Genomic DNA, 72,089 nt, shown 5'->3' with positions numbered 1-72,089 from the left:
GCGAGGAATGGGGGGGGGTGGGTAGTACTTTAGATGACATGGAAAGGTGAACTTTTTTTTATTTTTTATCTTGTGATTGTCGCATCCCGGATCATGCACAACAATTCTACTCCGTCATGTCAGAGCCAATATTGTGATTTTTGTATTTATTTATTTTTTCATCCAAAAAATGGCCTCTTCCTTAAATTGACCCCTTCTTCCACTTGATCCGTTCTATAGTACCTATTCTGGGTATTTCATCAAATTGGCGAAACATTAAGTGAAAAAATCCTATTGAGCTTGTAGATCGGCTATTTTCGATAAAGAGATTTAGGGCACTAAAGGTTAAAACGTTTTATAACTTGTATGTTGTTCCTGCAAATTAATGCTATTTGCATCGTGAGGCGTTCTGTGCTTGTAGATCTGCTATTTTCACTATTTTAAAATGTTTTAAAAATCATAATAAAAAAGGAAAGATTTTGGACACCCAACAGCAACGATATAGGGTTTCAGTGGTTAACATGTGATTGTTGTAGGAAATCGATGGGTGAGATAGGGCATGGGAAGTCAAAACAGGGCTTTGCAGCAGACGAGCCAAAATGTGTTATTAAATTTAAAATTTTAGGAGCGCAGCTGAGGAACTGAGGAGCCTGACATGTGAAAATGAATTAAAATGCTCCATCGCCATGTTGAGTCTCAAGTTGCAAATAGGCACATTTCTTTCCCCATTTTTTTGAGTGAGTCTATTCTTAGGAAAACAGATGCTACCAAAAGCTACGCTGTGCAGAGCCCAGTCAAATTTAAACTATGTACAGTGTTCGGATATGAAGTGCTATTTTCCAAAACATTATTTAATGTTAAATCTATTTCCTGCACAAGTACTGAAAGAGCTGAAATAGAGCCTGCCTGCTTGCTTAGGAGATACATTGAATCTTGAACCATCAGGTCAAAATTCACCTTCAGGGTGATTAACCATCTCCGCTTCGCGTCGGTGGTTAAACCCCCTGTCGGTGAATTATCTCCCAACAATGACCACCTAGGCAGATATTATCCCTTACTTAAAGGACCTATAACATAAAATTCAACTTTTTCAATTTCTTTTGTGTTTTTGGGGCTCCAATGTGTGTTTTCTCTCCCCACAAATAACCAATTTTGAACAATCAGGCTTTCATATCATATAGGTGTTTTAATGGAAATTGCTCTCAGAAACAGCTCGACTGATTTTGGTCTCATCGTGATGTCATCAATGTCACCCTACTTTGTATAATTCCTCCTTTTCTTCAGTCTTCAGTTGCAAATTTGCATTTCCACTTTGTTTACAATGTCCACCATTGTTGATTTTCCAAGCTGGCATGGAATGGAAACAAGCCTGGTGTTATCTAGCCTGAGTATTATAATGACTCAAATATTAAATAATCTGCATATCAGCACCCTCTCCACCTCAGGACATTGTGGTACTGCAGCTAAAACTGCTTTCAAAGTCCAGAAAGAATTGACAAGGCCTGGTTATATCAGAGTGGTGATTGAGGCTCAAACCATTAGAAATAACTTTGATGGACATAGACAATATGATTATTAGATATTAAAAGCAGTTTTAAAATGCATGTTATTTGCGCTTTAACATACCGGTACTTACCATACAGATACAAAATTTTGTCTCAGAGAATTGGACCTGAACTGTACTTTTTTATCTACTCCAAATATCTTTCCCAAAAATAGCTGAACTACAAGCTCACAATGCCTTGCAATGCCAATTTTCTCCGAAAACTCTGAAATAAACATGTTGACATTTACATAGCGTCTCTGTCAGGTGGAAACCTATGTCCAAAACTGTTACTTTTCAGGATTCAAATTGCAAAATGGCAAAAGTAGCAGTTCTACAAGTGTGTGGATCTGCTACTTTTGATGCTTTTGTGTGACGCTGTAGTGTGATCACGTATGGGCGTTAATTTACAAAAACAATAGAATAACAGAGAAGGGAGCTTTCACAGCAATAAGATTTATTCTGTGTAGGTATAGAGGGCCTTGGGTACTGGTAGGGAGATACTGTTGTGCATGACCTGGGATGCCGAGGAGTAGCACAGAGGAGGAATGCTTCATTTGCGCTCCGTCGCACGACTGTGTTGGTCGCCTGGAACAGCCGGACCTACAAGCTTCACGATGCCTCGCCACGCGACACGGCGGTATGACGAAGTATAAATCAGGCTATTGGAACGGAGCACTGAATGTGTGGCTGCTCCGCAGCGCCGACACCGACTGTACGACTGACCGACGATGGAACAAACGACTGACCGACCGATCTGGTGATTAAAAAAACAAACGAACGCCGAGTGCCAAAGCTGGGATCTGCTGCATTGTAACGAAACACTTTTGACAAAAAAGGGTTCTTCTTCATCTTGTAAATAGGATTATGTATGTTTTTGTTTTAATTTTTTTGTTTTAATTTTTTCTGTATTGCTACAGATTTGTAAAATGTTGGGAGGGGAGTGGGGAGGGATTTGGGAGAATTTTGTTACATTTTATAAAAATGGGAGCAACGTTGCCCCCTTAGTTTTTTCCTCTCTCACAACTCTTGTTCTGAAAAAACCCTGTCTGGGCGGGTTTTATTTTGTTTTTTTTCTCAATGGTCGAAGTTTTTAAGAAAATGCAAACAAAAAAAACTATGGTGCCAGCAGCAGTGGCATGCATGTGCGTGCATGCCACGGTAAAAAAAACTAAAACAAAAAACAAGTACTGAAACACAGTGGAACCACTACAATTAAGGACCGACCAGTTGGCAATATTTCACTCACTTTTCTCCCCCCTTTGGGCACTGAACTTCCACATGCTGCTTCCCTGCTGAGAGGAGAGGAGACGAGGAGACGAGAGGAAAAGGGGGGCTTTTGCTTCACGTCAAATCAGAAAGAAAATAAATCAGACTTTTTTTTTTACTGTGCTGAAGTGAAGTCAAGTGCTATTATTATTACAATTATTAATATTATTATTATCGTAGCCACTCTGTCCCGAACTCTTCTTTTTGGAGAAAATTGAAAGAAAAGAAAAGAAAAGAAAAAATTATAATAATACAGCAACATAAGCCAATCTGCACTCAAATCCTGTTCTGTTGGAACACATGCTTGTATGACCAAGTAACTGTTGTGGATCTGTCCTTTTCACTAATAAGGAACCAAAAGCAGAAAGAGAAAATGCACGACCGCAACAAAAAACAACAAACGAGAAAATGAAATGTGAGACTGTCGTAAAGTTGGCGAAGTTGGGAAGACGGTTTGAAATGGTAACGACCACACACACAAACACACACACAGTGATGGAAACAGAAACAGAAACACACACAACACACATACAATCTAGAATCATGCTGCCTGAATCATATTCAAATCTTAATGTCACTTCAATCTGTCACTTACTTTTTATTTTGCTCTGTTTTGCTGTATTTCTCTCCATCTTTCTTTTTATTTACTTTATTTCTATGTCTCTCACTTTTTGTCCTTATATCTCTCTCGCTCTCTCTTGCGCTCCATTTCCATTTTCTCTGTTTGATTTTTTTCTTCTATTTGTCGTCCTGTACACAGACATACACATCTGTAATAATAATGATCAGAAAAGAAGATAACTAGACTTTTATCCAATACATTACTACATGTTGGCTTGGTAGGTGTAGTCTAATCTAGTTCCATTCCGACAAAAAAGAAAGAAAAAAAAACATAGTAAAAAAAAAAGAGAAAAAAAAGAAGAAAAAAAAAATCAAAATACAAACTATGAGCTCTTTATGTATTGCTTCTGCCGCTATAGTGTTCTGGTCAGATTTAAGATGATAAGACTACATATATCTGAAATACTGTATTTAAAAATGCATACTGGGGTTGGCCTCAATGAACGTTATTCATCCAGAAAATAAGTCCGCTTTAAGGCCGGTTTATACTTTGTCATGGGGCGGCGTCACGCGGCAAAAAATGCCCTTCTCCAAGCTCGTAAGTGGTCGATCTTGGAGACTGTCTTTTTTTTATGACGCCACGGTGTGATTGAGCATAAACCAAACATTACAATGTACTTTGTTCCAGTGTATTGACCTGTGTAATCTATGGGAAAAGGAGTTGTATGTGTACATTTCTTTTTATAATGTACAGTAGCAGGTCGAGATTGTTACATGTTTTTGAATACTTTTTTCTTCTACACGTTAATACCAGGTAAATATACTGAGATGAGGCTCTTGTATAAAGTATTTCTGGAAAGATTCTTAAGCCCTTTTTATGACCACTGATCCTTTAAAAAAGAGAGAGAGAGAAAAATTCAATAAAAAAACAGCATTCAGCAGATGCTTGCAGAAAGCGCTGGTTGTTTTTGTTGCTATGAGACTGCTGAAACTCCCAGTTTGAAGCGTGGTGCTCTTTTTTGCTAAAGCTTAAAAATATTTTTTACCAATACTTGGTGCTCTGGGCGCTCAAAACATGCTAAAAAGCTCTCTGCGCAACACAGCACGTCCTCTCCTGTGAAGAGAGGTTCTTGGTGGACACACACAAAGGCTTAAAACTCTTTCGGAGACTTGTTTTTTAGGTTGAATGGTTTGTATTGATGTCTGAATGTCAAATGCTCCTTTAGATTCATCTAACCTTTGAATGTCCCGAGAGTGAATTATTTAAGAACAATGCAGTAATGGCTGACTGGTTGTACTTAAAGAACAGACGGAAAGAAAGACTCAACCATACTGGCAGGAGGGAAGTTAAAAGTACAAAATCAAATATAATTTTTGTCCAAATACCTCAATATCCATAGGCTATATTGTGACGATGTCAATTTTTACAAACCTTTACAAAAGAAATAGCATATCTACAAGCTCACAACATGTCGCATCACAATGCATTATGTGAGCTTGTAGATCGCCAATCTTTGGCTGTTGCTGAACAAGTTTAGTGAAAGTATAAAATAAGTGACTAAAACAAAATCCCACATGATATATTGTCTCCTTTCACGATATCGATATAATATATCAATATACTGTATTACCCAGCCTGAGAAAATACCTTCCTTTGTGGAAATGGCTTGAGAATGATACCTTTTCAGACTTCTTCAAACTAAAATATGACCATGGTCACAGATGGCGTATTGCATGTGCATATACATTATGTGGTTGTGCCACTGTGCAAGAGTCTTTCCTTCCGGCTCAGTTACACACTTTTCACCCTGGTGTTTTTTAATCAAACCAACATTTATGAACATACCCAGAGAGAGTGCACCTGGTTTCCCTAAAAGCATTTTAGCACTTTAACACCACCTTTGGGCCATCCAGTGAGTGGAGAGTAGTACAACAAATACAGTCCTGGATGTGTTTAGATTTCACTGGTGTGATGATGATGGGGGGGGGGGGGGGGGGGGATTATATACACCAGTACCAGGGACACCTGCTCTCTCATGAATAGCTTCCGCCTGGATTCACAGACGAGGTGAATCCAGGCGAGATCCTATGATCCGTGATTGATTCTACCAGGTCAGTTGGTTGTTGAATGGGAGATGGAGAGGAATGGAGGGAAAATACACAGTAGTAAAGGGTCCATTTTTACACTGTCAGAGTGAGGAGGTGTTTCACTCGGAAAATGACTTACACACCCCATGAAACGTTGAATTCATGGAGATTTTGTTTGTTTTTGTCACATTCCAAAGACTATAATTTGATTACTGTCTTGAGTCTCCGGTAGGAGACTTGCAGTGTCTCCTACTGAGTGGTCTCCTACTGACCCCAGTCATCGTATTATTAGCTCTGGAATGCGACAAAGGAAATAAAGAATCTCCATGAATTCAAGGCTTCATGTGGTTGATATAAAATAAGTCCCGTTCAGCCGATGTGTTCCGATCTACAGGCTGACAATACATTGCATAGTGACACATTGTGTGAGCTTTTTTCCAGCAATTTTGTAACGATTTTGAATAGGGCTCAAGTAGGCTAGTCAAATAAAATGTTTCTTTTTTTGATATTCTCGAATATAAACTTTAATCAAAGCTTTTGAAATTGTTTACAAAATGTGTCACTTTTGACAATATCAGTCTAGGACTCCAAATTCTGGATCAGCGTCTGTCCCAAAAAATCAGGCATCGACTGGGCTGAACCGAGACACCCATAGCGTGGAAGGGGAGTCAGCTTACAGCTCAGAATTCGGAAGGGGGTTCTAATGTCTTGGATTCTCTGTGTGCAGCTGACAGGGATTGTGGGGGTACATTGTACTCTTTGTGACAAGCCTATATGGGTGCCAATCCCCCCTCTGTTTCCCCCTTCGGAATTCCCCCCTTAGTCTTTGGCACAGAGACTGTATTTACACAGGTGGCTGCAGATAGACGGGGCTCCCAGAAACTCCCTAAATAGGGATCACATAGATCGAGTGAGCAACATGCAGGGGCGGGGGGGATAAGAGGGAAGTAGACAATGCCGTTTCTAACGGCAGTTGACAGCTCAGCTTGGAGACCTTTCACGAGACATAGGAGATAGGATCTTCAAGATACATCTCTCCTGCCTAAGATGGAACACAACAGATGTTGCAGTGCAGTAACACATCTTGTCTGGAGTAAAGTCTGCAGACTGAGACGGCAACTGATTAATAATTGTCAGCAGTGTATTCCAGTTGGGCACGGAAAGAAAGAAGAAAATCCCAACGGTTAAAACCTAGCGTCCCTACTTTGAGTATGCCATTTTATAGGCAAGAACGTTACACGTTTTCAGGAATTTTCAAGTAGCTAAATTAGATGAACAAGCTCACGTGTCGCGATGTGAAACATTGGGAGGTTGTAAATGGGCATTTCTTTTAGCTGTGAGTCATTTTGCGGTATACAGTAGGTTGCATCATCTCACAGCTGTGTGTGAGTGGTTACCAGTCAGGCCCCATGTGTTGCTTTTCCTTAGACAAGCATGACAAGAGACAGTCCAAAGTCAAAGTCATTCTGTTCTTTTGTGTATGTGGCCAAACAGTTGAGACAATAAGGGAAAGTTGATGAACCGAATTGAATGACTTTCGAGGCCACAAAAGTGTCTTTTGTTCCTCTCCATCATGTGTCTCTGTGAAGCAAACGAGCAATGCCTGATTAATGCTCTGTCTTACAACAAAGTATAAACTTAGGGTGATGTTTTGCAGTGTTTTTTTGGGGGGGAAACCAGATGCAACACACACACACACACACAGACCGACTGTACACTTGACGTTGAGGCCAGCCCTGACCCATACTGAGGTTCTGCTTCTTCTACTACTACTATCAATCAATCGGTCCTGGGCTCGAAATAAGGCTGGAAAACTCTTTCAAATACTATGCTCGAATCGGTGCACCAGCATCGATTCCTTTGTCCAGGAAATGGGTCACAAGCAACAACCCCCATCCCCACCTTGACCTGAGAAGTAGTTTAAAAAAAAATATGCATGGTTCCATTAGTTTGTGTCCCATTCAGAAAAAAATAACATCACAACCTTTTAGACTGAGTCAAAAGTGGTTGTATGAAGTATAATCTCTTGTACTGATGAGGTAACACCACATTTTCTTTCCTTTTTTTTAAATTTAAATCCTGTATTTGAAATGTATTCCAGCTCTATTTTCCCCAGGTCAGCAAAACAACCTGTTGATGTCTGCTGTACTACAATAAAAACACAGCCTTTTCCAAGGTTATACTCTGCTCTCATCACTGCTCTGTTGGAGTGCGTGCGTGCGTGAGTGCGTGCGTGTGTGTGACTGTAAAACAGTCAGTTTACTCACCTACTAGTATTGAATTTCCAGAACTACTAAAGCAAAGGCACCATAGTCAGTATCATGACGGTATCATTGTTAATATTGTCCGTATCATGGTCAGTGTCATGTTCGTATCATTGTTAATAATTATGGTCCGTATCATGTCAGTATCATGTTAGTATCAATGGCCCTTTCTCAAAGGACCCTTCTTACACCATGGTGTAAGAAGTGTCCTTTGAGAAACCGGGTCAGTATGATGTCAGTGTCATCATGGTTATGGTACCGTATCAATTTGGGGGTCCTTGACATGAAAATGATTCAGCACCACCGCCTTGTCTGATGGCAGGTTTTTCATCTCTATTTCATTTTATTGTGGACAAAGGACTGGAGTGGAATAGATTTTGAGGAGGGTTGTGCTTTAATTCCAAGCTTAAAATGCCATCTCACTTTAAAACACGTCATGGGTCATGTTAATGTCTACTATGACTTTTGTGAACATCCCGGACAGTTGATTCAGTAAGTAGCTATTTGATAATTAATTTGATCAGACACATCCCCTCCTATTATAAACCTATTGAATATCAAACACGTACTATACCTGGGTTCGGGTGACTCGTATTGTCCTTCTGATGAGTGACTGTATTATCAAATTCCTTTTTTCTCTCCATTTATTCAATTTTATTTATTTATTTTCATTAAAGAAAATCAAGAGCCCTTTAACTACTGCAGAAGAGGATCAGCTCATTATGATATACAGCCTCTGTCAAGAGGCATTAAATACTAGTCCCTTTGTGAAGTTATGGAGGAGTTGTCAGCTACACAGTCAAAGCAAATTGTTTATTTTTTTATTCCATTTAATTTTTTACCTTTTGCAACTACATACTCGCTGTGAGGCAGTGTTGATTTTGACAGCATATTTATATTTTTTGTCTACACTACATTTCTGCGATGTATACTTTATACATAGCTGTGCGCCGAAAATAGCAGATCTACAAGCTCACAACGTGTCGTGCTGTTTTTGCCTATTTTCAGAGTGTGATACCCGCACACAACCAAGCATAAAATGACTTGTTTTTTACCTGGATCTCTTCTCCACTAGTCCGTCCCTAACATTTTAGTCTAGTTTTTATTTGTTGACGTAATTGCCAGTTATTTCGTCTTAGTTTTAGTCATCATAGCTTAGTTTTAATTTAGTTTTTGTCAGTGCAAAACGTAGTCGACGAAATCTGCTGTGAGGGCGTTTTCACCTCCACATTTACGTACAGTACGTACATGCACACAAGGCTAGGTTGGAGCCAGCATATATGACATGAGACGTAGCCCTGTCCACCACCACTATAGCCAAGAATAGACACTGTGCAGCTCAAGAACAACCTTAATCTTAACTCATATGCCCACCCGACGCAAGAGCAGTGCAGTCAGTGGTCCCCACAGGTTGATGCTGGTCCCAGCTTGACTCACACAATCAGTTGACAACCCCTGCTGTCTTGCTGTCCCTGTGTTGTTGTTAATCTGTATTCTGTAATGGCAGTGGAAACAAGCTCCTCTCTGAGGACAATACACATCAACTGTATGTATGTAGTTTATCGTCACTATTGGGTAGAAACCCTCTATGTTAAATATATATCATTTTTTATTATTATTTTAAAAACATGGAAATACTGCATGAATCCTAGTGTCTCTATTCTGAACGGCAAAAATTCAGCATAAAGCAGATCTATAGAGATGCTTTGAGCTTGTGGATTGGCTATTTTCCCCACGAAGATTTTTGGTGTAGAGGGGAAAAAGGAGGGGTCCTACTTTTAATGTGGTGACTTGTGCAAAAACAGATGTAGAAGAATGAGAACAATAGAGGAAGTCACAGTCCTAGCAGGGATGAGTTGTTGCTGTGCTGTGCCCATGGGCCATGTACTGTATGCTGGTGGTGACAGTCCTTATTCTGGCGTTCCTTGTTTTTGGAATTCACACTAGTTTAGTGCCAAAACCATACAAGCAGAGTCACTAGCTGGGTTCCATTGTGTCAGGGTCAGGGCAGGACGAGGAAGTCCTTTCGCTTGTTCTGCCCGTCACTGCATTTCAGATTAAAAGCAGCTTGTTGTTTGCTGGTGGTGACAGCAGCTCCCCGGGGCAGCCAACGCCACAAACTGACTGACCCCGACCTCCTGTGGCGTGTGCGTGCTAAAAGATTAAAATATTACAGGGATGAAACCGCAAAGCCATGATGATGCAATGATGCAGAAATGCAGCATATTACATGCTGTGTACACACTACACTGCTGTAGCGCCTCACATGCCATTGTTGCTATTTCTGAAACATTTCAAAGTGAAAGGGTTAAGTAGTGCATGTGTGTATTTTATGAATATTGAACCAATGAAAAGTAGGGATGCACGATTAATAGGTAGCATAATCGGAATTGGCCATATCGGCCATAAAAATCCCATATCGGTATCGGAATGGCCTCAAAATAATACAGATTATTTCATTGGTTTTCATCAGACACTTGGAAAAGAGTATAGGCTATTTATTGATTGATTGAATACTTTATTAATGGTCTTCTCAATCCAACCAAGCAGAGGAAAATTATCTCAAAATTAAAAAAATAAAATATAGATATAGCGATCCTTCAAGAAACGCATATGACAGGGCTGGAACATGAAAAACTCAAAAGACAGGGGTATAAATATGGGGTTTTTTTTGCATCTTCAAATGGGTTAAGACATACTAGAGGTGTAGCTATACTCATTTCTGGGAAAATTATGTATGATCATATTTCAACCAGAGAAGGTAGATTTATAATGATTAAAGGAAAAGTTTATGGAAATATGTTTACCTTTTATAATATATATATCCCCCCAAATTCAGATTTAGCTTTTTATATGCAAATATTTGACAAGATAGCAACAGAGGCGCAGGGGGTCCTTGTATGTGCGGGAGATCTGAATACAACGCTGGGACCCCCCGACTCCTCAGGACGGAGACCAGCTCAATCTAATAGAATAACAAAGAAGATAAATTCAATAATCTCAGAATTAGGACTGGTTGATGTCTGGAGACATGTGAATCCATCGCTTAGAGACTATACCCACTTTTCAGCCCCACATTCGAGTTACAGTAGATTAGATTATTATTTATTATTTGGAACGGATATAAATAAGGTGCAAAAATGTCATATTGGAACAATGGATCTTTCTGATCATAGCCCAGTGCACCTTTCTCTATCTAGATCAAATAGAAAAAGGAACACACTCTTTTTTTAACCCTAGTATATTGAATGAACAGAGAATAGAACAATTCTCAAAGGACATAACTGATTATTTGGAGCTTAATGATAATGGTGAGGTGTCTCCGCCCATGGTCTGGGATGCATGTAAAGCAGTGATGAGGGGTAAGGTGATAGCATTAGCGTCTTTTCTCAAAAAATGCAGAACAGAAAGACTTAATATACTACAAATAGAATTGAAAAACCTTGAAACTAGACATAACTAGAACTGCACTCTGTCGAGTGCATACTTGCTTGTTGCACACTAGGCCATAAATGGCCAACTAGTGCGCAAGCAGAGCGCGCAAGTCCTTTCGACCGCTGTAAACTGTCAAATCTCAGTATCTCTGTGAAGGAACGTTTGAAATGATTAATGTTTAGATGTAACTATTTGCTACCTACTTTATACATATAAACATCTAGTATTATTAAGTATGATTCAAGTTTCTATCTATATAAGAAATACTGTTTTATCGTTGTAGATATATTCTGGATCCCTTTTTAGTTTTTCTAGTCATACACATACACACCACGTACTCTGGTCCCAGCAGATCAGGCACAATTTGCTATTTTATTTTTACTGATTATGTATATAGTATACGTATGACTAGCTCTAAATGATGACGTAAGAAATATATATAGTATATATATAGTATATAGGCATATACTATATATGTATACATATATACTCTATACTCTATACTGTATAAAGTGTGTAGTTGTAAGTTGATTAGCGGTATTCTGTGGTTACTTTGCGCCAAAAACCGTGACAGCTGTTCCGCCATTTGAGGCTTACGCAGAAAAACATCAAATCTGTGCCTGTGTTGCTGGACCAATGATGACGAAATGACCATATTTCTTACGTCATCATTTAGAGCTAGTCATACACATACACACCACGTACTCTGGTCCCAGCAGATCAGGCACAATTTGCTATTTTATTTTTTACTGATTATGTATATAGTATATGTATGACTAGCTCTAAATGATGACGTAAGAAATATATATAGTATATATATAGTATATAGGCATAACTATATATGTATACATATATACTCTATACTCTATACTGTATAAAGTGTGTAGTTGTAAGTTGATTAGCGGTATTCTGTGGTTACTTTGCGCCAAAAACCGTGACAGCTGTTCCGCCATTTGAGGCTTACGCAGAAAAACATCAAATCTGTGCCTGTTTTGCTGGACCAATGATGACGAAATGACCATATTTCTTACGTCATCATTTAGAGCTAGTCATACACATACACACCACGTACTCTGGTCCCAGCAGATCAGGCACAATTTGCTATTTTATTTTTTAGTGATTATGTATATAGTATACGTATGACTAGCTCTAAATGATGACGTAAGAAATACGGTCATTTCGTCATCATTGGTCCAGCAATACAGGCACAGATTTGATGTTTTTCTGCGTAAGCCTCGAATGGCGGAACAGCTGTCACGACGAAGGAGACCGGGCGAACCGATTACTTGCGCGCTCTGCTTGCGCAAGTAAAGACTCAATTGATCCTAGAATTAAAGTGGAATTAGCGACCAAAAGGAATCAGATTGACCAATTATTTAACCAAGAAATCCAGAAGAAAATGATGTATACTAAACAAAAATATTATGAGGGAGGTAGCAAATACACAAAACTGTTGGCATATAAACTCAGGAAACAACGAGCAGATAATACAATATATAAAATAACAGATCCCAACACCAAAGTTATACATCATGGACTAGAGGAAATTAAAATTTGTTTTACAGATTATTATAAAAACCTTTATTCTCAGCCACCTGTGGCAAATGATGAGCAGATGCATGCACTACTCAACTCCTTAAATTTACCAACTCTCACAGCTGATCAAAATAAAAGTTCAAAGGCATTGATTATCGCAAGAAGAGATTCTCTCGGCTATAGCCAGGTTGAAAGCTAATAAATCTCCGGGAACGGATGGATTCACATCTGAATGGTATAAGGCCCTAAAGGAGGTTTTGACACCTATTTTACAAAAAACTTTCAACTGGGTTTTGACAAAACATGAGATTCCAATATCTTGGAATGAAGCGATTATTTCGGTCATACCTAAAGGTGATAAAGACAGACTGGATTGTGGAAATTATAGACCAATTAGTGTACTGAATCTGGATTACAAACTGTTCACATCAATTTTGTCTAAGAGACTTGAAAATATTATACCAGATGTCTGCCATTTTGACCAGACAGGTTTTGTCTCCTCCCGTACAACACATGATAATATTAGAAGATCTATTCATGTTATTGACCATATAAATCAGAATAAGATGCCAGCTATGCTGATAAGTGTTGACGCTTTTAAAGCGTTTGATTCTGTGCGACATAAGTTTTTATTTAGAGTTATGGAAAATTTTGGATTTGATCAGGTGTTTATTAAGACAGTGGAATCCCTTTACAGTAGACCATCAGCTAGACTGAAGATCAATGGCGAGCTTTCTGACTAATTTCTGTTGGAACGGTCGTCTAGACAGGGGTGCCCAATTTCTCCAATACTGTTCGCGATTTTTATTGAACCTCTGGCGCAATGGATCAGACAGAATGACTCAATTAAGGGTATACTAATGCCAGCAGGAGAACAAAAATTTGCCCTTTTCGCGGATGATATTCTTGTGTATCTGTCGAGCCCAACAGAGTCCTTGCCCGCGCTGATGTCTGTGTTGGAAGAATATGGATCATACTCAGGCGATAAAATAAATGAACAAAAAACACAAGCTCTCAACATGTATTTAAATTATTAGTTAAATTATGACCCTCTCAGGAGGGATATAAGGGCTGATATTGATAGATGGAATTTAATTCCATATTTAAATCTGAGTTCATGCATAGAATCTGTAAAAATGAATGTACTGCCAAGACTTCTATATTTGTTTTTATCAGTCCCTATCTCAAAACCAGAACAGTTCTTCTCTGAGTGGGATAAAGCTATATCCAGATTTATTTGGGCAGGGGAAAAACCTAGATGAGGCTCAAGACATTACAACTACCAAAGGAAAGAGGGGGATTGGCCCTTCCATGTTTGAGAGATTATTATAGAGCAGCTCAAATCCGACCATTGATTGGATGGTGTAAACCAAGTTATAAATCAAGATGGAAAGATATAGAGGGTTCAATGGGAAGGGGGCTACCTATTAATTTGTTGGTGGGAGACCCATCCTTGGTCAAACACTTCGTCAGATCCTCAGAATGTGATGATAACGGGTTCATTGAAGGTGTGGAGTGAAATAATTAGGAGATATAAGCTGGAATTCTCAAATGGTTTGCATATGATCCAGACTTCAGACCTAGTACACATGACATGAGGTTTAGAGGTTGGATTGGGAATGTCCTCTCTGCATACTGTACTCTTTTAAAACAGGGTAATGTGATGAGCTTTCAGGACCTGAATGACAAATTTAATTTGCAGAATTGGGACCTTTTTAGGTACCTACAAATCAGAGACTTTATAAATAGAAAACTATTAAGAAGAGAAGATACAACAGGAGTAGAGATCATTAAGATTTTCCAAAATGCATATGCAGACTCTACTTATCTAAAGATAGTTTCAAATTTATATGAAGTTCTGCAAAACATGAAAGGAGATACTTTGAATATTAAAGCAAGATGGGAAACGGAGGGCAACCTTACTATATCAACAGAAGAATGGGAAAGAAGTGGAAAATGAGTAGTTCCCCCACATGGAGAGAATTCAGCTGGAAAAATGTGAGTCGTTTCTTTTGCACTCCAGCTCAGAAAAGACACTACACGCATCAGTCGGACTGTTGGAGACTCTGTGGGGAAACATTGGCGAATCATTTTCAAGTATTCTGGAGTTGCCCTTCTGTGGTTCCATTTTGGAGAAGTGTCCACAGTGTCCTGGAAGCAGTCTTTGGGGTTGACATTCCTTTTGATTTTAAAACCATGTATCTTGCAGATCTGGGAGGACTTCACTTTGCAAAGCAGGATCAGTATCTAATGAGGGTATTGCTGGTGGCATCCAAAAAAGCCTTAACAAAAAAGTGGCTTACAAATGTTATACCAACTATAAATGAATGGATTGATTTAATCTATGGTATATTTATTATGGAAAGAATTACATTCAGCTTTAGAGGCCAGGTTGAAGTCTTCACAGATAACTGGTTTAGATGGATTGCTCATATCTCGACAATGAGACCTGATTTTGTTTAAATTCATTTGTTTAACCTGTAGAAGCAGATACACCTGTTTGAGGTACTTGTATTTATGATCATCAATAGAGAAGAGAGGCAGATTGTCCCCCTTGTGTTACCCCACCCCCTTAGATAGCATTTCTGTAGACTTAGATAGCATTTGATACAGACTTATAGCATGTTATGTAGACAGCACTATAATTGCATTGTATGTAGTCATAGCACGTCATAGTACATATGTATAGCATAGTAGTATAGATGTATAGTTTATATGTATAGTTTCATTATATAGATATTCCACTGTTACTTTCTTAGCTTACGCATGTTTCTTGATAAATGTTTTTATGTGATGTATTCCCATGCTTTTTTGTTCTTGCTTAATGTAAGTCGCTCTGGATAAATGCCTAAATTGTAAATTGTGTGTATTCTATATTGTCTTGTTTTGTATTGTCTGTATTGTCAATTGTCAGTCGTTTCGTTTTCATGTTTGTCTGATTTAAAATTCAATAAAAAGTAAATTGAAAAAAAAAAAAGTATTAACAAGAGGCTTGAGACTAAACTACATTGGATCCAGTGGAGCACAGGTTAAAAAAAATCAATTTGCTGAAACCTAACAGTGACAACATTATACTGGGTCTCATGTGGTTACTATTAAATGAAGTTGAGGTTGGCCTGCAGAATCACAATTAACATGAAGTGTTGGGAAAAATACTGTGAGGAATCACATTTCTGTGTGATAGTGGGACGATGTGAATTGAAAGCTGCCATAACTACAGAGGTGTGTGTGTGTGTGTGTGTGTGTGTGTGTGTGTGTGTGTGTGTGTGTGTGTGTGTGTGTGTGTGTGTGTGTGTGTGTGTGTGTGTGTGCGTACGTGCGACTGTGGGTGCGCTCACGCGCATATGTTCAGACTCTGTGTGTTTCCCTAAGTGTTAAGCCTATGTGTGTATGTCCCCAAATTCTCACATTCACAGTATTTGTGTTTACGGTTTTTGCAATATGCCTGTACTATCACTCCCATAGTACACTGTGTGTGTGCGTGTGTGTGTGTGTGTGTGTGTGTGTGTGTGTGTGTGTGTGTGCTGAAGTCATCACACAATCTTGTTGATGGTGGCATACTGCAGTGTGTGGGTAGAGCAGTGAAGTACGCCAAAATGTGTGAGTCTGAGAGTCTCCAGTAGAGAGAGAGAGGTGTGTGTGTGTGTGTGTGTGTGTGTGTGTGTGTGTGTGTGTGTGTGTGTGTGTGCGCGTGCTCGTGCGTGCGTGCGTGCGTGTTTGGTTTACACAATGACAAGTGAATGCCTAAATATTCATAGCCAGTCTATGAGCTGGGGATCCGAGTTCAACCCCTAGGAATTTGAAAGACAGATGTTGTGATGAATGATCAATGCTCTCACAGATAGGCTTTTTGTACTAGAATGCCCCGTGGACCTATACTGTAGAAGTTAGAGCAATGTTTAACTTTGGTACAACCTTGGGTTGTATTATTAGCTACATGGACATGATTTAAGTCGTCTTCATCCACTGCTTCTTTCCACTATAAGAGCAAGTAACTGGAATAATCCATTTATTATTTTCTTCTCCTTCTTTACTTTCTTTCTTTGCTGTTTCACACAGATCGTTCCATATTCACACATTACAGCATAAATTACCATTTCCATCCAAATAAAAAAGGGACCTTGAAATAGCCTACCTACATAAACAATTTGATTACTTGAAAAAAGAGGAACCTGCAAGCAATCAATCACATTCCAAGATACAGCAGTCCATTTCTGTATACAATCGTACATTTTCAACTGAAGTTGAGCTTGAAATAATCGATTTCATTGAGTCCAACTGCTATGCTGACGTGTGTGTGTGTGTGTGTGTGTGTGTGTGTGTGTGTGTGTGTGTGTGTGTGTGTGTGTGTGTGTGTGTGTGTGTGTGTGTGTGTGTGTGTGTGTGTGTGTGTGTGATGTCTTATACAGTTACAGTAAATAGAATCGCTACTTCCGGCTTGAGGATGGACAATATTTGGACGTTTCAAGGATACATCCTGAACTACACCAGAACCTTGATCAAGCATTGTAATATTCCGTTTTGGAAAACCATGAAAATGTTTTCATGGTTTGATTTTTTTTCATACTCATGCTTTTCGCAGATACAAATTGACAAAGATCATTCTTTGGTGGGGAAAAGAGGGGGAGAGAGATCAATAGAAAACAAACAAATTATCTACATATTTATAAATAACACCGTATATGAGGATTATGGCAATAACAAGAACATTCAACAGCAGAAGCCTTTCCTGGTTGATCCCGCCTTAATGATCACAATTTTAGCCATGTACCGTATGTCTAAGTACACACGGCTTGTACAGTGAACCTGTGCATGGCTCATTAAATCAGTTATGTGGTCCTTTGATCACTCATCTGTTACTGATACATGCAAACGAGCGATGACCTCCGGGATGCATGCATTTATCTGATCCAAAACCCTAGAGAGGCACCTCTCTCTCGGGGACAGGGCTGCCTGTCTGCTTCGGGTCACTCTAGATAAACCAAACAATCTCCAACTAGATTACCTAACTTGCAGGCTTTGCAGTTTTTAAATGAGATGTTATTCTATTTAAAGGGGCATGTGAGGCAAGGAATTCAAGACCCAGTCATGGTGGCCCCATTTTATCAATCTAACTAGAAACCGCCTTGATTAAAACAAGGCTGACGCCAACATGGTTTGACCTCAATCGGTCTTCATCAGGGCAATTCTTTCTTTTGCAATTGTTTACATTTAAGTGGAGGAAAAAATATCAGACCTCAAATTTGCCATTCTTTTTCCGACTGAAAGAAAAATGTATTAAAGAGAAAATAATCTTGCAGCAAAACACTGTTAACCCCATTCATTGCAAACAAGAAAATACTATCACAAGGCAAACATTCTACAAGCTGACAAAGCCTTGCAGTGTAAGCCATGCAAGGCATTGTAAGCCTTTGTTGGGCTATTTTAAATAATTATCGGCATGTGGAATCGAGTCAAACTAAATGTAATACCTACATTTAGGTCACATTCTCACCTAATACTTCGGTAGACTCGAATGCGTATGGGCGGGGAAATTGGGATTCTTGCATATTTAATTGGCTGCGGTTTGCCTTCACACTGTCATTCGCAGCAATTGTAAACGCAGCAGGGGGGACCTTTATCAATGTGTTCCATTCATAAACTAGCCTACACAGTGAAATCTGGTGATAAAATTACACTCATAACGTGCATGTGTCGTGCCATCTGGGACCCCCCCCTCTCTCTTTCTCTCTCTCTCTAAGCACGCAGCCGCCACACACTGTTCTTTTGGGCACTGATATAACTCCCCAGTCCCCACACAGTAACAGCACTCCATGTTTACGGCACGCTCAGACAGACAGACAGACTATTCTGTAGGCTATAATAGGCTACACTGCAGTGTTTTTATGTGTTTTCTTAAGCAATTGATTAATGTACACGTCCGATCATTTCGATCAGGGCTTCAGTCTCCTCATTCGACCACGTCTATCCACAGTAACGGGACATCTTTGCGCTGCATAAAATATGCCTTCTCCGTCTCCAACTGTGTTCAGCTCCTCACCCGCCACATTGTTTGCTTAATTTCCTTTATTTACTGCGGATTGCATTCACACCTGCACCGAATCGTAGTCAAGTGCGATTGGAAGCAAAGCGAAACCCCCGTTTTTGGGCGGAGTAAAATGCGGTTCTTTGCTGCGCATTAGGATTCGAATGAGCCTTCACACCTGCCAAACGAAGCACACTTTCTGAAAATGCGCAGCAGGATTCGTTTTAATCGCAGCAAAGCTCTCTGGTGAGAATGTGACCTTAGTTTAGGGGGGGGGGGAACCCTTGGCCTATACACTCATAATTGATAATACAGTTTTTTCTGACGTCCATCTCTTAAATCAGGGGCACACAGGGCCCACACACACCATTCATTTTCTGACCCGCACATACTAAAGTTGTCAAGGAGGCTATATTTCTCAGAAAAGACTTACGCAATTCATTGTGTAATAGTCTTTTCACGCCTCCGTTTTGTGTCATGATTGGATGTTAATTTTGTGCAGAGACTCGTTGCGTCACAGCATTTCACAGTCTGGAACCTGCCAGCTCTGTATGTGGTTTAAACTCCAAAACTTCACACTGGTTTAGCACACGCGGCTGACAGAAAGAGTTTTGGGCAGTAACAAGATTTGAAAACATTTTGTTTAAAAGGTGGTCAGCCGATTAATCGGTCGACCACTAATTGGAAGCACCATGCATAGATAGAAGAGATTTGATTTAGAGGGAGAAATACCAAGGATAGACCCCATGGAGACTCAGTCTGGTCAGTCTGATCAACATGTTACAGGTTAATAAATCTAAATCAGCACACAGGCTGAACGAAATCACCCCGCATGCTGATTTATTAATGGAGATTATGATGCTTAATTGTTCTGTACCATTTTGCTGCATTAATATTCCGTTCAGACGGTTAAACGTTACATGGTTTGTGGCGCCAGCAGCAAGTGATAGAGGGTGACTTGCAACCTTTTATGGGTGTCTTAATGTATCATTAGTATTTTCCTCCAAACGTGCAATAATTGATTACTTCTTTGCTAACTGCATCGCTTCCAGTGTTGTAGATGGTTGAGTGAGATTGTTATGGCTTCATATATTGAATTTGCAAGCAGCTGTTTTGCACGGGTGAGGCTATTGTTATGAGTCATCCAATTTAAGGGTCCTCTGCTTGAGTAATAAAAGGATAGAGACCGAACCGGAGCGGGACTTCCCCCTTCTTCTTCGTTGGTTTTTATTTTGACTCGAGCGGGGGTGGATCCTGATCATAGACTGTAAAGGTAGCCACGCCCTTCAGAACATACTCGACTTTATGGTCATGAGAAATGAGACTTTAAACTAGTGACTGGAAGCAGAAAGTATCCAGGGCCATGTTTATTAAGGTAATACAGTCTAGGTGAAGTTGGGCCCAAATACATGGACCTCTATGGAGCTATGGGTTTTTTTGGGCCCAATGACAGCGCCACAACAGGCCATTATATGAACATTCAGGAAGTCAGGATGTCCTACTGGCTTCAGACACTATTGGCTTCACTGCCCCCTTGGGCTACACTGGCTTTGAGTCATGATTTAATCAAATTTTATAGGAACAATTTTACATGTCAAATTGTAGATCTGCTATTTTTGCAACAAATAAATAAATACAAATATATCATCACAATACTAAATCGATGTAAACAATATTGTTAAGGTAGGCCTATTTGGTCCAAAATATCGTGATATTTAGATTTTGTTCATTTCGCTCCAGCCAGCGCCCAATTTATTTCACTTATAGGCCTATTGTACTGTAGGCGAGATGAGCGGAGAACACATCCCTTTTCATCCCCGTGGCTGAGTCTTTGACAGCGAAGCAGTTGTACACTGTCTGTCTGTGTGTGTTTATAACCCGTGTCACATGTCATCACCCCCTGTGTCTTCAACAGTTGAGACGTACTGTTAGTTTCCAGTAATCCTCCCTGTAGCCTCGGAAACCCAGACGTTTTTATATCCAGGGAGAAAAATAAAGTCTGGGGCATACAGTAGCGCAAAAATCGGTCTCTCTCTGCTGATTTCTGATCGTATGCACCTTTGTTAAATTGATGCAGACACGCACACACGCGCACACACACACACACACACACACACACACACACACACACACACACACACACACACACACACACACACACACACACACACACACACACACTCCTCTCTCTCTGTCTCTCTAATTAATTTGTCTCATGTCCTGCAGCTGTGTCTAGTTTCTCTCTGCAGATCCTGCCGGGAGATGCCATAGAAAGCATAGGTGAGTTCCAGTCTATCCTCCCTGCTGCTTAGCATTCATGCAGTTCCACACCGTAATACACACTGTACTGAGCTGCACATTACAACCATATTATGTTTGCCGTCTGGTAGAAACCTTGTCCTAGCTCCATTTCATATTCTACCACAAAAACAATACATTGCATGGATGCACCTGGAACGTATCCTCAGTGATGTATCCTGAGGTCAACGGGGTTTCGGGTCTCTCAACATCATACCCCTCACTCAGGCGACCCAGCCGGGGTGATCAAGTCCCGACTTATGTCCCAGTAGCTACCCTCAATCAGTCCCACTAGGGAAAAACCAGGGCCACACAATCCGTTGGAACTACTCCAGAACTACTCTGCCAGGGCTGGGAGGTACGCTTCTGGCACATGGAACGACTAGGCTCTGTGGGTTGACTCCTGTCCGGGCCCCTCTTACGTTTCACCAGGTCCACTCCTGCTCTCACCAGGCCCAGGACCTGTGCGTTGCACCAGAGACCCAGCAGCATTCCATTCTAAAGTAACAACTCAAAAGTATAAGATCTACAATCGTGAAATGTGACGCAAATTAACACGTTTTGAGCTTGTAGATCTGCTCATCCTGGAACCAATCGAGAGGCCCAAGCAGCCTCATGCCACGATGTCAGAAGCTACATCACCTCTGCGTCATCATCAGTTTAAATAGAATAGTTAAACAATGTTATAGTACGACTTCATTATTTGGATACTGTCAATTACATGTGATTGTAGGCTTGTAAGTCCCGTGTTTTTCCATTGAAGAACAGAACAGAACAAAAGATAAAATCCAACTCAAACTCTTTAATCGGTGTCTGACTCTGCTGAATTCTCCAGGTACTTTATACTTTTATACTCTGCTTCCTATTTTAAGGTTATTATTATTCACACAATTTACATTAAAAAATTTCACAATTTATATTTTGGGATTTGCTAAAAGGTATAATGACTTTGATTAATTAAGAACATTTATCCATGGTGTAAAGTTTCACTGAGCAGAAGCATGCTATTCTCAAAAGGCCGAATAGATAATGACAGAAGAGCCAGACTTGTTTCCATTGTGGTTCATAAACATTCGAACATCTAGAGATAAACAACAGCAAAAGAAACAATAGACAAATCTCCTGTTATTTTATTTTTTGTATTATATTTTTGTATCAATGTTGTTACTCAAAGGGAACAGCAGACTGCATTGTGCCAGCTAGCAAGTAGCTCAGTGACTTGGCACACTGGCTGCATGATGCGGTGGTTGTGGGTTCAAACCCCACTCAAATCTTTACTTGCCAAAATCTGCCATTGACCCCCATTCTGAATTTTCTCAAATTTAAAAGCACTATATTTCTAAAACTATGAAACATTTCAAAGATTCCTTTTCAGGCAAACATGTGCACCGTAAGATGAACCTAAATAGGTTTGAATGCGGTTTCTATAGGTGTAAGTATGTAGGACTAGTAGCATGCCAAAGTTTGTGCTATTACCATTGAGAATGCATTGGGCGTTTAAGTTAAATAACTCAGAAACTACAAAACATTTCAAAGTAAAACGTTCCAGCATGTGTCTCCACAGTAAGCTGAATAATAAAAAGTGTGAATGGAGGTTCTAGGTGAAAGTACTATAGCACGCCGTTTTTCATCATTTTTGAGGATTTGCGTTGTGCGTCTAAAAATGGGATAAAAAACGTCTAAAAATAGACGCCGAAAAACGTCTAAAAATAGACGTCTAAAACACGTCTATTTTTAAACGTGTTTTAGACGTCTATTTTTAGACGTTTTTTATCCCATTTTTAGACGCTCGTCTAATAGCCCATATCATACAGAATACTGTAGCACACCGTTTTTCATCATTTTTGAGGATTTGAAAATAATGAAAAAAAAATCACACCTGTGTGAACCAAGTGGTGCAACTCCCCTCTCCCCCCCCCTCCTCTCTCTCTCTCTCTCTCTCTCTCTGCTCGTCAGATTAGCTTTATTATTGCGAACGCAGTGAGCACTAACTATGAGACCCTGCAGATCATGTCTGTGTGTGTGTGTGTGTGTGTGTGTCTGTCCCGCTGTGACACCACCCGCCCGCCACCAGAGGGCGCAGCTGTAGCACACACACACACACACACACACACACACACACACACACACACACACACACACACACACACACAGTAGAAAACTTAAAAAAATTACTAACTAAAAAGGAAAAAAAAGTACGTAATTTATTCTAATTGTTGTTATTGCAATTAAGAGCTGCATTCGCTTCCCGCGTTTGCGCGTCTTACTTGTAGATATCAATGAACCTAGACAGTCAGTAGTTGGATTTGTGTCCAGCAGGTGGCAGCCATGTCACATACTTCTCTCTTTCCAATTTCACACATGCGCACACCACTCGTGCTCTTGACGGATACGAACATTCCTGATTGTAGAAGTGGTTGCACCACTTAAAAAAACGATGGGTTATAGCCCATCGTTTTTAGATTTTTTTTTCTGCTACTAGCACGCCGTTTTTCATCATTTTTGAGGATTTGAAAGAAAAAGAAACGATTGGTTATAGCCCATCGTTTTTTGATTTTTTGATTTTTTCCCACTGAGCAATAGCCGGCTATTAGACGTGCGTCTAAAAATGGGATAAAAAACGTCTAAGAATAGACGTCGAAAAACCTCTAAAAATAGACGTCTAAAACGTCTATTTTTAGACGCTCGTCTAATAAACCATATCATACGGCATACTGTAGCACGCCGTTTTTCATCATTTTTGAGGATTTAAAAAAATGGGAAAAAAACCGATGGGTTATAGCCCATCGTTTTTTGAAATTTTGATAATTTTTTTTATCCTGTTTTTTTAATCATTTTTGACCATGGGCTATAGCCCATACCGTACGGCATAATATAGCACGCCGTTTTTCATCATTTTTGAGGATTTGAAAAAATTGAGAAAAAAAAGAAAAATGATGGGTTATAGCCCAAAGTTTTTTGATATTTTGATTTTTTTTTATCCTCGTTTTTTATCATTTTTGACCATGGGCTATAGCCCATACTGTACGGCATACTATAGCACGCCGTTTTTCATCATTTTTGAGGATTTGAAAGAAAAAAAAACGATGGGTTATAGCCCATCGATTTTTGATATTTAGATTTTTTTTTTATCCTAGTTTTTTATCATTTTTGACCATGGGCTATAGCCCATACCATACGGCATACTGTAGCACGCCGTTTTTCATCATTTTTGAGGATTTAAAAAAATTGGAAAAAAAACGATGGGTTATAGCCCAAAGTTTTTTGATATTTTGATTTTTTTTTTACCTCGTTTTTTATCATTTTTGACCATGGGTTATAGCCCATACCGTACGGCATAATATAGCACGCCGTTTTTCATCATTTTTGAGGATTTAAAAAAATGGGAAAAAAACGATGGGTTATAGCCCATCGTTTTTTGAAATTTTGATTATTTTTTTTATCCTGTTTTTTTAATCATTTTTGACCATGGGCTATAGCCCATACCGTACGGCATAATATAGCACGCCGTTTTTCATCATTTTTGAGGATTTGAAAAAATGGAGAAAAAAAAGAAAAATGATGGGTTATAGCCCAAAGTTTTTTGATATTTTGATTTTTTTTTATCCTCGTTTTTTATCATTTTTGACCATGGGCTATAGCCCATACTGTACGGCATAATATAGCACGCCGTTTTTCATCATTTTTGAGGATTTGAAAAAATGGAGAAAAAAAAGAAAAATGATGGGTTATAGCCCAAAGTTTTTTGATATTTTGATTTTTTTTTATCCTCGTTTTTTATCATTTTTGACCATGGGCTATAGCCCATACCATACGGCATACTGTAGCACGCCGTTTTTCATCATTTTTGAGGATTTAAAAAAATGGGAAAAAAAACGATGGGTTATAGCCCAAAGTTTTTTGATATTTAGATTTTTTTTTTACCTCGTTTTTTATCATTTTTGACCATGGGTTATAGCCCATACCGTACGGCATAGGCTACTATAGCACGCCATTTTTCATCATTTTTGAGGATTTGAAAAGAATGGGCGAAAAAAACGATGGGTTATAGCCCATCGTTTTTTGAATTTTTGATTATTTTTTTTATCCTGGTTTTTTATCATTTTTGACCATGGGCTATAACCCATACCGTACGGCATACTATAGCACGCCGTTTTTCATCATTTTTCAGGATTTGAAAAAATGGAAAAAAAAGAAAAATGATGGGTTATAGCCCAAAGTTTTTTGATATTTTGATTTTTTTTTAACCTCGTTTTTTATCATTTTTTACCATGGGCTATAGCCCATACCGTACGGCATAGGCTACTATAGCACGCCATTTTTCATCATTTTTGAAGATTTGAAAAGAATGGGCGAAAAAAACGATGGGTTATAGCCCATCGTTTTTTGAATTTTTGATTATTTTTTTTATCCTGGTTTTTTATCATTTTTGATCATGGGCTATAGCCCATACCGTACGGCATAGGCTACTATAGCACGCCATTTTTCATCATTTTTGAAGATTTGAAAAGAATGGGCCAAAAAAACGATGGGTTATAGCCCATCGTTTTTTGATTTTTTGATTTTTTTAAATCCTCGTTTTTCATCATTTTTGACCATCCCACTGAGCAATAGCCGGCTAATTTTTTTTTATTTATTTTTTATTTTTTAACCTAGTTTTTTATCATTTTTGACCATGGGTTATAGCCCATACCGTACGGCATAGGCTACTATAGCACGCCATTTTTCATCATTTTTGAAGATTTGAAAAGAATGGGCGAAAAAAACGATGGGTTATAGCCCATCGTTTTTTTAATTTTTGATTATTTTTTTTAAATCCTCGTTTTTCATCATTTTTGACCATCCCACTGAGCAATAGCCGGCTATTTTTTTTTTATATTTAGATTTTTTTTTTATCCTCGTTTTTTATCATTTTTGACCATGGTCTATAGCCCATACCATACGGCATACTGTAGCACGCCGTTTTTCATCATTTTTGAGGATTCGAAAAAAAAGAAAAAACGATGGGTTATAGCCCATAGTTTTTTGATTTTTTGATTTTTTTTAAATCCTCGTTTTTCATCATTTTTGACCATCCCACTGAGCAATAGCCGGCTATTAGACGTGTGTCTAAAAATGGGATAAAAAACTTCTAGAAATAGACGTCTAAAACACGTCTATTTTTAGACGTGTTTTAGACGTCTATTTTTAGACGTTTTTTATCCCATTTTTAGACGCTCGTCTAATAGCCCATATCGTACGGCATACTGTAGCACGCCGTTTTTCATCATTTTTGAGGATTTGAAAAGAATGGGGGAAAAAAACGATGGGTTATAGCCCATCGTTTTTTGAATTTTAGATTTTTTTTTTATCCTGGTTTTTCATCATTTTTGACCATGGGCTATAGCCCATATCATATGGCATACTGTAGCACGCCGTTTTTCATCATTTTTGAGGATTTGAAGGAAAAAAAAACAAGGATGGGTTATAGCCCATCGTTTTTTTAATTTTTTAATTTTTTATCCTCGTTTTTCATCATTTTGACCATCCCACTGAGCAATAGCCGGCTATTACACGTGCGTCTAAAAATGGGATAAAAAACGTCTAAAAATAGACGTCTAAAAAACGTCTAAAAATAGACGTCTAAAACACGTCTCTTTTTAGACGTTTTTTATCCCATTTTTTGACGCTCGTCTAATAGCCCATATCGGCAACTGTAGCACGCCGTTTTTCATCATTTTTGAGGATTTGAAAAGAATGAAAAAAAAAACGATGGGTTATAGCCCATCGTTTTTTGAATTATAGATTTTTTTTTTAATCCTGGTTTTTCATCATTTTTGACCATGGGCTATAGCCCATACCGTATGGCATACTATAGCACGTTTTTCATCATTTTTGAGAATTTGAAAGAAATGAAAAAAAAAAACGATGGGTTATAGCCCATAGTTTTTTTAATTTTTGATATTCTTTTTTATCCTGGTTTTTCATCATTTTTGACCATGGGCTATAGCCCATACCGTACAGCATACTATTGCACGCCATTTTTCATCATTTTTGAGGATTTGAAAAATAAACCAAAAAAAAACAACGAAACAACAACAAAATTCGTTTTTTGAATTTTTGAATTTTTTTTAATCCTCTTCTTTCATCATTTTTGACCATCCCACTGAGCAATAGCCGGCTATTAGAAGTGCGTCTAAAAATGGGATAAAAAACTTCTAAAAATAGACGTCTAAAAAACGTCTAAAAATAGACGTCTAAAACACGTCTATTTTTAGACTTGTTTTAGACGTCTATTTTTAGACGTTTTTTATCCCATTTTTAGACGCTCGTCTAATAGCCCATATCGTACGGCATACTGTAGCACGCCGTTTTTCATCATTTTTGAGGATTTGAAAAGAATGGGGGAAAAAAACGATGGGTTATAGCTCATTGTTTTTTGAATTTTAGATTTTTTTTTATCCTGGTTTTTCATCATTTTTGACCATGGGCTATAGCCCATACTGTACGGCATACTATAGCACGCAGTTTTTCATCATTTTTGAGGATTTGAAAGAAAAAAAAACGATGGGTTATAGCCCATCGATTTTTGATATTTAGATTTTTTTTTTTATCCTCGTTTTTTATCATTTTTGACCATGGGCTATAGCCCATACCATACGGCATACTGTAGCACGCCGTTTTTCATCATTTTTGAGGATTTAAAAAAATGGGAAAAAAAACGATGGGTTATAGCCCAAAGTTTTTTGATATTTAGATTTTTTTTTTACCTCGTTTTTTATCATTTTTGACCATGGGTTATAGCCCATACCGTACGGCATAGGCTACTATAGCACGCCATTTTTCATCATTTTTGAGGATTTGAAAAGAATGGGCGAAAAAAACGATGGGTTATAGCCCATCGTTTTTTGAATTTTTGATTATTTTTTTTATCCTGGTTTTTTATCATTTTTGACCATGGGCTATAACCCATACCGTACGGCATACTATAGCACGCCGTTTTTCATCATTTTTCAGGATTTGAAAAAATGGAAAAAAAAGAAAAATGATGGGTTATAGCCCAAAGTTTTTTGATATTTTGATTTTTTTTTAACCTCGTTTTTTATCATTTTTTACCATGGGCTATAGCCCATACCGTACGGCATAGGCTACTATAGCACGCCATTTTTCATCATTTTTGAAGATTTGAAAAGAATGGGCGAAAAAAACGATGGGTTATAGCCCATCGTTTTTTGAATTTTTGATTATTTTTTTTATCCTGGTTTTTTATCATTTTTGATCATGGGCTATAGCCCATACCGTACGGCATAGGCTACTATAGCACGCCATTTTTCATCATTTTTGAAGATTTGAAAAGAATGGGCCAAAAAAACGATGGGTTATAGCCCATCGTTTTTTGATTTTTTGATTTTTTTAAATCCTCGTTTTTCATCATTTTTGACCATCCCACTGAGCAATAGCCGGCTAATTTTTTTTTATTTATTTTTTATTTTTTAACCTAGTTTTTTATCATTTTTGACCATGGGTTATAGCCCATACCGTACGGCATAGGCTACTATAGCACGCCATTTTTCATCATTTTTGAAGATTTGAAAAGAATGGGCGAAAAAAACGATGGGTTATAGCCCATCGTTTTTTTAATTTTTGATTATTTTTTTTAAATCCTCGTTTTTCATCATTTTTGACCATCCCACTGAGCAATAGCCGGCTATTTTTTTTTTATATTTAGATTTTTTTTTTATCCTCGTTTTTTATCATTTTTGACCATGGTCTATAGCCCATACCATACGGCATACTGTAGCACGCCGTTTTTCATCATTTTTGAGGATTCGAAAAAAAAGAAAAAACGATGGGTTATAGCCCATAGTTTTTTGATTTTTTGATTTTTTTTAAATCCTCGTTTTTCATCATTTTTGACCATCCCACTGAGCAATAGCCGGCTATTAGACGTGTGTCTAAAAATGGGATAAAAAACTTCTAGAAATAGACGTCTAAAACACGTCTATTTTTAGACGTGTTTTAGACGTCTATTTTTAGACGTTTTTTATCCCATTTTTAGACGCTCGTCTAATAGCCCATATCGTACGGCATACTGTAGCACGCCGTTTTTCATCATTTTTGAGGATTTGAAAAGAATGGGGGAAAAAAACGATGGGTTATAGCCCATCGTTTTTTGAATTTTAGATTTTTTTTTTATCCTGGTTTTTCATCATTTTTGACCATGGGCTATAGCCCATATCATATGGCATACTGTAGCACGCCGTTTTTCATCATTTTTGAGGATTTGAAGGAAAAAAAAACAAGGATGGGTTATAGCCCATCGTTTTTTTAATTTTTTAATTTTTTATCCTCGTTTTTCATCATTTTGACCATCCCACTGAGCAATAGCCGGCTATTACACGTGCGTCTAAAAATGGGATAAAAAACGTCTAAAAATAGACGTCTAAAAAACGTCTAAAAATAGACGTCTAAAACACGTCTCTTTTTAGACGTTTTTTATCCCATTTTTTGACGCTCGTCTAATAGCCCATATCGGCAACTGTAGCACGCCGTTTTTCATCATTTTTGAGGATTTGAAAAGAATGAAAAAAAAAACGATGGGTTATAGCCCATCGTTTTTTGAATTATAGATTTTTTTTTTAATCCTGGTTTTTCATCATTTTTGACCATGGGCTATAGCCCATACCGTATGGCATACTATAGCACGTTTTTCATCATTTTTGAGAATTTGAAAGAAATGAAAAAAAAAAACGATGGGTTATAGCCCATAGTTTTTTTAATTTTTGATATTCTTTTTTATCCTGGTTTTTCATCATTTTTGACCATGGGCTATAGCCCATACCGTACAGCATACTATTGCACGCCATTTTTCATCATTTTTGAGGATTTGAAAAATAAACCAAAAAAAAACAACGAAACAACAACAAAATTCGTTTTTTGAATTTTTGAATTTTTTTTAATCCTCTTCTTTCATCATTTTTGACCATCCCACTGAGCAATAGCCGGCTATTAGAAGTGCGTCTAAAAATGGGATAAAAAACTTCTAAAAATAGACGTCTAAAAAACGTCTAAAAATAGACGTCTAAAACACGTCTATTTTTAGACTTGTTTTAGACGTCTATTTTTAGACGTTTTTTATCCCATTTTTAGACGCTCGTCTAATAGCCCATATCGTACGGCATACTGTAGCACGCCGTTTTTCATCATTTTTGAGGATTTGAAAAGAATGGGGGAAAAAAACGATGGGTTATAGCTCATTGTTTTTTGAATTTTAGATTTTTTTTTATCCTGGTTTTTCATCATTTTTGACCATGGGCTATAGCCCATATCATACGGCATACTGTAGCACGCCTTTTTTCATCATTTTTGAGGATTTGAAGGAAAAAAAAACAAGGATGGGTTATAGCCCATCGTTTTTTAAAAATTTTAATTTTTTATCCTCGTTTTTCATCATTTTGACCATCCCACTGAGCAATAGCCGGCTATTACACGTGCGTCTAAAAATGGGATAAAAAACGTCTAAAAATAGACGTCTAAAAAACGTCTAAAAATAGACGTCTAAAAAACGTCTAAAAATAGACGTCTAAAACACGTCTCTTTTTAGATGTTTTTTATTCCATTTTTAGACGCTCGTCTAATAGTGGTGGTACACCCCGGGCACCCAGTATTCACAAAGGGCCCACCCGTGTTAGCCAATCCTAGGGCTCCTTACATTGTCTCCTCCAATCAAATGGTCGCAGACCCGGACCACTTCCTTGTTTATAACTGGATGAAATACTCTGACCTGTTTTAGATTTATAGTGATTCTTCAACTTAATTTTCTTAATTTTCACAGTTTTTGACGTTTTATTAATATAATTGATCATTCTAGATCACTGCTAGATCTGTAACAATCTTCTCTTATGGGGTTAGGGTTAGGGTTAGGGTTAGGGTTCCACAGGTTAATAAAGTGTAAATGTGGGGGTCCTTGACAAGAAAAGGTTTGGGAACCACTGTTGTAGAGGGACTATAGAATAGATAGATGTTGATAGTATTAAGTTAGTTACTTTGACAGTGTACAAATGGAACCGGTTTTCAGCAGGTCAAATGAGGTACAGAAAACTGTATGACTCCCAGGCTGATCTCACTGGGGGAAAACTGTATGAGTTTATTTGTTTAAGAACTAACAATCAATTGAAACACTTACAAGCCAAATTAGCGCAGTTGGTAGAGCATTAGACTGAAGATCTAAAGGTCCCTGGTTCAATCCAGGCTTCCGGCAGTTGAAATGAGGTACAGAAAATCCTATGACTCTTAGGCTGATCTCACTGGGTGAAAAGCTTTATGAGTTTTTTTGTTTAAGAAGTAACAAGTAACAGTCAATGTAAAAAATAAATACTGGATGTGTTACTTGCAAGCTGTAATAGCTCAGTTGGGAGAGCGTTAGACTGTAGATCTGAAGGTTCCAGGTTCAAACCTGTGATTCGTCAGTTGAAATGAGGTACAGACAATTGTATGACTCTCAAGCTGATCTCACTGTGGGATGAACTGTATGAGTTTATGTTTAAGAACTAACAATACATTGAAAAATACATTCTGGATGTGTCACTTACAAGCAAACAAACAAAAAAGCAGTGTGAATTGTCTGGAGCCAGTGGCTCAGTGTGTTAGAACACTGTCCACATGTTTGGGAGATGGTGAGTTCAAACCCCAAATAAGTCTTTATTTTCAAGACCAATTTCAGAAGAAGAAAACAAACAAAAAAGCAGTGTGAATTGTCTGGAGCCAGTGGCTCAGTGTGTTAGAACGCTGCCACATGATCAGGAGAAGGTGAGTCGCCAGTAGAAATGAGGTACAGACAACCGTATGACTCTCAAGCTGATCTCACTGCGGGATGAACTGTATGAGTTTATGTTTAAGAACTAACAATGCATTGAAAAATACATTCTGGATGTGTCACTTACAAGCCAAAATAGCTCACTTACATCAAATAGCACAAAAAAGTTGTGTAGTAGTATCCAGCAGTTAGCTCAGTGTGATGAGAGGCTGTCCTTTGGAGCCACAGGTCCAGGGTTCAAATCCTGCATTAGTCATAACTGTGACACTTTGCTTTGCACACTGATTTGACAATAGCTCACTTACATCAAATAGCACAAAAAAGCTGTGTAGTAGTATCCAGCAGTTAGCTCAGTGTGATGAGAGGCTGTCCTTTGGAGCCACAGGTCCAGGGTTCAAATCCCGCATTACTCATAACTGTGACACTTTGCTTTGCACACTGATTTGACAGATTCCTTGGCCAATCAGATCGGTCTGCCTTCAGCCAATCCTAGGGCTCCTTACATTGTCTCCTCCAATCAAATGGTCGCAGACCCGGACCACTTCCTTGTTAATAACTGGATGAAATACTCTGACCTGTTTTAGATTTATAGTGATTCTTCAACTTCATTTTCTTCATTTTCACAGTTTTTGACGTTTTATTAATATAATTGATCATTCTAGATCACTGCTAGATCTGTAACAATCTTCTCTTATGGGGTTAGGGTTAGGGTTAGGGTTAGGGTTAGGGTTAGGGTTAGGGTTAGGGTTAGGGTTAGGGTTAGGGTTAGGTTCAGGTTCAGGTTCAGGTTGAGGTTCAGGTTCAGGTTCCACAGGTTAATAAAGTGTAAATGTGGTGGTCCTTGACAAGAAAAGGTTTGGGAACCACTGTTGTAGAGGGACTATAGAATAGATAGATGTTGATAGTATTAAGTTAGTTACTTTGACAGTGTACAAATGGAACCGGTTTTCAGCAGGTCAAATGAGGTACAGAAAACCGTATGACTCCCAGGCTGATCTCACTGGGGGAAAACTGTATGAGTTTGTTTAAGAACTAACAATCAATTGAAAAATATATTCTGGATGTGACACTTACAAGCCAAATTAGCGCAGTTGGTAGAGCATTAGACTGAAGATCTAAAGGTCCCTGGTTCAATCCAGGCTTTCGCCAGTTGAAATGAGGTACAGAAAATCCTATGACTCTTATGCTGATCTCTTTGGGGGAAAAGCTTTATGAGTTTTTTTGTTTAAGAAGTAACAAGTAACAGTCAATGTAAAAATAAATACTGGATGTGTTACTTGCAAGCTGTAATAGCTCAGTTGGGAGAGCGTTAGACTGTAGATCTGAAGGTTCCTGGTTCAAACCTGTGATTCGTCAGTTGAAATGAGGTACAGACAATCGTATGACTCTCAAGCTGATCTCACTGTGGGATGAACTGTATGAGTTTATGTTTAAGATCTAACAATACATTGAAAAATACATTCTGGATGTGTCACTTACAAGCAAACAAACAAAAAAGCATTGTGAATTGTCTGGAGCCAGTGGCTCAGTGTGTTAGAACACTGTCCACATGTTTGGGAGATGGTGAGTTCAAACCCCAAATAAGTCTTTATTTTCAAGACCAATTTCAGAAGAAGAAAACAAACAAAAAAGCTGTGTGAATTGTCTGGAGCCAGTGGCTCAGTGTGTTAGAACGCTGCCACATGATCGGGAGAAGGTGAGTCGCCAGTAGAAATGAGGTACAGACAACCGTATGACTCTCAAGCTGATCTCACTGCGGGATGAACTGTATGAGTTTATGTTTAAGAGCTAACAATGCATTGAAAAATACATTCTGGATGTGTCACTTACAAGCCGAAATAGCTCAGTTGGAAGAGCATTAGACTGAAGATCTAAAGGTCCCTGGTTCAATCCAGGCTTTTGGCAGTTGAAATGAGGTACAGAAAATCCTATTATACATATACATACGACATGCGGTGTTCAAATCACCAACACCTAGAGTAGGCGTGTCCCAGCAGTCTTTCTTTACCGTGACTTTGCTTTCCACACTTACATCAAATAGCACAAAAAAGCTGTGTAGTAGTATCCAGCAGTTAGCTCAGTGTGATGAGAGGCTGTCCTTTGGAGCCACAGGTCCAGGGTTCAAATCCCACATTAGTCATAACTGTGACACTTTGTTTGCACACTGATTTGACAGATTCCTTGGCCAATTGGATAGGTCTGCCTTCAGCCAATCCTAGGGCTCCTTAAATTGTCTCCTCCAATCAAATGGTCGCAGACCCGGACCACTTCCTTGTTTATAACTGGATGAAATACTCTGACCTGTTTTAGATTTATAGTGATTCTTCAACTTCATTTTCTTCATTTTCACAGTTTTTGACGTTTTATTAATATAATTGATCATTCTAGATCACTGCTAGATCTGTAACAATCTTCTCTTATGGGGTTAGGGTTAGGGTTAGGGTTAGGGTTAGGGTTAGGTTCAGGTTCAGGTTCAGGTTCCACAGGTTAATAAAGTGTAAATGTGGTGGTCCTTGACAAGAAAAGGTTTGGGAACCACTGTTGTAGAGGGACTATAGAATAGATAGATGTTGATAGTATTAAGTTAGTTACTTTGACAGTGTACAAATGGAACCGGTTTTCAGCAGGTCAAATGAGGTACAGAAAACCGTATGACTCCCAGGCTGATCTGACTGGGGGAAAACTGTATGAGTTTAATTGTTTAAGAACTAACAATCAATTGAAAAATATATTCTGGATGTGTCACTTACAAGCAAACAAACAAAAAAGCAGTATGAATTGTCTGGAGCCAGTGGCTCAGTGTGTTAGAACACTGTCCACATGTTTGGGAAATGGTGAGTTCAAACCCCAAATAAGTCTTTATTTTCAAGACCAATTCCAGAAGAAGAAAACAAACAAAAAAGCAGTGTGAATTGTCTGGAGCCAGTGGCTCAGTGTGTTAGAACGCTGCCACATGATCGTGAGAAGGTGAGTCGCCAGTAGAAATGAGGTACAGACAACCGTATGACTCTCAAGCTGATCTCACTGTGGGTTGAACTGTATGGGTTTTTGTTTAAGAACTAACAATACATTGAAAAATACATTCTGGATGTGTCACTTACAAGCAAACAAACAAAAAAGCAGTGTGAATTGTCTGGAGCCAGTGGCTCAGTGTGTTAGAACACTGTCCACATGTTTGGGAGATGGTGAGTTCAAACCCCAAATAAGTCTTTATTTTCAAGACCAATGTCAGAAGAAGAAAACAAATAAAAAAGCAGTGTGAATTGTCTGGAGCCAGTGGCTCAGTGTGTTAGAACGCTGCCACATGATCGGGAGAAGGTGAGTCGCCAGTAGAAATGAGGTACAGACAACCGTATGACTCTCAAGCTGATCTCACTGCGGGATGAACTGTATGAGTTTATGTTTAAGAGCTAACAATGCATTGAAAAATACATTCTGGATGTGTCACTTACAAGCCGAAATAGCTCAGTTGGAAGAGCATTAGACTGAAGATCTAAAGGTCCCTGGTTCAATCCAGGCTTTCGGCAGTTGAAATGAGGTACAGAAAATCCTACGACTCTTAGGCTGATCTCACTGGGTGAAAAACTTTATGAGTTTTTTTGTTTAAGAAGTAACAAGTAACAGTCAATGTAAAAATAAATACTGGATGTGTTACTTGCAAGCTGTAATAGCTCAGTTGGGAGAGCGTTAGACTGTAGATCTGAAGGTTCCTGGTTCAAACCTGTGATTCGGCAGTTGAAATGAGGTACAGACAACCGTATGACTCTCAAGCTGATCTCACTGTGGGATGAACTGTATGAGTTTTTGTTTAAGAACTAACAATACATTGAAAAATACATTCTGGATTTGTCACTTACAAGCAAACAAACAAAAAAAGCACTTTGCTTTCCACACTTACATCAAATAGCACAAAAAAGCTGTGTAGTAGTATCCAGCAGTTAGCTCAGTGTGATGAGAGGCTGTCATTGGGAGCCACAGGTCCAGTGTTCAAATCCCACATTAGTCATAACTGTGACACTTTGCTTTGCACACTGATTTCCAGAAGGACAACTTTAAAGCAGCCCAGAAATTCACCATGTTTGTGTGCCTCAGTGGCCCAACGGATAAGTCAGATGATATCCGTAGTATACCTAGTAGAAGTGTGCCGGTTCAAACCCGACATACGACATGCGGTGTTCAAATCACCAACACCTAGAGTAGGCGTGTCCCAGCGGTCTTTCTTTACTGTGACACTTTGCTTTCCACACTTACATCAAATAGCACAAAAAAGCTGTGTAGTAGTATCCAGCAGTTAGCTCAGTGTGATGAGAGGCTGTCCTTGGGAGCCACAGGTCCAGTGTTCAAATCCCACATTAGTCATAACTGTGACACTTTGCTTTGCACACTGATTTCCAGAAGGACAACTTTAAAGCAGCCCAGAAATTCACCATGTTTGTGTGCCTCGTGGCCCAACGGATAAGTCAGATGATATCCGTTGTATACCTAGTAGAAGTGTGCCGGTTCAAACCCGACATGCAGTGTTCAAATCACCAACACCTAGAGTAGGTGTGTCCCAGCGGTCTTTCTTTACTGTGACACTTTGCTTTCCACACTTACATCAATTAGCACAAAAAAGCTGTGTAGTATTATCCAGCAGTTAGCTCAGTGTGATGAGAGGCTGTCCTTGGGAGCCACAGGTCCAGTGTTCAAATCCCACATTAGTCATAACTGTGACACTTTTCTTTGCACACTGATTTCCAGAAGGACAACTTTAAAGCAGCCCAGAAATTCACCATGTTTGTGTGCCTCGGTGGCCCAACGGATAAGTCAGATGATATCTGTAGTATACCTAGTAGAAGTGTGCCGGTTCAAACCCGACATGCAGTGTTCAAATCACCAACACCTACTGTAGAGTAGTTGTGTCCCAGCGGTCTTTCTTTACTGTGACACTTTGCTTTCCACACTTACATCAAATAGCACAAAAAAGCTGTGTAGTAGTATCCAGCAGTTAGCTCAGTGTGATGAGAGGCTGTCCTTGGGAGCCACAGGTCCAGGGTTCAAATCCCACATTAGTCATAACTGTGACACTTTGCTTTGCACACTGATTTCCAGAAGGACAACTTTAAAGCAGCCCAGAAATTCACCATGATTGTGTGCCTCAGTGGCCCAGCGGATAAGTCAAATGATATCCGTAGTATACCTAGTAGAAGTGTGCCGGTTCAAACCCGACATACTCCTAGTAGGCGGTGATGGTTCAAATCACTGACACTTAGAGTAGGAGTGGCCCAGTGGATAAATCAGATGATATCCATAGCCCGCACCTAGTACAAGGTGCGGGGTTCAGGTAGGAGGAGAGTAGCGTGGGCAGGTAGGAGGAGAGTAGAGTGGGCAGGTAGGAGGAGATTAGTGGGGTCAGGTAGGAAGAGAGTAAGGTGGTCAGGTAGGTGGGGGGTCAGGTAGGAGGAGAGCAGGGTGGTCAGGTAGGAGGAGAGTCGGGTTCAGGTAGGAGGAGAGCAGGGTGGTCAGGTAGGAGGACAGTAGCCTGAGGCGGAGTTCAGTCAGTAGGAAAGGGGAGGGGCCAGGCAGGGGGAGAGTAGGAAGGGGAGGGGCCAGGCAGGTGGAGAGTAGGGAGGGGCCAGGCAGGAGGAGAGTAGGAAGGGGAGGGGCCAGGCAGGAGGAGAGTAGGAAGGGGAGGGGCCAGGTAGGAGGAGAGTAGGAAGGGGAGGAGCCAGGCAGGAGGAGAGCAGGAAGGCTAGGGGCCAGGCAGGAGCAGAGTAGGAAGGGGAGGGGGCAGGGGGAGAGTAGGAAGGGGAGGGGCCAGGCAGGAGGAGAGTAGGAAGGGGAGGGGCCTGGCAGGGGGAGAGTAGGAAGGGGAGGGGCCAGGCAGGAGGAGAGTAGGGAGGGGCCTGGCAGGAGGAGGAGGAGAGTAGGAAGGGGAGGGGCCTGGCAGGAGGAGGAGAGGAGGAGAGTAGGAAGGGGAGGGGCCAGGCAGGGGCAGAGTAGGAAGGGGAGGGGCCAGGCAGGGGCAGAGTAGGAAGGGGAGGGGCCAGGCAGGGGCAGAGTAGGAAGGGGAGGGGCCAGGCAGGGGCAGAGTAGGAAGGGGAGGGGCCAGGCAGGGGCAGAGTAGGAAGGGGAGGTGCCAGGCAGGGGATGCAGAGGGGGTCTTCCTGATTTTTTTTATGATTTTTTTTTTTTTTTTTTAGAAAATTATAAAAAAAATCAGGAAGACCCCCTCTGCATCCCCTGCCTGGCACCTCCCCTTCCTACTCTCCCCCTGCCTGGCCCCACCCCTTCATACTCTCCCCCTGCCTGGCCCCTCCCCTTCCTACTCTCCCCCTGCCTGGCCCCTCCCCTCCCTACTCTCCCCCTGCCTGGCCCCTCCCCCTGCCTGGCCCCTCCCTTTCCTACTCTCCCCCTGCCTGGCCCCTCCCCCTGCCTGGCCCCTCCCCTTCCTACTCTCCGCCTGCCTGGCCCCTCCCCTTCCTACTCTCCTCCTGCCTGGCCCCCTCCCCTTCCTACTCTCCTCCTGCCTGGCCCCCTCCCCTTCCTACTCTCCTCCTGCCTGGCCCCTCCACTTCCTACTCTCCCCCTGCCTGGCCCCCTCCCCTTCCTACTCTCCCCCTGCCTGCCCCCTCCCCTTCCTACTCTGCTCCTGCCTGGCCCCTCGCCTTCCTGCTCTCCTCCTGCCTTGCTCCTCCCCTTCCTACTCTCCTCCTGCCTGGACCCTCCCCTTCCTACTCTCCTCCTGCCTGGCCCCTCCCCTTCCTACTATACTCCTGCCTGGCCCCTCCCTACTCTCCCCCTGCCTGACCCCTCCCCTTCCTACTCTCCCCCTGCCTGGCCCCTCCCCTTTCCTACTGACTGAACTCCGCCTCAGGCTACTGTCCTCCTACCTGACCACCCTGCTCTCCTCCTACCTGAACTCGACTCTCCTCCTACCTGACCACCCTGCTCTCCTCCTACCTGACCGCCCACCTACCTGACCACCTTACTCTGCTCCTACCTGACCCCACTAATCTCCTCCTACCTGCCCACGCTACTCTCCTCCTACTTGCCCACGCTACTCTCCTCCTACCTGAACCCCGCACCTTGTACTAGGTGCGGGCTATGGATATCATCTAATTTATCCACTGGGCCACTCCTACTCTAAGTGTCAGTGATTTGAACCATCACCGCCTACTAGGAGTATGTCGGGTTTGAACCGGCACACTTCTACTAGGTATACTACGGATATCATTTGACTTATCCGCTGGGCCACTGAGGCACACAATCATGGAGAATTTCTGGGCTGCTTTAAAGTTGTCCTTCTGGAAATCAGTGTGCAAAGCAAAGTGTCACAGTTATGACTAATGTGGGATTTGAACTCTGGACCTGTGGCTCCCAAGGACAGCCTCTCATCACACTGAGCTAACTGCTGGATACTACTACACAGCTTTTTTGTGCTATTTGATGTAAGTGTGGAAAGCAAAGTGTCACAGTAAAGAAAGACCGCTGGGACACACCTACTCTAGGTGTTGGTGATTTGAACACTGCATGTCGGGTTTGAACCGGCACACTTCTACTAGGTATACTACAGATATCATCTGACTTATCCGTTGGGCCACCGAGGCACACAAACATGGTGAATTTCTGGGCTGCTTTAAAGTTGTCCTTCTGGAAATCAGTGTGCAAAGCAAAGTGTCACAGTTATGACTAATGTGGGATTTGAACACTGGACCTGTGGCTCCCAAGGACAGCCTCTCATCACACTGAGCTAACTGCTGGATACTACTACACAGCTTTTTTGTGCTATTTGATGTAAGTGTGGAAAGCAAAGTGTCACAGTAAAGAAAGACCGCTGGGACACGCCTACTCTAGGTGTTGGTGATTTGAACACTGCATGTCGGGTTTGAACCGGCACACTTCTACTAGGTATACTACGGATATCATCTGACTTATCCGTTGGGCCACCGAGGCACACAAACATGGTGAATTTCTGGGCTGCTTTAAAGTTGTCCTTCTGGAAATCAGTGTGCAAAGCAAAGTGTCACAGTTATGACTAATGTGGGATTTGAACACTGGACCTGTGGCTCCCAAGGACAGCCTCTCATCACACTGAGCTAACTGCTGGATACTACTACACAGCTTTTTTGTGCTATTTGATGTAAGTGTGGAAAGCAAAGTGTCACAGTAAAGAAAGACGGCTGGGACACGCCTACTCTAGGTGTTGGTGATTTGAACACCGCATGTCGGGTTTGAACCGGCACACTTCTACTAGGTATACAACGGATATCATCTGACTTATCCGTTGGGCCACCGAGGCACACAAACATGGTGAATTTCTGGGCTGCTTTAAAGTTGTCCTTCTGGAAATCAGTGTGCAAAGCAAAGTGTCACAGTTATGACTAATGTGGGATTTGAACACTGGACCTGTGGCTCCCAAGGACAGCCTCTCATCACACTGAGCTAACTGCTGGATACTACTACACAGCTTTTTTGTGCTATTTGATGTAAGTGTGGAAAGCAAAGTGTCACAGTAAAGAAAGACCGCTGGGACACGCCTACTCTAGGTGTTGGTGATTTGAACACTGCATGTCGTATGTCGGGTTTGAACCGGCACACTTCTACTAGGTATACTACGGATATCATCTGACTTATCCGTTGGGCCACTGAGGCACACAAACATGGTGAATTTCTGGGCTGCTTTAAAGTTGTCCTTCTGGAAATCAGTGTGCAAAGCAAAGTGTCACAGTTATGACTAATGTGGGATTTGAACCCTGGACCTGTGGCTCCCAAGGACAGCCTCTCATCACACTGAGCTAACTGCTGGATACTACTACACAGCTTTTTTGTGCTATTTGATGTAAGTGTGGAAAGCAAAGTGCTTTTTTGTTTGCTTGCTTGTAAGTGACAAATCCAGAATGTATTTTTCAATGTATTGTTAGTTCTTAAACAAAAACTCATACAGTTCATCCCACAGTGAGATCAGCTTGAGAGTCATACGGTTGTCTGTACCTCATTTCAACTGCCGAATCACAGGTTTGAACCAGGAACCTTCAGATCTACAGTCTAACGCTCTCCCAACTGAGCTATTACAGCTAGCAAGTAACACATCCAGTATTTATTTTTACATTGACTGTTACTTGTTACTTCTTAAACAAAAAAACTCATAAAGTTTTTCACCCAGTGAGATCAGCCTAAGAGTCGTAGGATTTTCTGTACCTCATTTCAACTGCCGAAAGCCTGGATTGAACCAGGGACCTTTAGATCTTCAGTCTAATGCTCTACCAAATGCGCTAATTTGGCTTGTAAGTGTCACATCCAGAATATATTTTTCAATTGATTGTTAGTTCTTAAACAAATAAACTCATACAGTTTCCCCCCAGTGAGATCAGCCTGGGAGTCATATGGTTTTCTGTACCTCATTTGACCTGCTGAAAACCGGTTCCATTTGTACACTGTCAAAGTACCTAACTTAATACTATCAACATCTATCTATTCTATAGTCCCTCTACAACAGTGGTTCCCAAACCTTTTCTTGTCAAGGACCCCCACATTTAAACTTTATTAACCTGTGGAACCGGAACCTGAACCTAACCCTAACCCTAACCCTAACCCTAACCCTAACCCTAACCCTAACCCTAACCCTAACCCTAACCCTAACCCTAACCCTAACCCCATAAGAGAAGATTGTTACAGATCTAGCAGTGATCTAGAATGATCAATTATATTAATAAAACGTCAAAAACTGTGAAAATGAAGAAAATGAAGTTGAAGAATCACTATAAATCTAAAACAGGTCAGAGTATTTCATCCAGTTAAAAAACAAGGAAGTGGTCCGGGTCTGCGACCATTTGATTGGACGAGACAATGTAAGGAGCCCTAGGATTGGCTGAAGGCAGACCGATCTGATTGGCCAAGGAATCTGTCAATCAGAATGATTGGCACGTCAAAAACCAGCACCTTCCTACTGAGTGTGTTGGGTTTGAACTAGCACAATTCTACAAGGTACTCTACAGATAACTTGTGACTTATCCGCTGGGCCACTTAGCGGCACACAGTTCAGCTGGAATTTCCAGGCCACTTGATGTCAGTGTGGAAAGGAAAACTTCACAGTAAATAGTTGAGTGTTTGGCTGATATTTTTTAATCCTCCAAATCATGAAGTACACATGTATGTCTTACAAACCCATGAACTATAGTATGTCTTTTTTTATCCTTCAAAATCATGAAAAACAACATATTATAGTAAGTCTTCCGAAACTATATACAGTTTTTGGTAACTCATTTCAACTGCCGAAACACAGGATTGAACTAGGGAAGTTTAGATCTTCAGTCTAATGCTCTGCCAACTGAGCTATTTCGGCTTGTAAGTGACATATCCAAAATGTATTTTTCAATGCATTGTTAGTTCTTAAACATAAACACATACAGTTCATCCCGCAGTGAGATCAGCTTGAGAGTCATACGGTTGTCTGTACCTCATTTCTACTGCCGACTCACCATCTCCCGATCATGTGGCAGCGTTCTAACACACTGAGCCACTGGCTCCAGACAATGCACAATGCTTTTTTGTTTGTTTTCTTCTTCTGAAATTGGTCTTGAAAATAAAGATTTATTTGGGGTTTGAACTCACCATCTCCCAAACATGTGGACAGTGTTCTAACACACTGAGCCACTGGCTCCAGACAATTCACACTGCTTTTTTGTTTGTTTGCTTGTAAGTGACACATCCAGAATGTATTTTTCAATGTATTGTTAGTTCTTAAACAAAAACCCATACAGTTCATCCCACAGTGAGATCAGCTTGAGAGTCATACGGTTGTCTGTACCTCATTTCAACTGCCGAATCACAGGTTTGAACCAGGAACCTTCAGATCTACAGTCTAACGCTCTCCCAACTGAGCTATTACAGCTTGCAAGTAACACATCCAGTATTTATTTTTACATTGACTGTTACTTGTTACTTCTTAAACAAAAAAACTCATAAAGTTTTTCACCCGGTGAGATCAGCCTAAGAGTCGTAGGATTTTCTGTACCTCATTTCAACTGCCGAAAGCCTGGATTGAACCAGGGACCTTTAGATCTTCAGTCTAATGCTCTACCAAATGCGCTAATTTGGCTTGTAAGTGTCACATCCAGAATATATTTTTCAATTGATTGTTAGTTCTTAAAGAAATAAACTCATACAGTTTTCCCCCAGTGAGATCAGCCTGGGAGTCATATGGTTTTCTGTACCTCATTTGACCTGCTGAAAACCGGTTCCATTTGTACACTGTCAAAGTAACTAACTTAATACTATCAACATCTATCTATTCTATAGTCCCTCTACAACAGTGGTTCCCAAACCTTTTCTTGTCAAGGACCCCCACATTTACACTTTATTAACCTGTGGAACCGGAACCTGAACCTGAACCTGAACCTGAACCTAAACCTAAACCTAACCCTAACCCTAACCCTAACCCCATAAGAGAAGATTGTTACAGATCTAGCAGTGATCTAGAATGATCAATTATATTAATAAAACGTCAAAAACTGTGAAAATGAAGAAAATGAAGTTGAAGAATCACTATAAATCTAAAACAGGTCAGAGTATTTCATCCAGTTAAAAAACAAGGAAGTGGTCCGGGTCTGCGACCATTTGATTGGACGAGACAATGTAAGGAGCCCTAGGATTGGCTGAAGGCAGACCGATCTGATTGGCCAAGGAATCTGTCAATCAGAATGATTGGCACGTCAAAAACCAGCACCTTCCTACTGAGTGTGTTGGGTTTGAACTAGCACAATTCTACAAGGTACTCTACAGATAACTTGTGACTTATCCGCTGGGCCACTTAGCGGCACACAGTTCAGCTGGAATTTCCAGGCCACTTGATGTCAGTGTGGAAAGGAAAACTTCACAGTAAATAGTTGAGTGTTTGGCTGATATTTTTTAATCCTCCAAATCATGAAGTACACATGTATGTCTTACAAACCCATGAACTATAGTATGTCTTTTTTTATCCTTCAAAATCATGAAAAACAACATATTATAGTAAGTCTTCCGAAACTATATACAGTTTTTGGTAACTCATTTCAACTGCCGAAACACAGGATTGAACTAGGGAAGTTTAGATCTTCAGTCTAATGCTCTGCCAACTGAGCTATTTCGGCTTGTAAGTGACATATCCAAAATGTATTTTTCAATGCATTGTTAGTTCTTAAACATAAACACATACAGTTCATCCCGCAGTGAGATCAGCTTGAGAGTCATACGGTTGTCTGTACCTCATTTCTACTGCCGACTCACCATCTCCCGATCATGTGGCAGCGTTCTAACACACTGAGCCACTGGCTCCAGACAATGCACAATGCTTTTTTGTTTGTTTTCTTCTTCTGAAATTGGTCTTGAAAATAAAGATTTATTTGGGGTTTGAACTCACCATCTCCCAAACATGTGGACAGTGTTCTAACACACTGAGCCACTGGCTCCAGACAATTCACACTGCTTTTTTGTTTGTTTGCTTGTAAGTGACACATCCAGAATGTATTTTTCAATGTATTGTTAGTTCTTAAACAAAAACCCATACAGTTCATCCCACAGTGAGATCAGCTTGAGAGTCATACGGTTGTCTGTACCTCATTTCAACTGCCGAATCACAGGTTTGAACCAGGAACCTTCAGATCTACAGTCTAACGCTCTCCCAACTGAGCTATTACAGCTTGCAAGTAACACATCCAGTATTTATTTTTACATTGACTGTTACTTGTTACTTCTTAAACAAAAAAACTCATAAAGTTTTTCACCCGGTGAGATCAGCCTAAGAGTCGTAGGATTTTCTGTACCTCATTTCAACTGCCGAAAGCCTGGATTGAACCAGGGACCTTTAGATCTTCAGTCTAATGCTCTACCAAATGCGCTAATTTGGCTTGTAAGTGTCACATCCAGAATATATTTTTCAATTGATTGTTAGTTCTTAAAGAAATAAACTCATACAGTTTTCCCCCAGTGAGATCAGCCTGGGAGTCATATGGTTTTCTGTACCTCATTTGACCTGCTGAAAACCGGTTCCATTTGTACACTGTCAAAGTAACTAACTTAATACTATCAACATCTATCTATTCTATAGTCCCTCTACAACAGTGGTTCCCAAACCTTTTCTTGTCAAGGACCCCCACATTTACACTTTATTAACCTGTGGAACCGGAACCTGAACCTGAACCTGAACCTGAACCTAAACCTAAACCTAACCCTAACCCTAACCCTAACCCCATAAGAGAAGATTGTTACAGATCTAGCAGTGATCTAGAATGATCAATTATATTAATAAAACGTCAAAAACTGTGAAAATGAAGAAAATGAAGTTGAAGAATCACTATAAATCTAAAACAGGTCAGAGTATTTCATCCAGTTAAAAAACAAGGAAGTGGTCCGGGTCTGCGACCATTTGATTGGACGAGACAATGTAAGGAGCCCTAGGATTGGCTGAAGGCAGACCGATCTGATTGGCCAAGGAATCTGTCAATCAGAATGATTGGCACGTCAAAAACCAGCACCTTCCTACTGAGTGTGTTGGGTTTGAACTAGCACAATTCTACAAGGTACTCTACAGATAACTTGTGACTTATCCGCTGGGCCACTTAGCGGCACACAGTTCAGCTGGAATTTCCAGGCCACTTGATGTCAGTGTGGAAAGGAAAACTTCACAGTAAATAGTTGAGTGTTTGGCTGATATTTTTTAATCCTCCAAATCATGAAGTACACATGTATGTCTTACAAACCCATGAACTATAGTATGTCTTTTTTTATCCTTCAAAATCATGAAAAACAACATATTATAGTAAGTCTTCCGAAACTATATACAGTTTTTGGTAACTCATTTCAACTGCCGAAACACAGGATTGAACTAGGGAAGTTTAGATCTTCAGTCTAATGCTCTGCCAACTGAGCTATTTCGGCTTGTAAGTGACATATCCAAAATGTATTTTTCAATGCATTGTTAGTTCTTAAACATAAACACATACAGTTCATCCCGCAGTGAGATCAGCTTGAGAGTCATACGGTTGTCTGTACCTCATTTCTACTGCCGACTCACCATCTCCCGATCATGTGGCAGCGTTCTAACACACTGAGCCACTGGCTCCAGACAATGCACACTGCTTTTTTGTTTGTTTTCTTCTTCTGAAATTGGTCTTGAAAATAAAGATTTATTTGGGGTTTGAACTCACCATCTCCCAAACATGTGGACAGTGTTCTAACACACTGAGCCACTGGCTCCAGACAATTCACACTGCTTTTTTGTTTGTTTGCTTGTAAGTGACACATCCAGAATGTATTTTTCAATGTATTGTTAGTTCTTAAACAAAAACCCATACAGTTCATCCCACAGTGAGATCAGCTTGAGAGTCATACGGTTGTCTGTACCTCATTTCAACTGCCGAATCACAGGTTTGAACCAGGAACCTTCAGATCTACAGTCTAACGCTCTCCCAACTGAGCTATTACAGCTTGCAAGTAACACATCCAGTATTTATTTTTACATTGACTGTTACTTGTTACTTCTTAAACAAAAAAACTCATAAAGTTTTTCACCCAGTGAGATCAGCCTAAGAGTCGTAGGATTTTCTGTACCTCATTTCAACTGCCGAAAGCCTGGATTGAACCAGGGACCTTTAGATCTTCAGTCTAATGCTCTACCAAATGCGCTAATTTGGCTTGTAAGTGTCACATCCAGAATATATTTTTCAATTGATTGTTAGTTCTTAAACAAATAAACTCATACAGTTTTCCCCCAGTGAGATCAGCCTGGGAGTCATATGGTTTTCTGTACCTCATTTGACCTGCTGAAAACCGGTTCCATTTGTACACTGTCAAAGTAACTAACTTAATACTATCAACATCTATCTATTCTATAGTCCCTCTACAACAGTGGTTCCCAAACCTTTTCTTGTCAAGGACCCCCACATTTACACTTTATTAACCTGTGGAACCGGAACCTGAACCTGAACCTGAACCTGAACCTGAACCTGAACCTGAACCTGAACCTGAACCTGAACCTGAACCTGAACCTGAACCTGAACCTGAACCTGAACCTGAACCTGAACCTGAACCTAACCCTAACCCTAACCCTAACCCTAACCCCATAAGATAAGATTGTTACAGATCTAGCAGTGATCTAGAATGATCAATTATATTAATAAAACGTCAAAAACTGTGAAAATGAAGAAAATGAAGTTGAAGAATCACTATAAATCTAAAACAGGTCAGAGTATTTCATCCAGTTAAAAAACAAGGAAGTGGTCAGGGTCTGCGACCATTTGATTGGACGAGACAATGTAAGGAGCCCTAGGATTGGCTGAAGGCAGACCGATCTGATTGGCCAAGGAATCTGTCAATCAGAATGATTGGCACGTCAAAAACCAGCACCTTCCTACTGAGTGTGTTGGGTTTGAACTAGCACAATTCTTCAAGGTACTCTACAGATAACTTGTGACTTATCCGCTGGGCCACTTAGCGGCACACAGTTCAGCTGGAATTTCCAGGCCACTTGATGTCAGTGTGGAAAGGAAAACTTCACAGTAAATAGTTGAGTGTTTGGCTGATATTTTTTAATCCTCCAAATCATGAAGTACACATGTATGTCTTACAAACCCATGAACTATAGTATGTCTTTTTTTATCCTTCAAAATCATGAAAAACAACATATTATAGTAAGTCTTCCGAAACTATATACAGTTTTTGGTAACTCATTTCAACTGCCGAAACACAGGATTGAACTAGGGAAGTTTAGATCTTCAGTCTAATGCTCTGCCAACTGAGCTATTTCGGCTTGTAAGTGACATATCCAAAATGTATTTTTCAATGCATTGATAGTTCTTAAACATAAACACATACAGTTCATCCCGCAGTGAGATCAGCTTGAGAGTCATACGGTTGTCTGTACCTCATTTCTACTGCCGACTCACCATCTCCCGATCATGTGGCAGCGTTCTAACACACTGAGCCACTGGCTCCAGACAATGCACACTGCTTTTTTGTTTGTTTTCTTCTTCTGAAATTGGTCTTGAAAATAAAGATTTATTTGGGGTTTGAACTCACCATCTCCCAAACATGTGGACAGTGTTCTAACACACTGAGCCACTGGCTCCAGACAATTCACACTGCTTTTTTGTTTGTTTGCTTGTAAGTGACACATCCAGAATGTATTTTTCAATGTATTGTTAGTTCTTAAACAAAAACCCATACAGTTCAACCCACAGTGAGATCAGCTTGAGAGTCATACGGTTGTCTGTACCTCATTTCAACTGCCGAATCACAGGTTTGAACCAGGAACCTTCAGATCTACAGTCTAACGCTCTCCCAACTGAGATATTACAGCTAGCAAGTAACACATCCAGTATTTATTTTTACATTGACTGTTACTTGTTACTTCTTAAACAAAAAAACTCATAAAGTTTTTCACCCAGTGAGATCAGCCTAAGAGTCGTAGGATTTTCTGCACCTCATTTCAACTGCCGAAAGCCTGGATTGAACCAGGGACCTTTAGATCTTCAGTCTAATGCTCTACCAACTGCGCTAATTTGGCTTGTAAGTGTCACATCCAGAATATATTTTTCAATTGATTGTTAGTTCTTAAACAAATAAACTCATACAGTTTTCCCCCAGTGAGATCAGCCTGGGAGTCATACGGTTTTCTGTACCTCATTTGACCTGCTGAAAACCGGTTCCATTTGTACACTGTCAAAGTAACTAACTTAATACTATCAACATCTATCTATTCTATAGTCCCTCTACAACAGTGGTTCCCAAACCTTTTCTTGTCAAGGACCCCCACATTTACACTTTATTAACCTGTGGAACCTGAACCTAACCCTAACCCTAACCCTAACCCTAACCCTAACCCTAACCCCATAAGAGAAGATTGTTACAGATCTAGCAGTGATCTAGAATGATCAATTATATTAATAAAACGTCAAAAACTGTGAAAATGAAGAAAATGAGGTTGAAGAATCACTATAAATCTAAAACAGGTCAGAGTATTTCATCCAGTTATAAACAAGGAAGTGGTCCGGGTCTGCGACCATTTGATTGCAGGAGACAATGTAAGGAGCCCTAGGATTGGCTGAAGGCAGACCGATCTGATTTGCCAAGGAATCTGTCAAATCAGTGTGCAAAGCAAAGTGTCACAGTTATGACTAATGCGGGATTTGAACCCTGGACCTGTGGCTCCAAAGGACAGCCTCTCATCACACTGAGCTAACTGCTGGATATTACTACACAGCTTTTTTGTGCTATTTGATGTAAGTGTGGAAAGCAAAGTGTCACAGTAAAGAAAGACCGCTGGGACACGCCTACTCTAGGTGTTGGTGATTTGAACACCGCATGTCGTATGTATATGTATAATAGGATTTTCTGTACCTCATTTCAACTGCCAAAAGCCTGGATTGAACCAGGGACCTTTAGATCTTCAGTCTAATGCTCTTCCAACTGAGCTATTTCGGCTTGTAAGTGACACATCCAGAATGTATTTTTCAATGCATTGTTAGTTCTTAAACATAAACTCATACAGTTCATCCCGCAGTGAGATCAGCTTGAGAGTCATACGGTTGTCTGTACCTCATTTCTACTGGCGACTCACCTTCTCACGATCATGTGGCAGCGTTCTAACACACTGAGCCACTGGCTCCAGACAATTCACAATGCTTTTTTGTTTGTTTTCTTCTTCTGAAATTGGTCTTGAAAATAAAGACTTATTTGGGGTTTGAACTCACCATCTCCCAAACATGTGGACAGTGTTCTAACACACTGAGCCACTGGCTCCAGACAATTCGCACTGCTTTTTTGTTTGTTTGCTTGTAAGTGACACATCCAGAATGTATTTTTCAATGTATTGTTAGTTCTTAAACATAAACTCATACAGTTCATCCCACAGTGAGATCAGCTTGAGAGTCATACGATTGTCTGCACCTCATTTCAACTGACGAATCACAGGTTTGAACCAGGAACCTTCAGATCTACAGTCTAACGCTCTCCCAACTGAGCTATTACAGCTTGCAAGTAACACATCCAGTATTTATTTTTACATTGACTGTTACTTGTTACTTCTTAAACAAAAAAACTCATAAAGTTTTTCACCCAGTGAGATCAGCCTAAGAGTCATAGGATTTTCTGTACCTCATTTCAACTGCCGAAAGCCTGGATTGAACCAGGGACCTTTAGATCTTCAGTCTAATGCTCTACCAACTGCGCTAATTTGGCTTGTAAGTGTCACATCCAGAATATATTTTTCAATTGATTGTTAGTTCTTAAACAAATAAACTCATAGTTTTCCCCCAGTGAGATCAGCCTGGGAGTCATACGGTTTTCTGTACCTCATTTGACCTGCTGAAAACCGGTTCCATTTGTACACTGTCAAAGTCACTAACTTATCATCTAGTATAGACCCTCTACAACAGTGGTTCCCAAACCTTTTCTTGTCAAGGACCCCCGAATTTACACTTTATTAGCCCGTGGAACCTAACCCTAACCCTAACCCGGCTATAATCCATGGTCAAAAACGATGAAAAACGAGGATTTGAAAAAAAGACAAAATCACTTCCAGACCATGGGCTATAGTCCATGGTGTCGGAGTGATTTTCGTCCTCAAAAATGATGAAAAACGGCATGCTACAGTTCCCTAACCCTAACCCTTGATCGTAGGAGATAGTAATGTAGGACTCTACAGATCGAGTGCTATCCAGTCATAAAGTTTGAACACTTGAAGAAACTACTACAGAAAACTGGAAACACCGCCAATGTGGCGCACTGCATCCTATCCGTAGGAATGAACAATCGACAGCAGGTGACAACAGAAACAGGACGGAAGACAATGAGGGCGGACACAAGTGTGGCCTGATAATTTGCCCAGCTGGTACCCACTTAAGGCCCAATCAGATCCCAGTTCAAACCCATATAGGCAAACACAGGTGGCACACATGGTTCTGAAATAAAATGGCCCATTTGGATACCCAGTTAGAAACCCACATAAGCCCATATGGGCTAACACGGGTGGGCCCTTTGTGAATACTGGGTGCACAGCCCACTTGGAACCCAAGCCCATAGCCCATGTCAAAACCAAATTGGGCCCAGGTCAGGTGGGCAGTCAGACAGATATTTTGTGAAGCCTGAAACTCCTGAAAGTTCATATAATGGCCTGTTGTGGCCCAAAAAAAACCATAGCCCCATAGAAGTCCATGTATTTGGGCCCAACTTCACCTAGACTGTATTACCTTAATAAACATGGACATGAATACTTTCTGCTTCCAGTCACTAGTTTAAAGTCTCATTTCTAATGTCATAATATTCTTTTTGGAAAATTATGGTCCATTTATAAAATAAATGACGATAAAGTCGCGTATGTTCTGAGGGGCGTGGCTACCGTTACAGTCTATGATCGGGAGTCCCCACCCACTCGAGTCAAAATAAAAACCAACGGAGAAGAAGGGGGGAAGTCCCGCCTCGTTGTCTGGGCAGCCAATGGCCAGCTGGGCCCAAACGGAGCCAGCCAATGGCCAGCTGGGCCCAAACGGATCTAGAAAGATGGCGACTTACAGTGCAGGAATAACAGGCTTCATTTTACGTCCATGTTAGACCCGGGGAACGCTTTGTCCATATTTTTTACAGTCTATGGCCCAGGTGGACATGTTAGCTGGGCTATAGCACGCCGTTTTTCATCATTTTTGAGGATTAAAAAAAAAAAAAAAAAAAAAAAAACATGGGTTTTAGCCCATCGTTTTTTTAATTTTTGAAAAAAAGAATTAACCTTGTTTTTCATCATTTTTGAACATGGGCTATAGCCCCTACCGTACGGCATACTATAGCACGCAATTTTTCATCATTTTTGAGGATTTGAAAAAAAATCAAAAATTCAAAAACATGGGATATAGCCCATCGTTTTTTTTTTTTTTTTTTTAATTTTTTTATCCTCGCTTTTCATAATGTTTGGCCATGGGCTATAGCCCATAGCGTACGGCATACTATAGCACGCCGTTTTTCATCATTTTTGAGGATTTGAAAATAAATAAAAATTTCAAAAAACATGGGTTATAGCCCATCGTTTTTTGAATTTTTGAAAAAAGAATTAACCTCGTTTTTCATCATTTTTGAACATGGGCTATAGCCCCTACTGTACGGCATAATATAGCACGCTGTTTTTCATCATTTTTGAGGATTTGAAAAAAAAATCAAAAATCAAAAAACATGGGTTATAGCCCATCGTTTTTTTTTTTTTTTTTTGTTTTTTTTAATCCTTGTTTTTCATCATTTTTGACCATCCCACTGAGCAATAGCCGGCTATTAGACGTGCGTCTAAAAATGGGATAAAAAACGTCTAAAAATAGATGTCTAAAAAACGTCTAAAAATAGACGTCTAAAACACGTCTATTTTTAGACGTTTTTTATCCCATTTTTAGACGCTCGTCTAATAGCCCATATCATACGGCATACTGTAGCACGCCGTTTTTCATCATTTTTGAGGATTTGAATTAAATAAATAAATAAAAAACGATGGGTTATAGCCCATTGTTTTTGGAATTTTTGATTTTTTTTTTATCCTGGTTTTGACCATGGGCTATAGCCCATACCGTACGGCATACTATAGCACGCCGTTTTTCATCCTTTTTGAGGATTTGAAAAGAATGGAGAAAAAAAAAACGATGGGTTATAGCCATAGACTGTAAAAAATATGGACAAAGCGTTCGCCGGGTCTAACATGGACGTAAAATGAAGCCTGTTATTCCTGCACTGTAAGTCGCCATCTTTCTAGATCCGTTTGGTACCAGCTGGCCATTGGCTGGCTCCGTTTTGGACCAGCTGGCCATTGGCTGCCCAGACAACGAGGCGGGACTTCCCCCCTTCTTCTCCGTTGGTTTTTATTTTGACTCGAGTGGGAGGGGAATCCCGATCATAGACTGTAACGGTAGCCACGCCCCTCAGAACATACGCGATGTTTTTTTTTCTTTATGGTCATTTTTTAAATTAATGGGACCATAATTTTCCAAAAAGAATATTATGACATTAGAAATTAGACTTTAAACTAGTGACTGGAAGAAGAAAGTATTCATGACCATGTTTATTAAGGTAATACAGTCTAGGTGAAGTTGGGCCAAAATACATGGGCCTCTATGGAGCTATGGGGCTTTTTGGGTCCAGTCCAGCGCCACAACAGGCCATTATATGAACTACTGATTTCAAATGAGGCTTCACGAAATATCTGGCTGACTGCCCCCCTGGTTATAGCCCATAGTTTTTTTAATTTTTGATATCTTTTTATCCTGGTTTTCCATCATTTTTGACCATGGGCTATAGCCCATACCGTACGGCATACTATAGCACGCCGTTTTTCATCATTTTTGAGGATTTGGAAAAAAAGACTAGACTGTTTATTTCATTGGCCCGTTTGACTGTCACGCGTTCAGCCTTCAGGAAGAAACCCTAAATACAAAGTTAATACACCATTGCACATAAAAACGACTCCAGGGTGTCTAATGACAGCACTATAATTGAATTGTATATAGTCATAGCACGCCATAGTACATATGTATAGCATAGTAGTAAATATGTATAGTTTATATGTATAGTGTATGTATAGTTTCATTATATAGATATTCCACTGTTACTTTCTTAGCTTACGCATGTTTCATGATAAATGCTTTTATGTGATGTATTCCCATGCTTTTGTTCTTGCTTAAATGTAAGTCGCTCTGGATTAAGAGCGTCTGCTAAATGCCTAAATTGTAAATTATAATTGTAAATTGTAATGAAGTACTGTCACCTCGAGAAACTGGAAAAATACAAAAATTGTTGCATTTCCTCTTTAATTAAAATCATCAATTTATGAAAGATGAACAAATGTAAAACATGGATTGAGCGAGAAGTTTCAGACGGTTTCAAGTTGAAACACCGCTCAGAAGTTTCTGAACCAATCAGAGCGTCGCATCCCTTCAGGCGATGGGACGGTAGCTAGGGACGGTAGCTATGCTATACGCAACGCATGGAGTGTGTTTGTTTACAAGTCAGATAGTCGGCCATGCTGTATAAGTTTACTGTTATGTGGCTTATTTTTACCCTATAATGTTTTCAGATACATATTTTAGCGTGATGATTAAGTTGAAACCGAGTAATACACTGTCTGGATGTTATCTTGAATGGGAATAAAAACGGAGGATTTCTGTAATCAGTAGCAGCTGTGCTGGACAGTGTTGGATGGATGCCCAGATATGGGGAATTAAACGGGTGAGCTTCATTTTTATTGGCGCCTCGACACGTCATCACGCAGTACGTTTTCGTTTTCAGGAAGTAATTAAAATTAGATGGACTTTTGATATAAAAATACACAAAAATTGAGAATTTACCCATTTATTTGGCATCCATTGTTAGGTATGCTCCACGGATGTGGTGTAAAAGTGTGAAAAACTTATTTTTCATTTCACTACGCCTTTAAGTAGTACTTTTGGTCATAGTAAGTGTCAATTAATGCGTTTACGGACAGACAAGGCCTATCATCAAAGGCATGATCACATCTCTGACGATCTCATCAAAATCCTCTTTTGAGTTAGAATTAAGTGAGGAACATCAGTTTTGAAATAAAAATAAAATAAAACGATTTCAGTATGCCCACCGGAAGTAGGCTAAAATGTTAGTAAAATAAGGTAAACGTTAGGATATCGTGAGGAGAAAGAAAATTAACAGATCTTGGCCGGGTAGGCTAACATTGGCTTATGAATAAGCTGTAGTGATGAACTGAGGAAAGACCTCATATACCTCATACTTTAAATGCTTAGTATGAGGTATAAAATACAGCAGCCTTGTGTTCATAAAACAGAAAGATTGGGTATTGGGTAAGACTGACGTTATGTATCTTTCAGGACCTTTCACTGCTTCGTCTCAATCATTATTCAATGGCTCTGGTCTCAGCCACCACGGTGGATATTTTGACATTCCGTTTTTTATTTATTTTTACACAGGTTCATCCCGATGTTCTGGGCATCTTTGTAACGTTAGTGTTAGTAAAAGCAGGTAAAAGAGTAACGTTTCAGGCATACTAACATCAGTCACAGTCACTCTGCCGTTCACTGTAGTACTAGAAGAGGTGCGCCTGGTGAGGGTTTAAACCCCGCAGCTACGTCGAGTCGGCCTACAGGAAATACGTAAGCTGACACCCGTTCCTGGATTCGTGTATAGTGCTTCTTGTTATTAGTTTAATAGCTTTTTTCATTTGTTTTTTTTACCCATTTTTTATTCACTTCATTAGTTAAGTTGCTCCTGACTTTGTCCACAAGTTAAGTAGTTACAGGGCCAGAGGTGACCAGGCTTTTGCAGTGGCCAGCCCCTAGCTGGAGACTCTGGAACAGTTTGCCTGATATATAAAGCTTGAAAGTAACTTATTTTCATGGAGCTTGGATGACAAAGAATTCCACCCACTTTGTATTTACACCGCTAACCCTGTGATGTGAAAAAGTAGAGTTGAGTGTGTGCAAAAAGAGAAGAGTGTTTGTGTGTGAGACAGTGAGAGACCAAACCGTACCCAACAGAATAAAACTTTGAAAACTTTCTAAACTTGCAATTTTGACTCTTAACTCTTTCCTGCAAGTTTTGGTAAACAAAAGCATCTCTCAAGACTACATCTGTTTGCTCTTTTGGCCTCGCCAGCCATCTGGATCACACAGCGGCCGTCTCCACGCAGCATGCAGGTAGACAGGTGTGTGAGTGGTTCAAATGAGAGAGTTCTGAGTTGCTATGTTGTTGGGGAGATTTCATCTGTTGAAGTGTCTTGTTCCTCCTGCTGGCTGTGAAGAGCTTAGAGGGGGATGCTTCAACAGCTGGATGGGGGCCGCAAGTCCTGCAATCTGGCACCCACCCACACACCCACGCGCACACTCAAACAACACAAGAATACAAACACATGCACACAATGTTTCTCTTAGACATGCAGCCATACTAATACATGGGCGCACAATGGCACACAGACACACATGTACTCTCTCTCGCACACACCCGCACAGGCGCACACATCATTTCCCCCTCATAGTCACACACTTTGTATCATGATTCTCTCTCTCTCTCTCTCTCTCTCTCTCTCTCTCTCTCTCTCTCTCTCCCTCCCAGGCTGAGCTCTTGGCAGATGCTGTACAGTATCTGGGGGCTGTGGGTGAGTTGGTACAGTCCAGAGAGTTCTCTGTAAATCCTCTGGTCCCCCAGGGCAAACTGGGCAATGGGCCGACCTGGATCCCTACTCCAAAACCTGATACTAGTCCATGAAGCTCAACCCTGTGTGTGTGTGTGTGTGTGTGTGTGTGTGTGTGTAGTTTTTATTTTTGCCTTAGAGAAAGAATATGAAATGTGGTTATACTGTATACTGTATGTGTTTCAGAGAGAGAAGCGTGTGTGTGTGTGTGTGTGTGTGTGTGTGTGTGTGTGTGTGTGTGTGTGTGTGTGTGTGTGTGTGTGTGTGTGTGTGTGTGTGTGCGTGCGTGCTTGTGTGTGTGTGTGTGTAAAGGGCAGATCTCTCCAGTAAAGGGATTCTTATACTACTCACAGCTTCACACATGCCCCCCCCACCTTCTCTCCTGTTGTGTGAGGGAGTGCATGCGTGCGTGCGTGTGTGGATAAATGTGCTATTGTGAGGACCATTTTTATGGTTATATCTGTGGCAGCATTGAGTGAACTCAATCTGGCGGAGTCAGGTTATGCAGTTCGGGCATATAATCAGGAAAAGGTTCAGGTTGGTTCAGGTGGCATCCGTATTGTGGGGAAATTAAGCTATCGCTGAAAATAGCAGATCGACAAGCTTGTCAATCGGAAAAATACACTAGTATAGAAAACATCGCAAGTAATACGAACGTGTGTGTGTGTGTGAGGCTTCGTACACACATAAAGAACAACTGTGCTGTGCTCTGCCTGTGTTCCATGGCCGCCCCAATGCTTTTCCAATGGAAGTCACGTGGTTTGACCAAACACTTGTGTTTGATTGCCCCCCCTCTCCCGATCACACACAACTGTTTGGTCAAACCATGTGACTTCCATTGGAAAAGCATTGAGGCGGCCATGAAACATGGACAGCACAGAGCATGTTGGTCTAACTCTGATATGCGTGTACGAAGCCTGAGAGAGAGCAGCCTGGATGTGTGATGGTGTGATGAGAGCTGCGTGACAGTCGGGGTGAGTGATAGAGTGCATGCAAGAGCGAGTGAGATAATCCGCGTGCATGCATCTGTGCTCCATAGTCAAGTCACTTTCAATTACATAGCACATTTAAACAACAGGGCTTGACCCAAAGTGCTTTGCAGACGAGGCAGATGGATAACAACAAAAGTATACACATGAATAAAAGGAACGATGAGTACGAGTCAAAAGCAGGACTGAGAGAAAACACATAAGCACAAGAACATAAGAACTAGAAACTGGCGGGCTGAGGCATGGTAAGAGCATGGATAACCCTTTCTAGGTCCTTTTGGCTATGGCTGGCTGTTAAAAGCTGCCACTCACGGCCCGGACGGTTAGCTCAACCGTCTGGGGCTGGGCACCTAAGCCAGCCGGACGGCGTGCCGCGGGTTCGACTCCTGAGCCCGGCGGCCTTTGACGCGTGTCACTCCCCATCTCTTGCCCCCTTTCCTGTCTAATTACTGTACCCTATCAATAAAGGCAAAAAACGCAAAAAAAAAAAACAGACAGGAATTTGTCAAAGATTTTGAATGATTTCAAGTAAGAGAATACCTGGGAGGACACAGCTTTTTCCAAAAATCTATATAAAAGAGACGTAGCGTGGAGATGCGCCTTATGTCCGTGTTGTTTGGGTGAGGCTTTTTTAGTAAGGGTTACACAATTGCATGATTAAATAGCTATTACAGCCAAAATAAGGGAGCATATTAGATTAGATTCAATTTATTGTCACTGCACATAGTATACAAATACTTTGACAATGAAATGAAGAGTGGCGTCTAGCCAGAAGTGCAATACAGTAATGCAGTAAATGAGAGAATAAATGCAGAAAAATGTACAGTATGTACAGTAATGTATACATAATAACTAGAATAAATATAATAAATAGTAATGAGTATGATGGTAGAACCAAGCATAATCTGGATAAGTACATGAAAATAAATAACTGTACAGTGCAAGCACTGTGCAAGTAATGCATGTATAGCATATATACAGTATGCACACCCACCCACCCATACATACCCACACTCTCTAACATGCTACTGAATATAAGCATGAGTTCAGATGGGTAGAGGGATGGAGGGACGGAAGGGGGGAGACAGCAACAGGAAAGAAGCTGTTCCTGAGCCTACTAGTACGGGAGCCAATAGTTCTGGCTGTTATATTGTGACAGAAACTTCCCTTAAGGTAGCTCTCCACCGCACCGAGCATCTGTTGTGGGTACTGTCGCAAACTGTAGCCGTCTGTCGGTGTCGGCTCTCAGGTGCCTTCAGCAACATTCTTCACACCTTCCAACCGACAGACTGATCCCCCGACTTCATTGGACTGCCAGTCTGTGGTAATCTGCAGTAGTCTGTCTGGTGGAGATCTACCTTTACAGTCTGTGGTAAACTGCAGGTAATCTACAGTCTGTCTGGTGGAGAGCTACCTTTACAGTCTGTGGTAATCTGCAGTAGTCTGTCTGGTGGAGAGCTACCTTTACAGTCTGTGGTAATCTGCAGTAGTCTGTCTGGTGGAGAGCTACCTTTACAGTCTGTGGTAATCTGCAGTAGTCTGTCTGGTGGAGAGCTACCTTTACAGTCTGTGGTAATCTGCAGGTAATCTACAGTCTGTTTGGTGGCTGGATCTTTCAATAATTGTTTCTCAAAGTGGGGTCTGGGTACCCTCAGGGGTCCATGGAGGGGTCACAGGGGCCCTCATCGAAATCTGTTACTATAGCGTCGCAATCATTTTAACCACTTGTCTTTAACCATATTTTGTACTTTGGAAAATCTTGAAAATGTGTGTAAATCTTCAAATATATTTGTTAACACATCAAGAACCACTGCATGTCTTTAGGGACAGAAGGTGGAATTGATGTGTGAGAACACCTCAGACAGCTGGGAGGAAGACCTCACTGGTTGAAACTGTTGGAGGTGACTGAATGGGAGTGCGATGACAAGATCTCATTTGGCAGAAATTCAGAAACTTCTCACACTTTTTTTCTGTAGTGGCAGCAGAGGTGTAGCAGCAGTATTGCATTGTGTGTGTGTGTGTGTGTGTGTGTGTGTGTGTGTGTGTGTGTGTGTGTGTGTGTGTGTGTGTGTGTGTGTTGTGGGGCACTGGTTTCACATCAAGGACACACACAGGAGACAGCGTCACAATAAGCCTTTTTTAGGCGCAGTTTTATTCATCAAAATCATAAAGGTCAGCTGGAGGAGGCGTCAGCCAGATAAAGGTGAGTGGTAAGTAACTTAAGGGTTTGCTCCAACTTAGGAGTCCAATATAAACGGCGCTTCTCTGTACAGCAGGGGCCGTGTTCTCTCCTCTCACAAAAGAGACAGTCTATGTCATTTTAGTCACTGGTATAGGGAAATAGGGGAATGCTTTGCCAAAGCCTCCCGAGCCCAACAGTCAATCATTCCGTCCGTGGAGTGTCCTGTGAGGTGAGAGAATTAACGTTACTGTCCGGTTTATAATACATGACATACAGGGTGAGAGGGAACATGGCATTGTCTTACCGAGCACCGCAGGTCGGCTTGTCCCCGGGAGAGTCAAGGCTAGACTGAGGAGGGAGGAGGCTTTTATGCTGTCTGGGTGACGGCGCGCAGGTGTCAGCTCGTTTGGTAAATGAAGAGGTGTCGGGGGACGTACCGCGCGTCCTGAACCACTCCCAGCAAGGCGCGTCTCATGCCGTCCCTCCCTCTCTCTCTCCCTCTCTCTCTCTCCCCGGGGTTACCAACCCGTGGTGCGCGGTCCTCGACCGAGACGCCACATATCCCCCCTCTATGTTTCACGCTGCAGCGGGGGACATCATCACTCCTGTCTTCATACAGCCTGGACAGCGCATCCGCGTGTGGTATCGACTTGCCCGGCCGGTGTTCCACGGTGAACTTGTAGTTCTGTAGGTCGATGAACCAGCGCGTCACTCTGCTGTTCTTGTCCTTATTTGTGGCCATCCACTTCAGTGGGGCATGGTCAGTGATGAGCGTGAATTGGCGCCCCCAGAGGTAGTACCGTAGGTGGTGTATCGCCCATTTGATGGCGAGACATTCTTTTTCGACTGTAGCGTAGTTGCGCTCATGCTTCAGCAGTCTTCGGCTGATATAAGTGATGGGGTGTTCTTCTCCGTCCACTACTTGCGCGAGAACCGCGCCGACGCCTGTCCCCGATGCGTCTGTGTGTAGGAGAAAGGGTCGGTTAAAGTCAGGGGCCATGAGTACCGGCTCTTCACATAGTGCTCCCTTTAGTATTTCGAAAGCCCCCTCTGCATCTGGGTTCCATCTAACGTGGAGCGGCTCCCGCTGCCGCGTCAGATCGTATAGTGGGGCTGCCTTCGTGGAGTAGTTCTCAATAAATTTCTGATAATAGGAAATTAAGCCCAGAAAAGATTTTACCTGCCTTTTCGTGCTGGGGCGGGGCCAGCACTTTATTCGCTCGACTTTCCGAGCCTGGGGTCTTAGACATCCGCGTCCAATCGTGAAGCCTAAATAGTCTGTCTCTGTCATTCCTACCCTGCACTTCTTGGCATTGGCAGTAAGGTTGGCCGCCCGTAGCCCCTCCAACACTGCCTCCAAGTGGCGGAGGTGCTCTTGCCAGCTCCTCGAGTGAATGATGACGTCATCCAGGTAGGCGGCAGCGTACTCACGGTGGGGGCGGAGGATCCTGTCCATCAAGCGTTGGAATGTGGCGGGGGCTCCGTGTAACCCGAACGGCAAGACCTTGTAGTGGAACAGCCCTTCTGGTGTGGAAAAGGCTGTTTTCTCTTTGGCCCGGTCGGTCAGTGGGATTTGCCAATATCCTTTTGTTAGATCTAATGTGCTGATAAATCTCGCGGGGCCCAGCCGCTCCGTGAGCTCGTCTGTCCTCTGCATAGGGTAACAATCGAAGTGGGACACCTCGTTTACTTTTCTAAAGTCATTGCAAAATCGCAATGCGCCGTCTGGTTTCGGCACAATAACTATTGGGCTACACCAGGGGCTGTGGGACTCTTCGATTACATCTAGCTCTAGCATTTTCTTTACCTCGTCCCTAATGGCTATCCTGCGGGCCTCGGGGATTCTATAGGGCCGCTGTCTGATGACCACCCCGGGGGTGGTAATGATGTCGTGCTTGGCGAGGTGGGTACGTCCTGGCAGGTCCGAGAAGCGGTCGTGACACCGGCTTAACAACTCCTTCACGTCCTGTACCTGTTGCGGGGAAAGCTCTTCCCCGATGGGGACAGGAGGTGGCGCCTGAGAGGAGACAACAGTTAGTAGAGCACAGTCAGGTCGCGGCGCGGATGAGTGCCACTTTTTCAATATGTTGATGTGATATATCTGCTGCGGTTTTCGCTTGCCCGGCTGGCTCACGCGATATGTAACCGGTCCCGTTTTTTCTGTTATCTCGAAGGGGCCCTGCCACCTAGCCAAGAACTTGCATTCCGATGTGGGCACCAGCACGAGCACTTTTTCTCCCACCTGGAATTCTCGTAGTGTAGCGCCGCGATTGTAGAGTCTGGCCTGGTCTCTCTGTGCCTTTTCCATGTGTTCTCTCACGAGTGGCCAGACTTTACTGGCCCGATTCTGCAGTTGCTGGACGTGATCAACCACACTCCTGTGCGGGGAGGGCTGGCTTTCCCAGGCCTCTTTGGCGAGGTCTAGTAGGCCCCGTGGCCGCCTCCCATATACCAGCTCGAACGGTGAGAACCCTGTCGAAGCCTGTGGAACTTCGCGTATAGAAAAGAGCACATATGGTATTAACTGATCCCAGTCTTTCCCATCCGTCTCGGCCACCTTTTTTAACATTTGTTTTAATGTCTTATTGAACCTCTCCACTAGCCCGTCTGTCTGTGGGTGGTAGGCGGAGGTCCGGATACTCTTGACTTTAAGCCATTTGTAGAGGTGTTTTAATACAGTTGACATGAAGCATGTGCCCTGGTCTGTGAGAATTTCTGACACGATTCCCACCCTACTACACAGCAACATTATTTCGTGGGCGACCGCTCTGGCTGTGGCGGCACGGAGGGGTATTGCCTCGGGGTAGCGGGTGGCGTAATCTACGATCACCAATATGTACCGATGGCCCCGGGCCGACTTGGGTAGTGGGCCCACTATGTCCATGGCGATCCGCTCAAACGGGGTTTCGATGATCGGCATTGGTATAAGTGGGTTACGAAAGTGTGGCCTGGGGCTTACTATCTGGCACTCGGGACACTCTCGACAGAAATCCTCTACTGCCCGCTTTATACCGGGCCAGTAGAAGCGAGCCAAAATCCTCTCATAGGTTTTTTTCACACCTAGGTGGGCACCTAGTTGGTGAGTATGTGCGAGATAGAGCACACGGGACACGTAACTTCGTGGCACCAGCAATTGTTCAATTATATCCCCGCCCTGTATTGTGACTGACTACTCTATACAAGAGTCCATTCTTAACAGTGAAATGGGGAAAAGTTTTGTCACTCACCGAGTCACAGGCGTTACCCTCGATTGCTGCCACTCGCTGCCGTGCCATCTCTAGATTCGGGTCTGCCCACTGTTGGCTGGCGAACTCCCCATCTCGTGTGGGTGGTGCCTCTCCGGTCAGGGGAAACTCGGCGAACGTGTCCTCGACCTCCGTGCCACCGTCTTCGGGGTTCACCGCTTCTCCCTCGGTGGGGGGTCCGCTCTCGTTCCCACCCTGGGACTCGTCCGAACGTGAGCTGTCATCTGTGGTTCTAGGCGAGCTGTCACGGAAGGCGGGGAGCGCTTGTCGGGCTCCTCTGGGTCGTCTGGTGGGGCGGTGCTTACGCTGTTTCGTTCTCTTCGGCGCCCGGGGGTCCGTCGCGCCCCAATACCGATCGAAGAGGACACAGTCTGCCCCGAGGAGGAGAGGCACAGGGAGGTTTGGCACGACCCCGGCCACCAGGGTGGTACTTCCACGAGGGGACTGGATCCTGATGTTGGTCACTGGATAGCGTTTCACATCACCATGCACACAGGTCACTGGTATGGTTTCCCTTTCTATGACGCCAGCGTAGGCGGGGCGCACGAGCGTGACGACGCTCCCGGAGTCCAACAGTGCGTGCGTGTCCTTTCCCTCCACTTTGACAGGCAGTGTGCGCTGTTTTCCTCTTTCATCCTGACCGTATAGGCAGGGTCTCGTACCTTCGGAGACGGCCGAGGCCATACTGACGTCTTGGTCCTTGAGTGGACAGCTCCAGGAGAGGTGGTCTTCCTTTCCGCAGACATAGCAGACGCGCCGCGTCGTGGAAGACCGATCCGTCGCTCCGGTTCCGGCATCTCGTCGGCCCGCTGGATTCTGGTTCCCGTGTTTCGGTCGGCGGCGGTCCCGGCTGGACCGTTCGTCTCCCGATGCCTTGGGGGGGTCCACTTTCGGGGCGCTCTTCTGCATTTCGTGACAGACCTGGAAGTTCTCCAGTAGAGCGATTAACTCATCTACAGTGCTCGGACTCACATGGGCTGCATAATCTCGCGCTTTAGGAGGCAGCGCTCTAATGCACCGATCCAGGATCACTCGGTCGGCACAGGCTGGTTCTCCCGGACTTAACAGCCAGTTTCGGGTCAACCTGATTAGTGCGGCTACCTGGGGACGGGGGGGCTGGGTCGGAAGGTAGTTCCAATTATGAAACCGTTGGGCTCGGGCTGGGAGGCTATATCCATGGCGGGCAAATATGGCAGCTTTCAATTTGCCGAAATCTCGGGCATCGGTGTCCGGCAGATCCCTACAGGCTAACTGGGCCTCCCCGGAGAGGAACGGGGCTAGGATGGAAGCCCAGTCACCTATGGGCCATCGCTCGCGGGTGGCCGTGCGCTCGAAGAGCTCAACATACGCCTCCACATCATCATCGGGGGCCTGTTTCGTGAGGACGTCACCTGGGGGCCTAGTGGCGTTGCCATCCTGTGTGATTTTCGTCAGAAGGGCTTGCATGGCTTGCTGCAGCTCGGTCTGACTAGTCTGTAAATTAGCCTGGCTTTTCAGGAGAGCCTGAATGGCTTGGGCATGCTCCATGCTCACTACAGCTTGAGTATGCCTTGGTGTGAATCAGTGTAGTACCCACATTCTCCACCATATGTGGGGCACTGGTTTCACATCAAGGACACACACAGGAGACAGCGTCACAATAAGCCTTTTTTAGGCGCAGTTTTATTCATCAAAATCATAAAGGTCAGCTGGAGGAGGCGTCAGCCAGATAAAGGTGAGTGGTAAGTAACTTAAGGGTTTGCTCCAACTTAGGAGTCCAATATAAACGGCGCTTCTCTGTACAGCAGGGGCCGTGTTCTCTCCTCTCACAAAAGAGACAGTCTATGTCATTTTAGTCACTGGTATAGGGAAATAGGGGAATGCTTTGCCAAAGCCTCCCGAGCCCAACAGTCAATCATTCCGTCCGTGGAGTGTCCTGTGAGGTGAGAGAATTAACGTTACTGTCCGGTTTATAATACATGACATACAGGGTGAGAGGGAACATGGCATTGTCTTACCGAGCACCGCAGGTCGGCTTGTCCCCGGGAGAGTCAAGGCTAGACTGAGGAGGGAGGAGGCTTTTATGCTGTCTGGGTGACGGCGCGCAGGTGTCAGCTCGTTTGGTAAATGAAGAGGTGTCGGGGGACGTACCGCGCGTCCTGAACCACTCCCAGCAAGGCGCGTCTCATGCCGTCCCTCCCTCTCTCTCTCCCTCTCTCTCTCTCCCCGGGGTTACCAACCCGTGGTGCGTGGTCCTCGACCGAGACGCCACAGTGTGTTCAACCCTCAATGATAACAGGCCAGGTGGTGCGGAAACCAGATACTCCCTCACCCACTTACCCACCCAAATCTATACTTTCCTATATACTTCGTATAGGAAAGCATTATGATGCCTCTTATGATCTCACTCCCATGCTACCTTGAGACCAGAGAGGGGGAGAGAGGGGGAGAGAGAGAGAGAGAGAGAGAGAGAGAGAGAGAGAGAGAGAGAGAGAGAGAGAGAGAGACACGGCGGCCAGGGGTGGTTAACCTGACAGGAAGATGCGACTGGAGCAGCAATCCTCTCTACTGTGGCTGTGTAGCCTGTGTTTCTTTTTCAGAGTGTCAAGTCACTAAGTCAGTGAACGCTTTTTCCCCTCTACACCAGGTGTGTTCAACAGGGAGTCCGCCAAATCAGATTTCTTTTTGTTTCGTTTTTTACATTAACCACTTGAACCCTTGCATCCCTATTAAGGAGGAAACAGCAATATCCGAAAATAGCAGATCTACAAGGTACAATCTGCTATTTTTGGCAAAGCGTTTTGATGTGTGTCGATTGTGACCTATTCTAACCAAAAGTGAAACACCTAGCCTCTATAGGGAAGCCGACTGATCCACCAGGTCTCATGAAAATTCTCCCAAGCGATTTTGACCTTGACCTTTTAGAACCAAAAGTCAGCCCCAGTTTCGGGGCAGCCTTCTGAGTGCTCCCACACATTTTAAAAGGGTTTGTTTAGAATTTTTGAACTTAAGCTGTATGAAATACATTAATATAGTGGTTGCAACCGTATTCATTGATTGTGGTGGGAGTTCTGCTCTGGTTCTGGTGAAATATTAAGTATTTCCGGTCCATTTTGTGGGGGGCACAGGGGGCCACGCAGGCACGCATTAAAAGTAAATTAATTCTATATATAGTGCAACTTTCGTTCTGCTGTTTTTTGGCCCCAGAATATGGATGCCAGAGTTCAAGTGGTTAAGTCACTGTGCATGAGAGAGTGATTCTGAGCCAGCTGCAATAAACAAATTAAACTAATTCACCTATACTGAGGCTGAGAACACAATTGCGACCTCGATTGCGACCTTGACTAAACAAAAGTTAATCACCACTTTAGGGCATATAGACAACTGATCATTTCCACCAGTCTTCATGTAAATTCCCCCAACCATTGTAGACCTTGACCTTGACCTTCCTAGAACGAAACCAGTCCTCCGTGTCGGGCAGCCTTCTGATCACTCCCACAGTTTAAATGAATATCCGGCCAACCATTTTGCGAGTTGTTTTGCCTATTGTTAGACTGTGACCTCGATTCTGACCTTGGATCTGTTATGACCCTAAAAGATAATCGTCTATTCAGGCCAGCCTACTCATCATTCCCTCCTAGTTTCATGAAAAATCTGTCTGTGAAGTTGGGAAGGACATTAGGAAAGTAGAAAAGCTTTTTTTTGCCGGTCAAAGTAAGATTTCAATTACGTGTCAGGTAGATTGTTTTATTAAAGCAAATATAATACCCAATACCTAAATGTACCCAATTATCTTAATATTAAGGGGAATTGAGTCCTTATTGTTTACAATGGAGAAGCTGCCGGAGGAGGAAGCCGTGTGCTGCCCGGTCTGTTGTTGTGATGGAATACTTTTCTACACTTTTTCTTCAAGCGATTACACTGTTTTAAAGTGGATTTTCATGACAAGCAACTCAGCGGTCGGTGCAGTGGCTGTTCAAAGGTAACTTTAAACATAGGCTGTCTAGCCGTAAATGGTCCGCAGTCAACCTGTTAATCACTATTCACGTTTTATTTATTTCTTTATACTCTATACTCAAGCGGTAATTAAACTAGCTCTATTCTTAGTGCAAGCTACAATGCGAGAGCTTCCTTTCTACCAACAACGCACACCACACGCAGCAACAGGGAACCATTGCTCTTCCCAGGGACAGAGAAGGTGAAGCACTTAGCACCTCATAAAAAGCATACTAACATGAGCCCCACGCCGCTTAGGCATACTGTAAACGTAGTTGTGTGGTTATTACCACCACTGCCTCAGACACACAGGCCGTCTTCACAGGGAAACAGCAGGTGAACCAATTATCAGCTCACCACGAGCAGCAACAACTGGAGGGGCTGCAGAAACAGCCAGCAGGGCGAGAAAAGTAGAAACCCCCCCCCCCCCCCCCCCCCCTTTTGTGTTTTATTTTTGAGTGGTGCAACCGCTCCTATAGACAGTGTGTCCCAGTGTCCGTCCCAGTGTCCGTCCCTGTGTCCGAGCACGGAAGTCCCTATTCTGGGCTAAGTGAACATTCAACAGAAATAAGCAGCAACTACAAGCATGAGTTTCAGTGATTCTCAAAGTCGGGTCCCCAGCCTAAATTAGTTAAAGCGGCACTATTTAATTCTCATGAATGAAATGTTAATAAAAGATCTATTTTCCAGGAAATGTTGAATCCGCCCCTTTTTTGAAAATGTTTAGAAATAATCATAATAATTAAAAACAGGGGTCCCATCCCGACCCACTGTTTGGGAAACCGTGGTCCAGAGTCTTTAATTTCTGCTCAGAGGGGCTCTAGGCGAGGAGGATACACGGGAGAGCAGCCTTCCCTTCTGGAAGATTTACCAAGCTGAACGGCCTGACCTTAATGACTCCACCCCTACATCTGGCAATGTAACGAGGTGTCAGAGACGTTTCAACCATGCACAGCCCGTTTAGTCATGTCATAAATCTAAACACTAACAGGCCCCCTAACACATGGGTAATGTCTATTGTTCAGCGTGACCATATTCATCCCTGCTAACCCTTTGTTAGCAGTGGCGGCCATGTTGTGGTTCCACAAACCCCATGCATTCTTCCCATATGAGATTTCAGAAAATATTTGCATTCATTATTTTAAGCCTGGAATCGAGCCATCGAAACATTTGATTCTGTGTCTATTCTTTTTTTATATAAATGTTATATTTATATATATTCTTTTTTAAATAATAAAATCTCTATCTATAACTGCACCAAGTATCTCTGTCTGTCTGTGTGTGTGTGTGTGTGTGTGTGTGTGTGTGTGTGTGTGTGTGTGTGTGTGTGTGTGTGTGTGTGTGTGTGTGTGTGTGTGTGTGTGTGTGTGTGTGTGTGTGTGTGTGTGTGTGTGTGTGTGTGTGTGTGTGTGTGTGTGTGTGTGTGTGTGTGTGTGTGTGTGTGTGTGTGTGTGTGTGTGTAATCCATAACTCGAGAACCGTTCGCCCCACCGACTCCAAATTCGACACGCGTTCCAACACCGCCACAGGGGGGTGCAGTGCTGACACAGAACTCCACAAGCTGGTCTGTTCTGAAATCCCAACACTCCATATTTGGGCATGGCTGACACAGAACTCCATAGGCCTATATAGGAATTCAAGGGACACAGAGAGACACATTACATACATCTGACATCATTCTGATGTTGGGCATAAACAACACAGACATAATATCTGGGTGGGGCATTCATTTACAACTTGCATCATTCCAAGTAGGCCAGTGCCCAACGGGCACCGCCGTAGAGGCCCCACTGGACGTTAGTTTTATACAACTCATGGATTAAAGTTATTTCAGTCACCACGACTGATTTCAGTCTTTTTTAGCTTGTAGATATAGTCTATTTTCGGTTATTATTTAATTTAGAGCATTTCATGTGAAGCCTCAATCTGTGATTTCCTTAACCTGGTTGACAGCAGAGACAATATTACTAAAACATCATTTATTTTGCATATTGTGTTGTGGCGTAACACGGTAGCACTGCATGGTCTGACAGCTCATTAAGTCTGACCCCAAACCCTTAACCATAACCGCACATTTTGGGAGTTTGACACGAATTTATGTAGACCCGAAAGTGGGGGGTTTACCCAAAATTGACGCGATTTTCTTCTGGAAATTCCAGACAAAGTTCTTGTCTCTCTATTCTCCCAGGCTTTGCGTGATGCATTTTGCGGGAAAGTACCGCATGCCCTCATCCACGTGGCTGTCATTACTATTACCTGAAGTCAAGATTACTACATTTGGACAATGTCGTTTTCACATTTAGTTCATGCGTTGTAAGCTTATAGATTGTCTATTTTCACTTAGCGGGGGAAAAAGGATGGGGCCTAGTATATACCCCTGGGGTACTCCGGTCAACAGTACAGTAGGGTTTAAGTGGTTGACATGGTTTCACACTCACTTTCCCAACTGTAGCCACTCAGGCAAACAGCGTATATAGTATACTCACGGCAGTGAAGGATAAAAGCATCTACCGAATGCTCTGAACTCCAGCTCCAAATACCATATGACCTTCACCGGGCTGACGTGCACCGCAGGAGAGATCGGCAAAGGGGGGCAGAAATGTCAGAGGAACACAAGACGCGTAAATACAGCACGCGCAGTTTGATCTCGCATCCGCCATTGATCAGCGAGACCTCTTTTATTCCCTCTCATTTTGAGAGTACAAAGCGGGTAGCGGCATTTATTCAATATTCACAGAACGAGATGAGCCAAGCCGAGTCAGATTCCTCCCCGAGCCGTCGTAGCTGCTAATTAGATCCGTGATCCCCACCGGGCAGCACATGACCCGACCCCTTCCCCTTATATCGGATCAACTTCGTATTAGAAATAACTTTGTGACCTGCGTCGACCCAGATCTATGTGTCACACGGGAGACCAGAGGAGCAAGGGGTTGGAAATGTCAGCGGTGTTGCGGGGACACCGTTTGTGTGTGTTATCTCCATATTTTAAGTTTTTGTGTATTTTTCCCCCCGTAAATGAACGGCCTATACTTGATCATTATACTACTGCGTCACGCAAAAGTATCAAGAGTAGCAGATCTACAAGTTTGTCGATCTGCTACTTTTGCCGTTTTTGTATTTAAATCAATTACAACGGTTGTCAGAATGGTTCAAATGAGCCTGGGTGTGTGCCATGATACAATTAAGTTCACTATTCATTTGTGATCGTCACAACAAGGCCTGAAACTAAAATGATAGTATGATCGGTTTCAGTCGATGTGGTTCGCGGGTATCTAATATGGATGCCAGCTGGGCACGTCACCAGGGACATTTTCCAGGTATGCCCAGCTGGGGAGAGACTACGGGGCAGAGCAAGGACCAGATGGGGGGGATTATATCTCCACGCTGGCCTGGGAGGACCCCCCCCCCCCCCACCCCCTCCTGTTAGATTGGACTAATGTGGCCAGGGGCAAGGGGAAGTCTTGGATTCTTTGCCTGTTGCCTCTGTGGCTTGTCTCTGTAGGTGGATGGACGATGGTTCCATTGAAATACAACACTGCCCACCGCTGTGCACACAAAGTCCAACATGGGTCTGATTCACTAAGGTGACCTTCACACCAGAAAGCTTTACTGCGCTTAAAACGAATCGTGCTGCACATTGTCGGAACGTGCGCTTAGTTTGGCAGGTGTAAAGCATCATTAGAATCCTAATGCGCATCAAAGAACCGCATTCTACTCCGACCAAAAACGGGGGTTTCGCTTCGCTTCCAATTGCACTTGATTACGATTCTGTGCAGGTGTGAATGCAATCCGCAGCTATGTAAGGATGCTGTTTATCGACTTCAGCTCTGCGTTCAACACAAATCATCCCCACTAAACTGGTCACCAAACTGCATCACCTTGGCATCAGTACTTCACTCTGCAACTGGATTCTGGACTTTCTGACCAACAGACCTCAGTCTGTTAGGTTGGACAATCATACCTCCTCCACCTTGACACTGAACACCTGCGTACCACAGGGCTGTGTGCTCGGTCCTCTGCTCTACTCCCTCTTCACCCACGACTGCGTTCCTGTGCACGGATCCAACATCATTGTCAAGTTCACAGACGACACCACGGTGGTAGGCTTAATCAAAAACAATGATGAGTCGGCCTACAGGGAGGAGGTCCAGCGCCTGGCAGCGTGGTGGGCTGGCAAACCTGCACCTGGCTCTCAACACCACGAAGACAAAGGAGCTCATTGTGGACTACAGGAGAGCTAACCGCTGTGACCACACCCCCATCTACATCAACGGGGCGGTGGTGGAGCTGGGTGTCCAGTTTTAAGTTCCTATAGGTGTCCACCTCTCTGAGGACCTCTCATGGGCTCTCAACTGTTTCAATTCTGTTCAAAAAGGTGCAGCAGCGTCTGTACTTTCTAAGGAGACTATGAGGAAGGCTCACCTGTCTCCCCGGATCCTATAGTGAACTTCTACCGCTGCACCATTGAGAGCATATTAACCAGCTGCATCTCAGTGTGGTATAACAGCTGCACATTATCTGACCGGAAGGCCCTGCAACGGGTATAGTCAAGACTGCCCAATATGTCATCGGCACACAACTCCCCTCCACTGAGGTATTTTAAAAGACCCCTCTCACCCAAACCACAGACTCTTCTCCCTTCTCCCCTCTGGGAGGCGTTACAGGACTATTGGCTCACGTACAAGTAGGCTCAGGAACCCCCCCCCCCCCATGTCACTGAACTCTGACCCCCCTTCCATCCCTCCATCCCTCTACCCATCTGAACTCATGCTTATATATATCTTAGCATGTTAGAGTGTGGGTATGTGGGTGCATACTGTATATGCTCATAATATCCTCATCATGCATTGCTTGCACTACTGTACAGATTGTTCTTCTCATATATTATTACTATTCACTATTTATCCTATTTATTTATTTATTACTCTGTATACATTACTGTACATACTGCATGTATTCTTTCATTTACTGCATTACTGTACTGCACTTCTGGCTAGACGCCACTGTTCATTTCATTGTCAAAGTATTTGTATACTATGTGCAGTGACAATACATTGAATCTAATCTAAATAAAGGATATGAAGCAAACAATGTGGCGGGTGAGGAGCTAAACACAGTTGGAGACGGAGAAGGCATATTTTATGCAGCGCAAAGATGTCCCGTTACCGTGGATAGACGTGGTCGAATGAGGAGACCGAAGCCCATTAAAATATTAAATTGAAGAGTAGCCTACATGAATCAATTGCTTAAGGAAACACATAAAAACACTGCAGTGTAGCCTACAGAATATTCTGTCTGTCACTGTGTGGGGAGTCTGGGGACCTATAGGCCAGGGACTTTTTCTGTCTGTGTGCTGTTGTGCCTCTATGCCCAAAGGAACAGTGCGTGCGGAGGGGGGAGAGAGAGAGAGAGGTCCAGTCCCCGACGGCACGAAACATGCACGTTATGAGTATAATTTTAACACCATAGATTTCACTGTGTATGCTATAGTTTATGAATTGACACATTGATAAAATTCCCTGCTGCGTTTCCTTGCTGCGCTTGACACAGCCAGTGTGAAGGCAAAACCACAGCAAATTAAATATTCAAGAATCCCAACTTCTCCGCCCATTCGCATCGAGTCTACCGAAGTATTAGGTGAGAATGTGACCTAAGCTGGTTTACGCCAAGTTTTTGTACTTATGGGCTTGCACACAAATTCCCACGTTACGAGTCCGATACATCAATCCTCATACTTTAAATGCT

General features: G+C 42.1%; 1 protein-coding gene across 1 annotated transcript in view; it reads left to right on the top strand.

Annotated features, from left to right (window-relative positions):
- Positions 1-1,035, top strand: part of zhx2b (zinc fingers and homeoboxes 2b) — a 15,180-nt gene extending 14,145 nt beyond the window's left edge. The window contains exon 4 of the mRNA XM_083768724.1: positions 1-1,035. This exon is cut by the window's left edge and continues 93 nt beyond it. The gene's annotated coding sequence lies outside the window, so the exon portion shown is untranslated.
- Positions 1,036-72,089: the final 71,054 nt, after the last annotated feature.

Source organism: Protomyctophum parallelum (genome assembly GCF_964188405.1).
Source record: "Protomyctophum parallelum genome assembly, chromosome: 1".
Taxonomy (NCBI): Eukaryota; Metazoa; Chordata; class Actinopteri; order Myctophiformes; family Myctophidae; genus Protomyctophum; species Protomyctophum parallelum.
Note: the sequence above shows the minus strand (reverse complement) of the source record. Positions and strands in the feature narration are given on the sequence as shown.